Raw genomic sequence first — 72,089 nt, forward strand, 5'->3', positions numbered from 1 at the left:
GACCAGCGAGCTTCTCCCCGGAGGTAAGAAGAGAAGGGTTTCGGCACAGTTTATATACAGTTCAGATAATATCAAAGCGGTAAAAGACAACATTTAGCACGTTATGCCAAAACATGTAATAAAGATCAGATAATAAAGCCAAATATAACAATTATTCTAAGCTCGAATTCTTAAACCCTGAACCAAAGGTTCTGGGTTGAATCCCCAGCGGAGTCGCCAGAGCTATCACACCTCCTTTTTGCGCGCCTACCCCGAAGGATAAATGCGTGAGGGGAGTTTTTCCAATTTAAGTGACAATATTCGAAATGAGATTATTTATTTTAATTCAGAGTCGCCACTTGGGAAAGGTTTGGCTTTTGGTGTCCCAAGTCACCGGTTTATCTTGAATCCCAAATCGAGGAAATTTTTGACTTTCCAAATGAAGTCTGCGAACCAGAAATTCTAAGTAAGGAATTCTGTTGACCCGAGGGAAGGTGTTAGGCACCCTCGAATCCCGTGGTTCTAGCACGGTCGCTTAAATTGTTATAATGGCTAAATATCTGATTTAAATACATGTTGTGACTTATGTGCTTTTATTAAGTTTAAACCGCTTTTATTATTATCATTTATTTTTTATAGAATTGCAACGTCGTGAAAATGCATCTCGAACCACGTCACAATCAATGCACCCGTAGTTGTTAACACATTTCGACTCCGTTGAGATTTGAATTTGGGTCACATAAATGCGCACCCGAATTTAAGAATGTAATTTAATTAAGTCGCGCCTAAAAAGTCTAACGCGTTATTATCTTTGGGGAAGGCAGTGGAATTCACTAAACAGTCCATCCCAAATTCTAAGTATTTATTATGACCAATTATTGAGGGCCCCGCAATTTGCCTTTTTATTCGGCGAGGCTCGTCTCATTATTTTAGAAGGGTACCCTAACATGACTACATTTTCTATTTTTGTTTTCTAAAATAAATGAAGATAAGGTCCTACGTTATTTACATACTTTCGAGTTATTATGGTTAAGTTTCAAAAGTGAGTTGTTTAAGGAGTTTGCATGGCAACGCATAGAACATTCTACATACAGACAGTACAAGAAGGAAAAGACTACATTAAATTACAACTTCAAATCTTTCTCATTTGTTTGCATTCATGCCTCGAGTGGCTTACAAGATGAACCAGTGTATCAGTTTGTGTACCTGGTATTTGGGAAAGCAAAGAAAGAAGATGAAGATCAGTAGAAGCAGCAGTGGTGTAAATACACAGCAACAACAGCAACCCAACAACAACAAATTCGAATCAGATTCAAGGCCCAGAAAACTTTGAGGAAAAATCGAACAACTCAATAGAATAAACCCAAAAGTTTGTAAGCAAACTAAACAGCAACAAACCACGCGTGTATTAAACCCGAGACTAAACTCGCTTCTCCTTTTTTTTTTAACTCTCTAACACTCTTGGGATTTTCGGAATGTCTTCCTCTCTCAAATTAATACTCAAAAATCTTTCAAGTTCAGTCTAAGTTTTTTCTCTCAAGTCTTAGTCTTTTTTTTAATGTTCAAGTCCTTTTAGAATGTGTCAAATGACCCTATATATAACAAGACTCTTGTCTTGAATCCCCAACCCGAAATATTCCACAATGACATGCTTTGTTTCCCACTTTCTTAAACAAATGAATTATTCCCCACTATTTTGTGTCTTGTCCCCCATTATATTAAACAATTGTATCAAACCTCACCCCATTACATTTTGTCCCCCATGCCTAACATAAACAATTACAATATTCCCCTCCAATACATTATGTCTTGTCCCCCATTATATTAAACAATTATATCACCCACACCCCATTACATTTTGTCCCCCATGCTTAACATAAAGAATTATTCAAAATGTACAATTCCCAAACTACCCCTCCGACCTTATTACAATTACCATTTTAACCCTGAACGTACTGTAATTTAACAAACTACCCCCATCAGTTATAACCAATTCAACTAATCAATCTTAACCAAAATATAGCCAATATGACCAATTTCTAAACAAATTTAACAATAAAATCATATGAACACAGATGAACAACATCAAATTAATGTGAATAAATTAACCATATTGGGAACCAATCCTGGTTAACTTAGACCAAAAATGGATGAGCAAGGAAACAACAATATTAACAACACAAATACATGATTAAATCAACAAATCAAAAACCAAAACAAACTCAAATTAAATTACTGGATGAACTTCAAACAAAGAATAAACATGCATTAAAATCTATTTTAAACAACAAAACATGACGGATTCAAACGATTTAAACAACGTTAACAATTTCTGAAAAAATACATAAAACACATGAAACAAATTGAAGAAATAATTAATTAAATTTCAATTTGAATCTAACAAACATTAAACTAACAATTTCATATGAGCAAACTGAAACATTAACAAAACAATGAACATGAACAAAACAAAAATCAAACATTTACCGATTTTAGATTCGAGAATATCAAAACAAAATACGGACAAAAATAAAACTCAAAACCCACTAACCGGATCGAAACGACGAACAATGACTGACCAACGATGAACTCGTATGGACTGTTTTGACGGCCCCAACCAAAACTCGAACAAACGACGACGAAGACGAAACTAAGAAGCAACTGAAGGAGGTGAAGCAGAAGAACACAACCATGGCAGCGATGAAGCAGCTGGGGTGTGTTTGGTTTGTTTGTACGAAGAAGATGAAAGCAGAAACAACAGCGTGGTCTGCTTGGTTGACGACGAAGCAGTGGCGACGGGGTGGCTTCGAACCAGCTGCTCGACGGGCAGCAGCAGTAGAAGAAGCAGACGATGCAGCAGAAGCAGCGACGAAGCAGCAACAACTTATGGAGAAGATGCAGCAGCAGCCATGGGAGCTCGAGTTCGAGCTCGATGAAGCTCGTCCATGGCTGGTCGTAGCAAAAACAAGCAGCAGCAAATGCAACAGTGGCGGAGAAGGCAGCAGCGACGAGGCAGCAGCTGCGTAGTTGTCCATGGCGACGAGGGAGCTTCGAAGACGATGAAGTGAAGCTTGTTCTGGGCGTGAGGAGGTGGAAAGGCAACGAGGGGTGAGGTGTTGGTTCGAAGGCAGTCGCGGGGGGAGGCAGCCATAGTCGCCGAAGGTGAAGCTTGTTTTGGACTGGTTCGCTGCGTGCCGAAGAAGATGACGAAGCAACGGTGGGCAGCCATGATTGTGTGTGTTTTAGAGTTTGGAGAAGAAGAAGAAGAAAAGGTGAGAGGGGGGGATAGCTTAGCATTTTTAGGGTTTTTTTTTTTTGTTTTGTAAAAATGTAAGATAATAGCGGTGTTGGGTCATGGACTGGGCCAACCCGGTTTGAAATGGACCGGGTCGTGGGGAAGGTTGGGCAATTTTTTGGGCCTGTGGTTTGAAATTGAAGAAGAGGCCGAATTCCGATTTTTTTGTATTTTTGCTCTCTTTTCTTCTTTTAGTTTTCTAAAACTAAATTCTAAAAATCCTTAAATTATTATTAAGAACTAAATTAAGTTATAAAAGCGCAAATTAACTCCCAATAACAATTAACGCACAATTAAGTAATAATTAAGCATAAAATTGTATATTTGGACATTAAATGCTAAAAATGCAAAAGATGCCTATTTTTGTAATTTTTAATTTTTGTAAAACAAACTTAATTACTAACAATTGTAGAATTAAATCCTACATGCAAAATGCGACATATTTTTGTATTTTTTATTAATTTAACAAATAAACATGCACAGACAAATACAAATAATTATCCAAAAATGTCACAAAAATTCTCAAAATTGCACACCAAGGAAAATCATTTTATTTTGAATTTTTTGGGAGTAATTCTTTCATAGGGCAAAAATCATGTGCTTACAAGTACATTTTGATTTTGAAGAATTTTTTTGACCGACTCTGATTGGCTTGAAATTTCATAGGTCAATAGGAAACGGCCTAGTGACCAATACTCATAGCCTCACCATGACTTTCGAGTTCATGTTTGCCATTTCGGGGTCATACAACAAGAATTTATGACTATATTTACAAAAGCATATGTTGCTTTTGTAAAAAAAATTGACGGACTCTAATTGGTCAGAAATTGTAGGTCCCTAGGAAATGGTCTAGTGACCAATACTCATTGCTTTGCCATGACTTTCGAGTTCATTATCTGGTATTTCGAGGTCATGCAATACGAATTTATGACTATACCCGTTTTTTCATATGTATTAATAAATATTGATTTTGTAAAATATTTTTAACGGATTCTGATTGGCCTAAAATTTTATAGGTCCATTGCAAACAGCCTATGACTAATACTCATTGCTTCGCCATGACTTTCAAGTTCATTTTATGACGTTCCGAAGTCTTGCAAATACGAATCTATGATTATATTCACTTTTTCGTGTGTATCAGTACTTGCTGATTTAGTAGAATTTTTTTGAAGTCCAAAATCAAAATACGAGCCTATTGAATCCATCAAATCTCGATTCCGAGGTCGTTTACTTAAAAGTCAAACTTTGGTCAACTCTTCTAACTTACGACTTTTTAATTGAGAATCACTCTTTCAAATACATTCCGAACCACTTGAAAATCAAAACCAACCATACATGTAGCTAATCAAGGTCTTGAACTATCAAACGGAATACCAAAGCTCAAAACGACTAGTCAAATCATTATATTCTCCCCACTTAAATATACGTCCGTCCTCGAAGGTGCAGTAAAACCTATTAGATAGAAAACAATACACAATAATATCAGTACCAAATTAAGCATATGCACAAAAACTTCCCAAGCATAACGTGTTATAAAAGCAAATAAAAAAAAGAAAAACAAACAGTAGAAGAAAACTGAACCGAATTAAAAAAAAATACATATAGATACAATCATATCATTATCATACAATAAAAAAGAATTATATTTACATAAAGGAGTCGGTGGTTCAATGGGTCACAAGAGATGACAAATTATTTCCCTTTTGGCAGAAAGAAAAAAAGCGAATCCCTAATTTCAAAGGCTTTTTCAACGTGACGGAGCTTATCAATCACCATATATTCGCTGGTAATTTTACGATTTTCTCATTCGTTTTTCGTTTAATTTCAGACTAATTTACTTTTTTGAATGGATTAATCGGTTAATTTGAGGATTTTTCTACAAGAAATGATGTTTCGTGGCGAATATTAGCTTTTACATTGAATTTTGAGCTGAATTTGCTTCATAAAGTTATATTAGGGCTTAGGATATTTCCGTAAGAGTGTTGTTAAATGTGCCCAAATAGAGTTTCAAAGGATTTTTAATTTTAAAGCTGCTGTTTTTCCATTTTATTTTGTTGGATAAATGTCACAATTAATCAGAGTTTATGTTCTATATGCACTGATGGTGTAAAACATAATTTACAAAATCATTTTATTTATTAGGTAATTACAAGCAAATCTTTGAATAAATATTACTCCTTCTGTCCCAATATGTGTCATACATTTTTCTTTTTAGTGCGTCCCCCCAAAAAAAGTGATACCTTTTGTATTTAGAAGCAATTTAACTTTGAATTTTCCATTTTACCTTCCATGGGATGATTTGTAGCGATACAAATATCTATGACTTGTTTTAGACCACAAAGTTCAAAAGTTTTCATTTCTTTTTGAAACTCCGTGCTAGTCAAATAGCATCACATAAAATGGAGCAGAGAGAATAGTTTGTAACCTAGTAAAAATGGTAACTAACCTGTTATCACATGTTAAATTTCACGAATATTGTAAAAAGTTCTTTATACCGTCACTGTATATAACTTAAGTACAGCTCTAATGATCTGAGTTTGATTCGTAGTTATGATAGCCAATATGTGTAGCATGATATCATCCTGATCTCAAATCAGTTGGGGTCGATCGGTTATATGAATCCTCTATATCCATTCTGCGCTATTCAGGTTCATATCACTCCAATAGAATTAATTTCTGATTTCAAGGTAAAGTAGGAGTCCTCGAAATTTCACAGTTAACCCGGTGGTATAAACATTATGCGAGTCATAATTTTTCTTTGTGCTATGTTCTTAGCTAATTTTGTATTAATTTCATTACTGCTACTGTTATTCACCACAAAAATAAAGATGTGGCGGTGTTATCCTAGGCTTTACGTGCAACTTGAATCAAGGGGTTGCTTTATGTGCTTAACTCGGTATAAGCGATTTTCCGCTTCCACCTTTCTAGGCTTCACAATAGCTCCCCCTTTTCTTTTCCAGTTCCTTCTTTTCGTTCTACTTAGGTGGAGCAATCCGAACTCTCGACAGAAATCAGAATATAAAAGAGGACCACAGGCCTGTGTAAACACCTCAACGAACTCATGTGCTCCTCAGCCCGAGGACAATCTCTCAAATACACATGTTGATGTTGTTGATCCATTTTTCTTTTCTTTGTTGATTCCTCTCAATGAAATTTTCATTGGTGCACTAAGTTACTTATAGATGTATGCATGCAGTCCGGGAACACTTTGGGGCGAACACCCATCCGAACAAGTAGGTGGTCTTAGGCTGACCAGCATTGTATTGATCTAGTTCCAGGTGTTGTCCTTTCTTTCCTCATTGCCACCTTACCTGCCCAAGAAGGGCACCCTTGACTCTATACTCATTACTCTATTTCCTTCTGAACCCGAACAGCAGTAGTCCATTCATGCTCCTTTCCTTAGAGGAAATCCTTTGCTTAAAGTTTAACAATGGACTAGTTTGTAGCTTTAATAAGTCACTTGGATGAAAAGAGAGGTTAAGTTTGAAGTTTCAATGCCTATGCGCGTCATGCAATTTCTTGTCCTTACATTAAAGGGTGTGAAGGGATCATGTTTTGATCAGATTTTAGGATTGAGGAGCTCGATGGGTTGCTGGTAGTTGTAGTCTGTGAAGTTTATGATGGTCAGTACTCGTATAGATGCAGTATCATTTACATTAAGCATAGCTTTGTATAAGTCATGTTAATGTGTTTCAGAAGAATTCTTGCTCGGGATTTCAGCGTCATGTGTTTATGCGAGACACATATATGTGAGTCCATGTGTCTGAAAAAGTTCCAAGTATGAGATATGAGAGGAGATTGGGCGAATGTATAGAGTATTATATCATACATCTGGAACTCTATTAGATACTATATTACAATCTTATCACAATGTCGGACACCATTACAAATATATAATCTATCCACACATGTGGCTGAACTTAACACTCTCCTGAAGTTGATACATATATGTTGGTTATAGCGAGCTTGTTACATGTGAAACTAGTTTGAGGACTGACAAGCATCGTGAATATGTATGCTAGTTGATAATGATGTCACATATTTAGTGACAATGACTTTGAAACATGCTCCCTCCGTTTCAATTTAGACGAGGTAGTTTGACTCGGCGCGGAGTTTAAGAAGAAAAAAAAACTTTTGAAACTTGTGGTCTTAAAAGCTTAAGGGGTAAAAGCTTTATGACACCATAACATTTGTGTGGTTGTAAAAGCTTCTCATTAAGGGTAAAATAGGTAAAATGAAAGAGTGTAAAGTTGATTATTTCCAATTTTAAAAATATGTCATTCTTTTTGGAACGGACTAATAAGGAAAGTGTTATCTAAATTGAAACAGGGAAAATCTTTTTTGTGAGGAAGTATGAATTGATTTCTATGTTCTTGGTCCTTTCATGAAAAATAGGAGCTGACAATACAAAGTGCAACTCAATCATCATAAGTGAGAATAATCTGATTTAATTTTCCAGTTTCAAATCTTGGAATAGTTGTTTGATCCATTTGGGTTCGAGTCTGTCTCGCGCAAGCTGTATCTATAGAGCAAATAATCTATTCTGGTATCCTTCTAAAATGGCCTTTGCTAATTAGCTGATTTTATGTATCTAAGAATGCGAACTACTACATTTCAATAAGCATCACATGGATAACTCAGGAGAAGCCTCCCCTGTCCTGGTAGAAGCTTGACCTTCGAGTCCAGTGGAGTGATTCATCCCCCATAACTCCTTTTAATTCCTGAGAATTGAGATGTAGGAGAAGAATTTCTCGAGAACAAAAAGAGTAATTGGAAGTAGGAAAGCATATGTCTTACGCTTAGCAGTTTTTATAGATATTTTATACATTCCGAATAGTACATTATTTTGATGAGGACACTATCACAAATGCATACATATTTTACACGTGTGACAATGTCTCACCAATAAAGTCTTTTATGAATTAAAAGGTACATGCTAATTTGTGGGTAAACTATATGTTCTTCAATATGGCTCTAAGCTCCCCCCACTTGGTATTTTTATGCATGTGTCCAAGTTTTGTTGAATTTTTTTATCGTGTATTATAATTGTACTAGTTTCTGAAGTGATCCTTCCTCAGTAGAGGACTAAAATTTTTTATTTCCTACCCAGCAAATAATATTTCTTTCTTAAAATGAAATCATCAGGTAAGCACTGCTTGGAGCATAAGGGTGGTAACTGAACTGGTACAGACATTGCCCTTGAGATTTATGGTTGAATGGCTGTTACCTCTGAAGAACTTACTCAGGAGAACCCAACCGACAGATTTCCTTTGCTCATGGAGCAAGCAGAAAGTCATGAGAGGAATGAACATGTTATTGATGTAGAACAAGGAGGTGGTCCCTCATCATCAGGTTCATCTGATAATGATTCTCCTCGTGACTTGGAAATGCCCAGCCATGAAGATAGATCACCTGGTCGACATTCTTCATCTTCGTCCAATGATTCAAATTCTCAAAGCCCTTCAATTGCAAGGAGAGGTGAAGGTTCTGATCGTCGTTGGAGCCCATTTAATACCCTGTTGTGGCTTTCCATTGAGCTAGTATTCACCTTAGGACAGATTGTTGCAGCGATTGTTGTTTTATCCTTGTCAAGAGGGGAAAACCCAGAAACCCCATTATTTGCTTGGGTTGTAGGTTATGCAACTGGATGTGCAGCAAGCCTCCCTTTACTGTACTGGCGGTATCTTCACCGTTACCGAGCCACTGATCGGAGGTCAGCTCAATTGCGTCAAGGTTCCCCCCAAGTCAATTCCACTGCAGAGCCAAACTCTTATATTACTATCTCATTGACTCGGTCCTCAGATGAGGAAGATGGTAGAAACACATCTACAGAAATTTTGACCAGGCAAAGCAATGCAAGGTAATTATATGCTTATTACTCTTTTTCATGTGTTTTCTTCTTTATTTTTGCTGTTGGGTACAACTAACCCAAAACACAACTAAACGTGTTCACTAATTCAGGATGCAGTCAGTTGTTGCCTTAAGAAACCTCATTAGTTAGATTGTACGAGTTTCGGCTAGATGATTTTTTAGGTACAACTGCTTCATGCTTTATAAGAGTAACTTAGAAAATTTATTGTTTTTTTCATAACCTTCTCTCCAATTTCTTTAATATGATATAATAAAAGGCGTCTCCAAGCATTCTTCAGTTTTTCCGTATTCCAAATCTTTGCACAGCCATATAGAGATTCTCACAGAAATGTAGTCTGTGTTTGAAAATGATATCTGCATTTTACGAACCAGTGTATCCTCAGTACTATGATATTGGATTCTGTCTTATATCATGGATAGTCTTGTTGACCATGCATTGATGTTTCTTTTCCCAGACTTGGTTCACTGGTAGATCATTTCAAGATGGCCTTGGATTGCTTCTTTGCAGTGTGGTTTGTCGTTGGCAACGTTTGGATCTTTGGGGGGCACTCATCTTCTTCTGACGCTCCCAATTTGTACAGGTCCAGTTGTTTCCTTTTTATTTATTCTTCCTTTCCCACACTGGTATCACCGAAACTAACATTAGATCCATACTTTGCAGATTATGTATAGCTTTTCTTACCATTAGTTGCATTGGATACGCTATGCCTTTCATCTTGTGTGCAATGATATGTTGCTGCCTGCCTTGTATAATTTCAATCCTTGGTGTCCGTGAGAATATGCATGGAGTGAGAGGAGCCACAGAAGAGTCCATTAATGCTCTTCCGACATATAAGTATAGGGCCAAGACCAATGGAAACAAAAATTCAGAAGGGGAGGAAGGTGGTTTTATAGCAACTGGCACAGAGAAGGAACGTGCTATCTCGGGAGAAGATGCAGTAAGTTTATCCTTCCATTTATAGCCTTTGGGAGTCAGAAATAGAATTTGTGATAAGTCTCGCAGAAAGTAGTTTTTGCTTCTTGATATGATGTTGTTTGCATCTGAATGATCTAACATATTTATATGAGTACTACATCAACCAAATGGTTATAAGCAAACAGACAGCGTTCCTATTTTTCCATGACTGCTAGTCATACTATCAAATGAGGCAATAATAAATGACTATTTTAAAAAATAACCTGTGTTTGGTGTTGAAACTCAACATGTTAAAGTATTTCTTGTAGTCTATTTTTGTGATTAAATGTTTCCTTTATACCCCGCACATTGTGTATTTTGAATATAGTTTTGTAGTTTTCCCCCCTTAAAGTAAGGTAGAGCAATTAGAATACAATACAGGACAGTTTCCTCTGTCTTTACCACTTCCTGTTTGGTTTGGTTTGGTCTTGTAGTTTTGATTGATCTGGTTTTGTATAATTTTCATTTGCATTCCTAAAAACAAGGGTAACGTCCATACGCATTGTTAGGGAGGTGAAAAAAGCTATCCATGCACATGCACATGCAAATTGTGCTTAGTAAAACTGTTTAAAGTGCAAAAGGAGGAGAAGGAGAAGGAGAGGGAGAAGGAGAAGGAGAATGAATGATTTGATTTGTCAATCTTTAGCAGTCGGGCGTTCAGTAGACCAGGAAAAAATGTAATGCATTTGAAAGTTTTCGAGTACTTGAAGAAGAGTTAATAAATCTTTATGATGTTACTCTCTACAGCTATGGAATAGTATGTGGCCTTAAGCTTATCATTAATGGCTCGTTTGGTATGAGGAATAAGGGATAATTAATCCCGGGATTAAATTTGAGATGAGTTTATCCCATGTTTGGTTGGGATAAAATCGTGGTATAACTAATCCCGGGATAATTAATATGGGATAACTTGTTTCCCGACCAAACGACCCCTGAGAGAATATGAGATTTCATTTAATACTTCTTAACATTTATGCTTCTACACAGATGGCAACCTAATATTTTACATAAAATTGAATTTAAATATTGGACTACATATAGATCATGTCAGTTATTCATATCTATCGAAGAGGATGTTACTAATTATATTTGCTGGATCATCTTTGATTAACTCGATCGTATGAGACCTTTTAGAGGTACGCTGTTAGCCTGTTACATAATACATGTGGTATTACATAAGAACTGTAACCTTGCTGAATTCACTAGTCGACTGGTGTTGAACATACATGAGCTTTTTATGTAATTGAGTTGTAAATCTCATATATTAACCAGTATTTATGCTTTAAACGCATACAGGTATGTTGTATTTGCTTAACAAAGTACGAGGACAATGACGAGCTAAGGGAGTTGCCTTGCTCGCATTTCTTCCATACCCAGTGTGTAGATAAATGGCTGAAGATTAATGCGTCTTGCCCCCTCTGCAAATCTGAAATTGGCATCAAGGACACAAATGAGGAACCGCTTCAACAGTCCTAAAGTAGTACAGAAACCGACTTCTTATGGTTCAAAACCGCGATCATTGCTAGCTTATCGCATGGGTGCCGGGCGAGTGTTTCATAGCTGACTGTGACCCCCCCCCCCCTTTCTTTCTGCGGTGAAATTTTAGTTTGTACATTTGTTTATATCAACAATGTGTAACAGGCTTGAAAGAAAAAGGTTTTCCATTGCTCAAATCTGACATCAAGGTCGAGAGCTGTACAAAGATTCCAGAAATTCAACAACTCATCCTGCTACTTTTGGAAGGAATCCTTTCTCTTATAGAATGTTTCTTCATCAATTTGGTATATCTTTCTTGGGTGTCTTCACATCTCTTTCCAGCCTCCCCACTTGCCTCCTCTTTTTGTATAAACAAATTTAGGATAATGATTGTTCAATATCTGCATTATGAGGATGAGTATTGTATAATGATTGTATCTCCATTTGAAAGACCGAGCTTCAATATAGTGGATAGTGGTCGAACAAATTTTCGAATTGTATTACATATTACATATTTTTAGTAACTGAGAAATTCTCGAGAGCCAGTGATGTACGGTTTGAAACTCGATAATGGGCTTGCTTTTCACGTTCTTCACTTAAATACTAAATTTTTGTTTGCAGCAAGGTTGATGTGTGTCTAATCCCCACACATTACGTGATGCGCTATTACCAAAACTTAGTATTATTTTGATAGCTAAGGATTGTATTCTACATTCAAGTCTGTGAGAGGAAAGGAACCAAACAATATTTCCTTTCAATTTCATACATGAGCTCTGTTGTCATTGAAAGCTGAATTGTAACTCAGGCACAGAAAAAAGTGCTATGCCATGTTTTATTATTGTTATTTGGAGCTCATGGGATGAGATAATTTTTGGTGGTTTACTGTAAAAATTTGAAAACATCAATGTTGGACCTTAGAAAGTATTGAAAAAGACGAAGTGAATCTTCTTGATTCGATGTTATTTCACTAAATTGGTGATTGAGAATTGTTTGTGTTGGTATATGGAAGCTTTGTTTCATATCTAAGATCATTTAGAGCAGATTTGGGGTGGTTTGATATGTTGAAGTAGCAACTTGAAGAATACTTTGTTAGTAGAAAAATATGTCAATTGGGTAGATTTCGATGAATAACTTAATAGATAGGTAGAGTAAATATACATCAGTTCTAGTAACCCGGTAGAAAAATCTCTGAAGAGCACAAACATGATAATTTGGCAGACTTTGATGAACAATTTAACAGATAATTAGAGTAATAACAACATCAACTTACCAATACGGTAGAGAAATCCTAAAGAACAAAAGTATGACAACCAGTTATACTTCGATGAACAATTTAATCTGGTGCGAGAAGTCCTAGAAGAGTTGTGTGCGGGTTCGGGAGCTATTTTTAAATACCTCCAATTTTAGAGACATTAGGCTAATACCAGTTCATTGCGGGGCCATTCCTACCAACCACCCTTATACCATTACATTTAAATTTTTTTTTTTATGTCAAGAGAATTCAATAATTCATGAGTATATAAAAATATTTTTTAATCCTATTTATTATACCAACATAAAAAATAATTTTCATTAAAAGGTAACAATATCGGTGGTGGAAGAAGAAGAGTAGTACCTTTTTTTCCTGTTAGTCTTAATAATTTAATAATAATTCAACTAGTGGTCTTCTTGCCTAACAAAAGGGAATAAAAAACAACAACTTTCTTCGCTTATGTTTTTCTAGTGTTGGATATTGAGACAAAATTTGAAAAATATTTCAATGGTGCCAAAGACACCCTAACTAATTTTACCATATGTTTTGTTTCTTGTCTTTCGAATAAGATATTGTATTTATGGGAAGAAATCTATGCATCTTTTCCCATTATTATAGGGCCATCTTCAATTGTTCACTCGATGTATTATCATTTTTAACCCGTGTTAGAAATAATTTATATTTGATAACCGAAAAAGTGTATAAAATTTGTATATAACATACATAATGTGTGTGTGTAAATGTATATATATATAAAAAATTATATATTTTTTCGGTTATTATTTTTACAGCGGCTATACAATGTTATTTTTTTTATATTTTTTTTCAAAAAACATTTGAAAAACCCAATATATCCTCCTTTTATTTTCGCCACAATTTATCATTTTAAAGTGTTAATCCTTACACTTATCCAAATTTTTAGCATCTAATCGTAATTCACTAATTACTCATTAGTGGTTAAAAATAGATAAAGCTAAAATGATTGCCACTCCATATTTGTAGCCGTTTTTACCTTATTTCCAACCAGTAATTTCTTCTTTAAATGTCGCAAATTTTCATTCCGAATCCATAGATGATTAAGTAGCAATTAATTACTTCTTCTTTCTATTATCTTTTTTAATTAGTTGCTATATAAGGGTGTCCCAACAATTGGGACATCTCTTCTATCCTTAGGTCTCAAATTTTATCCATGTTATCTTCTCTTTATTTTCATTTGATCTTCATGCTTGTAAGAAATTGATTTATTCTCCAAACTATCCGGTGCGGGTAAGTTTTTAATTTTTTTTTTCGGTTTCACTTTCTGCAAATGATTTGACGGGATCCCTGGAACAACAGTAAAGTTGTCTCCATGTGATGTATAAGTCACGGGTTCGAGCCGTGTGAGATTAGCCACTGATGCTTGTGTTAGGGTTAGGCTGCTTATAAGGCGGACCCATGGTTTGAAGGTAGCAAGGATACATGAGCGGATTGCTCAATCAGTGGCCCATCGAACTTTTGATTTTAAGGATTTCAGACAAAATATATGATCGTTTTAAACATATATATACATAAATTTTATCGAGGTTAATAGGGTCCGGTGGGCGGTGACCCCTCTTCTCTTATACGTAGGTCCGCCTCTGCCAACATTACACCCTTCTTTGGGGTGTGATCTTTCCTTTGATCCTACGTGCAGGATGCTTTCGTGCTCCGGGCTGCCCTAGTTTCTGCAAAATTATTTATGATTACAAAGTTATATAATGGATCTTTAGTATTTTAAATGCTTCAACCTTCTAGTGCTTTCAATATTTTCTTTTTTCCTTCTTTCCCTATCAATTTTCCCAACAAGAGTATTATTTGGTGTAGTAGTGGAATTTACATTTTTTAAGGAAATGCATATACAAAAATATAACCTAAGCTTTGTTCCAGGCAGGAATTTCAGCTCCATTTGCAACTATTCAGAAAAGAATTCGGGTACGAAATAAGAATAACAAAATAACAAAGAGATTTCTGCTGACTGATATATATTATTTTCTTTTTGCATAATCCAATGAGAGTATTATTATTGCATTATATGTGGGGTGTTTGGTATGACGAAAAATATGTTCTGAAAAATGTTTTCCAAAAAAATAAGTCATTTTTTGTGTTTAGTTGTTAGAAAATATTTTCACCAAAAGGAAGAAAATGACTTTCGTCACTTTTGGACGAAAATCATTTTCCGTCACAAATTATTTCAATTCGATACTTAATTTTCGTCATACCAAACACACCCATAGAGTTGTTCCTATTTTAATGATTATATATGCTAAGTAGGATTAATTCTTGGTAATTAGTTTTAAGGTGCTATAATTTGATCATAGACAATGTTTTTTGCACATTTATATCTTTTCCTAATCTAGGAAAAAAAGACATTAAAGAACTAATATTGTTTGAAAGTTACATATGGCCTGTTAGGATTTTATTTAATACAAGAGTCTAAATATTTATATCTTTTCCTAATTTAGAAAAAATCATATTAAAGAATTATGACTCTTTAAAAGTTTCATATGGCATGTCTAGTATGAGGAGATCTTATGTCATTAATAGTTTAACCAATAAAAGTATCAATCATATTCACCTAATTTAATATAAACATATATTCCATTTAAGGAATGTTCATTATTCACACCTAACTGGATTTAAAGATTCCATCCAACTCAAATTTACTTACAAACATATGATGTTACCATTCAAATATCTTTTCATTTTCTTTATAGATATAAAAATTTTACTTAGGTAATGGAAATGAATCTAGTCCCAAGATTAAAAAAAAAAATCTAGTCCCAAGATAAACACTATCAATAAGTTTTACTTTACACAAATAGTTGGCCAGATTTACTGTTTACTACTTTTTCTAACCGATATATACTCATAGGTTATACACATTTATATATACATATATTATACATGGACGGTACATATATTATGCATTTATTGACTATTTTTATTTTAAAATGTTGGGTGGACATCCATTTTGGTTAATTTTTCTTCTTCCTTTTTTACCTTGTCACGTTGTCGTTGAACATGATATCGAGGATACAATTTACATGTTATTGTTCATAAAAAAAAATAGTATTTATAATCTGAAAAATAAGGCAGGTTATCTATTACAACAAACTAAAATACCTATAAAAAAAAAGTCCACCTTGACATTCTTGCATCAATTTTCGTTATTTGTCGTTCTACATGTCACCTAAAAGATGACTAATGCATGCAATTACTCATAAAGACAGGAATTCATAATCTAAAAAATAAGATACATTATCGAAAAATGACATTGTATAGTAGTCTCTCTAAAAAAAATAGCCAAAAAAATATATATTTTGTATATACAAAAGATGTATATTTATACACTTTTGTGGCTACCGAATGTAAATAATTTCAGCCCTGGACTAAGGTGATCTTTGCCCTAAATTATCTGTTAAAATACCAATAAAATTTCTTTTCCATCTTATCATTATTGCATCACTTTACACTGTCAACGCATATAATTAAGTAGTTCTTTCCTATATATACATGAATTAAACTTCCCCTTTTCTAATTATTCTCCTTAAATAAGTTCTTTTCTTTCTCCTTGTTTTTGCAGAAATAGCCAGAAACAATGAGTTCTCCTAAGAAATCATTGCATGGGGTTAACTATGCACCACCACGTAGTTTTGGAACAGTTCTTAAAGCAAATTTAAAAGAAACACTTTTTCCAGATGATCCATTCCATGAATTCAAGAACGAGAAACTTTCAATCAGAATTCAAAAGGGAATTCAATATTTTGTTCCAATATTTCAATGGTTGCCTAAGTATAATTTAGGGTTATTCAAGTTTGATCTTCTTGCTGGAATTACCATTGCTAGTCTTGCAATCCCACAAGGAATAAGCTACGCGAAACTCGCCAATCTTCCTCCGATTATCGGACTCTGTAAGTTATATCGCATTAATTTATATGCACTGACAATACAATCACACTTTTCTATAATACCCCTGTTTGTTCCGGATATTTTTGAATGTTATAGCGAATTTGTTGTTATAGAAAACGGTCAAACATATCTATAACAACCTTGTTTGTTCCGGATATTTTTGGATGTTATAGCGAATTGTTGTTATAGAAAACATATATATTATAATAAAACATGAGATTTGGTTCCGGAAAAATTTGACTTTTATAGAGAAGTATTATTATATAAGGATGCTGTAAGTTTATTCTATCCATGAAATTTAATCTGCTATAGAATATTGCTTGCAATTCCCTTCCCTTCTCTTCTCGTCTTTCCCATCTTCTTGTGCCAAGGCTCTTTCAGAAATAGTCTCTCTACTCCTTCGGGTAGGGGTAAGGTCTGCATATACACTACCCTTCCGAGACCTCACTTGTGAGATTTTACTGGGTCGTTGTAAAATATTGCTTGCATTGTTATTTCGGATCAGGGCAGATGCAGCTTGAAAGCATCAGATTCATTAGTATTTTTGATGCGTAGTATAAATTTATGAGTAAAAATTCACTATAATTGCAAGAAATAGTATATATGAACTCATAACTTAAAAAATATAACAGATTTGAAGCTATACAATTTAAATCCTGAGTTCGGCTCTGTTCGGGATGCTAATTTAACTTTTTATGAGTAGTTATCTGCAATTATCTTTCGTTGTATTTCAACCTAAATACTAGTTTAGGAGACTTACAGATTTCTCCTTGCGAAAACATTATCCGTCGGTAGAAATTATCACACAGCGGAAAATCCCTTGGTTTCCAAGGCCTAGATATCCTATCATCTACAAGATGTAGAGAATTATCGACAAAAATTTAATCCGATCGTGTCAAAAATTTCTCCCGCCTTCATTTCTTGTAACCAATAGGTCACGAGTTTGAGTCGTGAAATCAGCCACTAATATTTGCGTCAGAGTATAAGGCTGCCCTCGCCCGTGACCCCTAGATGCCGAAGGCGTCCTTGGGGCGATCTCGTAGTTCCTACAAGGTGGAGTCCCCTATCATCAGGTCACCAACTTCCTTGACCTTCCGGCACTGGGCAGGTGTCAGGCCCCATACATGGTCTTACGACTTTGCGGAGACCTGTGTTTTTGGTAAACAGTCGCTTGGGTCTGGTCATTGCGCCTACAGCATACTCCCTTGGGATGCGGCCCTTCCTCGAATTTTGTGTGAATATGAGATACTTTGTGCACCGGCCTATCTTTTTTCTTTTCAATGATATAACCTAAATTTTTGAATTCATTGGTTAATATTATGAATTTGTCTGCAGATTCAAGCTTTGTTCCTCCTCTTATTTATGCTGTTTTTGGAAGTTCAAAACATCTTGCTGTTGGGACAGTGGCAACTTGCTCATTACTTATTGCTGAATCCATTCAAGAAAAAGTTAAACCTCAGGAAAATATGCAATTGTACCTCAGTTTGTTCTACACAGCCACCTTTGTCTCTGGTTTGGTGCAAACAGCCTTGGGTGTGCTAAGGTATAAACTTCGATATATACTACTGATAGTGTAAAAAAAATTTAACATTATAGTATTATTTAAACGATACGTATAAGTAATTACTCATAAAAAGTGGGATTAGTAACTTGAAAAATAGTGCGAACAGAGCCTATTACAGCAGGTTAAATTACAAGAGTAGTGTAATCCGGCTCTTCCCCGGACCCCGCTCATAACAGGATTTTAGTGCATTAGTGTAAGAACTAAAGGGAGATTTGTGCTTTTAGTCCTTGAAGTATCTAGAAATTATAATTATGTTCCTTGTGATATTTGATTAAGCACATTTAATCATGAATCATTGACTAAGTGCACTTTTGATCCTTTTCTTGTGAACCCTTACAAAAATATAATGAATTTTTGACTGTAAAAGAAATTAGTACCCTTGTATTATGTTAAATTTGTATTGTCACTCCATATTTAAGGGAATTATCAATAACCGAGAAATCAAGAGTACAATTATTTTAGAATTATTTATAACGCCTGTGTACATAAGGTAAACCATTGGAGTTGAAAATGATATTATGTCCAACAATTAACAGTCGGTAAAAATTTACCTGCATCGGATGTTTACATCAACCCGTTAACAGTGTATCATCTAATGAAAGTAATTATTATATTGTCATTTACAGGCTTGGATTTTTGGTGGATTTTCTATCACATTCAACAATTACTGGATTTATGGGAGGGACAGCAGTAATTATCTGCTTACAGCAACTGAAGGGTATCCTTGGCTTGAAACATTTCACTAGCCATACTGATGTTGTTCATGTTTTACGTTCTGTCTTTGAAAACAGAAAAGAGGTAATTAGTCAATTATAATTATATATACGGTCAAACTTCTCTATAATCGCCTTGTTTGTTTCGATATTTTTTTGTTGCTATATTAAAATTTTGTTATAGTGAACATATATTATAACATAATGTTAAAATCAGTTCCGAAAAAACTTAACTTTTATAGTGAATAGTTGTTATATAAGGATGGTGTTATAGAAGGTCTGACTGTATACACACTGATATTATAATTATTTTTTACACTACAAATCTCTCTATAGCAGCCGTCCTTTATAACATTATTTCACTAAAATATCCAAGTTTATTTTGGAACCGATTTTCATGTTGTCTTATACAGGGGCGGATGTAGCATATACTCAGCCGGTTCAATTGAACCCATAACTTTTGACGTGTAGTAAAATTTTTTATGTAAAAATTCATTAAAATTGCAAAAAAAGTAGATATGAACCCATAATTTTAAAAATATAATGGGTTCAATGCTAAAAATTTAAAAAGTTGAACCCATAGGATTTAAATCCTGGATCCACCTCTGGTCTTATATTACATATTCTCTATAATAATATTTCGCTATAGCAGCCAAAAGTATCAGAACAAACGACGCTAATAGAGAAGTTTGACTATATCACCATAATTTAAAATGTGATAGCAAATTAGCTAAATATTACTATTATTTTATCAGGTTACCTATTAATATTTATATCGTTATTGCATAAAACTTAAACTCATAAAAAATCAATATATTGCCAAAGGAAAAGCATAAAAGAGAGTTAAAGGCAAAAATAGAAAAAAGTGCATTTCATTTAAAAAAGATGTAATTAGTTTTGTCCAAATTGCATAGACAGTATATTGAGAAATTATAATTATTTACTACCTATTGAATTATTTAATAGTAGTAATTTTTTGCTTTAATACTAACTGATATCCTTTTTTTCTATTTTTATTTGCATTAAAACAGTGGACATGGCAGTGTGCAGTTGTTGGTGTAATCTTCCTTGTTTTCCTACAATTATCTAGATATGTGGTGAGTTTTTAATATTGAAGTTGTTTTAATTTATATACACTGACAATATAGAAATATTGCGTATCATTAATTAAATCTGAGAAAAATAATTGTGGAATTTTGCAGAGAAAGAAGAAACCAAATCTTTTTTGGGTTTCAGCCATTGCTCCAATTATTGTTGTCATACTTGGCTGCCTTTTTGCTTATTTATTCCATGCTGAGAAACATGGCATTGCCATTGTGAGTTAAACTCTCCTTTTGTTTTAGTCTTCTTTTCTTTCAAAATAATGAATAAATAAATATGTTTGTTTCGTTTTATGTGAAAGTGTTTGACTAGATACATACTTGAAAAAAAAATTAGCGGAACTTGTGGTTTTAAATATATATACCATGATATTTCTGTGACTATAAAATCATGTCATTAAGAGCTATGTTGCTCGGATTCTCCAAAAATATCGCCAGGTGCATGTCAGATCCTTCAAAAATAGTATATTTTTGGAAGATCTGACACGGGTATGTCATCATTTTGGAGAATCAGCGCAACATAAATTAAGAGTAAAATGAGAATTTTAAAGTTAAATTGTCTCTAATATTATAAGAAGGTACCTTTTTTTAATAAATCAAAAATAAAATATGTCACATAAAATGAAACAGAGGGAGTACAAAGAAATGCAAAAAAAAAAAAAAATTCTAATATATACTAAATTATTTTTCCATTTATTCTCTCATATTTGGAGCAATTTTTTTTACCTCAATGCAGGTTGGTGAATTGAGTAAAGGAATAAATCCATCATCCATTCATCTTCTAACTTTTAACCCGGATTATGTATATGTAGCTGTAAAAGCTGGAATTATCACAGCAATTATTTCTTTAGCTGTAAGTACATTCCTTCCATATATTTTTTCAGTCTTTTCGATCTTGGTGTCGTAGAAGCAAGTCAGAGAGATTGACTAAATAGTAGTACTATCCGATTTAATTCGTTCTCAATAGTCACAAGATAACCATCTTGAACTAGAACAAAAAAATTAAAAATTAAATTTTGAAAAATATGTGGGTTAACTTTTTCCAATGGTATATTTTATAGGAAGGAATAGCTATTGGAAGGAGTTTCTCCATTATGAATAATGAACAAATTGATGGCAATAAGGAGATGGTAGCAATTGGCCTTATGAATATTGCTGGCTCTTTCACTTCTTGCTACTTGACTACGGGTAATTTAGTTGTAAGACTGAAATAAGTCGATTGTTGTCATTCTGAATGTCATTCTGAAAATTAGGGTTTAGAAGTCTTTCGTCTAGGAGATATAGCTTCTCAGCGCATCTACTAATTATTTTCAGGGCCATTTTCAAAAACTGCGGTGAACCACAACGCGGGATGCAAGACTCAAATGTCAAATGTAGTCATGTCACTCTGCATGTTGCTAACCCTACTATTTCTGGCTCCGCTCTTTGGCTACACACCACTCGTTGCTCTCTCTGCTATTATCATGTCTGCAATGCTTGGCCTAATTGATTATGAGAAGTTCTATCACCTCTACAAGACAGACAAATTTGATTTCTTGATTTGTATGGTTGCCTTTTTGGGTGTTGCCTTTATAAGCATGGACATGGGACTCATGATGTCGGTACGAGCCAAACGTCTTTCTTTATTTCTTAAATTAAATTCTGTAGCCAGTCAAATACTGTCATATAAAATTAAACAGAGCGGATGCAATATCACATAGATCAATGTTTGATTATTTATTTTTTTTAACTTTTTTTTTTGTGTGTGTAATTTAGGTTGGACTTGCCTTGGTTAGAGCACTTCTATATGTAGCAAGGCCACCAACTTGCAAGCTTGGAAACATAACAGAAACTGTGTTTAGAGACATAGAACAATATCCTGGTGTAGATGGAATTCAAGGAATTCTGATTTTGAAGCTTGGTTCTCCAATATACTTCCCAAATAGCAACTATGTCAGAGAAAGGTAAGAAATTGCTCTTAATTTCTTTCTTTTATATGTCCCGCTATCGGCTGGTGCACTAGGCTCCCGTTATACGAGGGGTTCGTGGAAAGACCAAACAATATTCGGTCCATGTACACAGCCTTATTGTGAGGGGCGAAGCCACATTTTGTTTAGTGTGGTCAAGTGATCACCCTTTGTCAGAAAATTACACTGTGTCAGAAAATATCTTTAAAGGTACATAATATATGTTGAACGCCCTTTGTCGAGAATTTTTTTTATTTCTTTCAAGTTTGAACACTCTTGAGGAAATTTCTGGTTTCGCAACTGCTTATTGAGCCTTTCTACAAGAGGCTATTTCCACGGCTTGAATGCGTGACTGTACTTGCCACGTGGCGGCAACTTTTATTGCGGCGCCAAGACTCCCTCTGAATTTCTTTATTTTTATTATTATTTATAAAACAGGACCAAAATGCTGCTTCTTTAATTTCCTTAAAAAAAATCTTCTAATAATTAGATCTTATTTTGATGATTAAATTGAGCAGGATTCTAAGATGGGTCAGAGATGAGCAATCTCTTGAAAGCTCTAAAAGAAATGAAGTTGAATTCTTGATACTAGATTTTGGAGGTATGAGTTACTTATCATTACCTAACAAATTATATATATATATATATATATATATATATATTATATGTTATTTCTTAAAAATAATTATATGCTTCTAATTTTACTAAATAAATGAAATGTAGGTGTTACATCAATTGACATAACGGGTGTTGAAACTTTATTTGAAATTCGTAAATCCCTAGATGCAAAAGGGATCAAGGTAAAACTTTACTTCCTTATTCAATTACACTTACATAGATTAATTAGGGCACAAATAGTCGTTCTATGGATGTTATTTAGAGATTAACCAATACTCATTTTGTCCTGAAATTTTAAACCAAAATCTTAACTTCAGGACAACTCGTGATATTTTTATCCTGGAAAATTGAACTTAGAAATTAAGATTCAAGACGCACTGCTAATTCTTAAATAGCAGCCCTTTAAAGTGGCTACCTGATGTCATTTCTACAGATTAATTTCACGACTGGTCACTGAACTTATTGACTATAATAATTTTGTGAGTTTACATTTATAGTAAAATAAAGTTCAGTGGTCATACGTGAAATTAATCGGTATTTACACAGGAATTTCACGAGTTTCTTATTATTATTATTATTATTATTGCAATTTCTTTTTATGTAGATAATATTGATTAATCCAAGATTGGGAGTTATGGAAAAGTTGATAGTGACAAGATTCATAGATGTGATTGGAAAGGAATCAGTGTTCTTAACAATTGAAGATGCAATTGAAACATGCAGATTTTCACTAAAATGTTCAAGCCAATCCAAAAGAGAAGATGTGGAAATTGCTTAGCCTACATTTTTTGGTTGTGGTAGGCTAGAGTTTTGAAATAACACAACCAAATTTTATTTTTATTTTTAACTGTAAATATGCACCAAGAAAAGAAAAAGAAATAAAGAAAAAATAAGTATAGTTAATTCTACCATAGGGAATTGTAGTCCTTTTTTTTCCTTCAAATTTTATCAACCTTTTATCCATTTGCTTTTAGGGTTGTTAGAAATTTTGGATATTTGAGTTTGAATAATTTCATTGTTACAATTACTTTAAGAATTTTGATGTGTGTATAGAGAGTGCTAAATTTTGATGCAAATCTATGTAGTTATCAGATGTTTATGCTTTATTGCTATTACCTAGTCTTTGTTTTTTCACTCGATATTTGATGCCTGTTTCCATACCTGACTAATTAGGATTCACATCGAAAAATTTCAGTTCGAGGGGATAAGCGCTCTTTACCAAATGTGACTGGACGCATCTAATTAATTCTTTTGAATTGTTGAGTTCTAAATTAATAAATTGTATATCTTAAATGAACTTTTAAGAAAGTATTCCATATTAATTAGGAAGAGCTATCTTTTCTTTTTATAAGGAATTGTCCTTCTAGTGAGCTTGTAAGGAGTTAAAAAAGGAATTGGACTCGCGCGCACAAGAGTTGGGCCCAAAAGCAAAATGGGTCGATGCCCCTAGCAAGCGAACAAAAAGGTCGAAGTGCAGTAATAGCCACTTTCAAACCCGCTCTTTGAAATATATTCACAATTTGTAATGTATTTAAAGATTAGCCAATTCATCCAAACTTCAGGACTAAGTATCGTGAATTTGAAAATTTGGGATTAGTGTCCTGAATTTTTGAACTGCTAATTTGAATTCAGGACTGCGTGTCCTGAATATTTAAACTAGTAATTTAAAATTCAGAACATAAGATTCGAACTTCTTGACAAAATTTTCGAACTTTAGGACACAATGTCCTGAAGTTTGAACTTTGGGGTTTAAACTCTATGACGCCGTATCCTGAAATTTGAGCAATTGACTAATTTTTAAATATATTATAAACTGTGGATATATTTTAAACAACCTGTTTAAAAGTGGCTAACTGGTGTCCTTTCCACGAACAGAAACTAGTAGCCCAACAAACTTATGTTACTATTACAAGACATAATCCAATCAAAGAGGAAGGGCCTTATGTTATTAAAATGCTTTGTAACTAATATTTTTTGGTAAAAAGTTGCTTATTTGTATGAACTCTTGCATTAACTTCCTGTAGTTCAAAAACTTTAATGTAAATGCAGATCGTCTTCTTGACTTCAACGACTTTATTGAAGTGATGAAAAACACTAAACATAGAACATATTCATGCCCAGGTGTTTTTTTAGAAAGAGTAATTCGGTGTGCTAAACTTCCGCTATGCGCAGGGTTCGAGGAAGGGCCAGACCATAAGAGTCTATTGTACGCAGTTTTACCTTGTATTTCTGCAAGAGGCTATTTTCACGGCTCGAACTCATGACCTCCTGGTCATATGACAACAACTTTACCAGTTACGCCTAGTTATTTTTAATGAACCATAAATCAAGCTCAAAGGTGTTTTTAATGATCCAATAAATCAAGTTCAAAATTTTCCACAATATAAGATGAATGTGGTATGCTTCACATAGTTTAATACTTCCTTCCAACTTTGTTGGATTTCATTAAAAGAATATCATTTTTGTGTATTCTTAGGAAGAAAAGTAGTTGCATAGTTTCCTTACCAAATAAAGCTTGTCATATCATCATTTAATTTCCTTGATATTTTGATATCACTATCAACTATTCCTAAATTCTAAAGCGTTTGGATATATATTTGATTAAAACTTGAAAAAATAATTTTTGAAGTTGTGTTGAAAAATAATTTTTGATAGTTAGAGTGATGTTTGGACATGTATTTTATTTTAAAAAAAGTTAAAAGTTTTGTGAGTGGAAGAAAAACTTTCACCCAAAAATTGCCTTAAATCAGTTTTTAAAAATTTGAAAATATGAATTTTTTTCCAAAAACATGATCATATTTCATAAACAAATAATATTTTTAAAAATATTTTAAAAAGTAAAGACAAAATCTATAGCCAAACGGAGCTAAGTAACTTTTGGCTATGCTAGCAACAAATTCCAGTTGTTGCAGACAGTACTTGGTAGGTAGAATTTTAATTTGTGAATTTGGTATATTTCTTTGGTTGTACAAAAAAATTCAATTCCCTCAATGACTGGCTTTTATTGTTCTGTTGCAAGGAAAAAATGAAGTCTTTATCTAAAGAAATGCGTCGAGAAAAAGCAGATGTACAGAATCTTTCGACGAAACAGTGTTTTTTCAACAAAGTGTCCTCTCATTTGTTGAGCAGCCAGTGATGTTAACATTTAAAAAATAATAAATATATTAATATTTTCAGTTTGCTTATTATCTATATATATATATATTGTGAGCACGTGATATTTGTCTTATGTAAAATACTCCTACAAATTAAAGAAGTAAAATTTTCAATTATTTGCAATTTTGTAGAATTTTGTGTTAATTGCTTGCATTTTTGTGCACGTTTAATTTTTATTAAAATTATGGAAAAACGTCAAAAATATACCATGCATTGCATTCAGGTTTTGTTTTTATATTTTTAGGATTAATTAGTTAATAATTTGTTTTATTAAAAAAATAAAAATCACAAAAATGGCTCATTTTACATTTTTAGATTACTGATTTTCTTTTTTTTAATTTAGGATCAAGTAATTCTATAATTTTTGTAATTAGATAATTAGTTTAGTTTACAATTTATATTAATTTAGGATTTTTAATAATTAAAAAAAAGCAAAAGAAAAGAGATAAAAAAGAAAAAGGGAGTTTGAGAATAAAGGGCTCCCGGCCAAAATTGCTGAAGCCCAAACCATTTTCACCCCAAACCCGCCCCAAATCCGAGCCCAAGAACCAAATACCCGGTCCAGGTCTTCCTCCACCACTAAACGACCCCGTTTTACCCCTGTCTTATCACAACCGTTGGATTCTTTTGATCCAATGGTTCGGAACTAGGAAATCACTTAGTATATAGCTGTCTGAAAGCCTCCCCCTCATTCGAACCCCAACCCTAACCCTCATCTCTCTCAAACGAACCCTAGAGACGTCGCCCCAAAATCCCTATCGTCTCTTCCATCAACCACCCGCCGGAAATCGCCTACGGCGGCGGCGACACCCCAAACACCCCCAGATTAACACCATATAACCTCTTTCCCCTTTCTGTTCCAGACCTGCAAGCCTTTTCTCCAAAATCCCCACCCAAATCATCGAATCTTAGATCCAAAGTCAGGTTCTAAACCCTAATCCCTTCAAATCGGTCCAAAATTTCAACAGGCTACCCCTGTACCCTCCTCTCCTTAAATACCTCACTGATTTTTCCAAATAACTCCGCAAAACTCTGGAATTGCAAATCTAAGAAAGGGGTTTTCTGTTTTTGTCGAGTCTGAGTTCCGTGCTTTTTCTTTTTCAAAGGTTTGACTTCCAGAAGTCTTTTCTTTCAAGGAGATCCAGTCAAAGCCATGCAAGACCGGATCCCTTGAAGGAAAAGACCTCTGTTGGTCAACCGGGATGAAACAGACCTAAAAAGAACTGTTGACTCTTCTTGGCAAGGTATCATTCACCTTTCCACCTTCTTTATCTCTTCTTCAAGTTTTAGACTATGTTCTTTTTTATTTTTGTTTTCTTTCATTTTTTGTTAATCTGTTCATTCTTCATCTGTTTAAAAAAAAATCTTCCTTGTTTCAGTATTTAGACTTGTTTAATCAGTAGTTTTAGGGTTCATTAGCTAAGCATTTTTACCTAAATTACTAATTGATCAGTTTGTTATTTTAGGGTTTGTCGATATTGGTTTAGTTTGGATAATTTCGGATCAGTAGGTTAGTTTCCTTGCATTGATCATGTTGTACTGATGTAATAATATTGATAGGATGGTTTAGTCCTTAGAGAATGACTCATTATTCTGGATTCATGCTAGTATTAGGTTCAAATGTGTATGTGTTGTGTCATCTCTGATTTCAGTTCAATGATAAAGGAATTTAAGTTTAATTAAAGGCTTAATTGAATTAGAATTTGGCTCCATTTGATCTTCCTTGTTTTAATTCAGATTTTTATTTTTGTTTGCCTTAGTCTGTAAATCATTAGAATTTCTAGGGGTTTAATTGCACAACTAGAAACTTAGGGTTTAAGTGGGGAAATAAAACAAGGACTTTCAGATAATTTTCACATTAGGAAGGCTCTAGAATAGGGGCAGCTGGTTTCGTTTGGTTTGCACAAAATGCATAAGCCAATGAGGGATAGCCAGTTGTCCCAATTCTGTTAGAAAGATGCCTTTTCAAGCTGAAGGGAATATTTCCTAATTGGTTATTCAACACATGGCTTTGGAGGCTTATAAGTAGTACCCTTCTTTCATACAAAAATCAGAGACTAAGATAGATTTTTATTCCCTGAAAATTATCAAAAGGTTCTCTACACTCTTATTATCAAAGTTGGCTCAAATTGCCTCTGATCTTTCTTTTAGAACTTTAAAGTCTTTTCATGAGGATTTCTAGTTTTCTCCAAGCTGAAAATAGTTGATCACAGAAGCTGCTTGGTTCTTTTTGTTATTTACTGCTGTTGGTCCTTCTTTATTGATTCACTTTAGCTGATTTTGAGATTTTCTTTCCCTTTTGTTGTATCCAGATACTATCACAACTGCAAAAATATGGCTATAATATGCTGATTGGAAAGTGAAACTCCAGATCCGTTGTTGTTCAATGACTTTTTCCTTGTTTTTCTTTTACTCGTAGTTTTCTGTTCATTTTTGAAATGTTTGGCTTAAATTTGATGTTCACCTCTAGGCAGTTAGTCATGGCGTTTGAATGTTGAAAGTTAGAGTTAATTTTAGTTGTTGTTTTTTGCATTTTAGCTAGGTAGCTTCAGTTATACCTTAAATGTAATACGTGGGACTGTATTAAATTGTTGTCTGTGAGTTGCCATATGAGTTCAGGTGATTGAACACCTTCAGCATGCTCGCCATTAATTCTGTAAATATGAATGCATGTTTATAGTTGGGATTAGTCATGAATGAATCCATGTTAGTAAGCCATATGTGTTGAAATCATGTTTACGTTTGGTTAAAGTTAGGAATATAATTATCTTATGACAGTGATAAAGAATGAATTATGTGCAGGCTGCTATGATTCTAAGTGTTGTATCATTAATATAGTAACATGATTTGGTCTCAGGATATGCTTTTTAATCTAGTTAAAATTTACAAGTGATTTGGGTTGTAATAGGGTAAGAGGACTGTTGAGTTTCGAATAAGGCCTGATATGGGCTCAAATTGAGACAGCCCAGTCACGTTTCAAGCTAGGGCACTTCAGCCTTAGCTTCGTTGTTTCGTTTTTTCTTTATTTTTGGTTTAAATGCATTGTTTGATCTTAGGATGTTCATGTAACGAAGTTCACTTCAAATAATAAAAACAAGTCGTACAACATGGCTTTGTCTTTAAGAACTGGGCTTTGTAGTTGGCCCAGTTGAACCCCGATGCCTCCTGTTGATTCATCTTCAATTCTGGGCCTCACCTCGAGCCCAGTTTCCCTCTTAGGACTTATGGGAGTTTTTGGGCTTATTGCAAGCCTGGAACCTGCCCCAAATAGTTAACTATTTAAGTATATTACCCCATGTAGGCTTGTTTTGAGTAGCTCTAGATTGAATTTTAAATTAGATGAAAATCCAAACATCTTTAGATGGCTATAGTTAAGTATGATTTCATAAAAAAATGGATTGAGGTGTGACATCCATAATTAGACCACTCATGGCCCTCACAAATATTATAACTTGGTTACTAAAAATGAATTTCATAGTTTGCTTTAGGTGCGTTAATTAAATATTTATCATGACTACGGGTACGGTTCCCGTGATGTAGTTGTGATTTGTAATTGCTAAAATTCGGGTGTACATTTCATGTGACCCAGCTCCAATTCTCAATAAGGTTAAATAAAATGTGTCGTGAATCGCAGGTGCATTTCATGTAGCGTGGCTTACGATGTGCTTTAAATAACCTTGAATTTTTCCTAAAATATTAAAAGCGGTTAGAAAGTTAATAATGCACGTAGATTTAAAATATGTAATTAATTAGATAATTAGGCCAATATAATAGTTGAGCGACCGTGCTAGAACCACGAAACTCGGAAATGCCTAACACCTTCTTCCGAGTTAATAGAATTCCTTACCCGGATTTTTGTATTTCGCGGACCATAAATAGAGTCTTTTCCTTGATTCAGAATTTTAAACCGGTGACTTGGAACACCATATAATTATCCCAAGTGGCGACTCTGAACTTAAAAAAATAATCCCATTTCGATTGTCACTTAAATTGGAAAAAACTCCCTTATATCCATTTCGGGGGTAGAAAAAAGAGGTGTGACAGCTCTGGTTAGGGCTGTGCATGGATTGGATCGAATCGGATTTAACATATTTCGGATTCGAATTTCGGATTTCGGATTCTGAAAAGGGAAATTCGAATCCGATCCGAATTAACATTGGATCAGATCGGATTTTAAACTTTGGATCGGATAATTTTTCGGATTGTCGAATCGGATTGTCACTCATTGGAGTACTTGTTCGAAGTACATAAACAAATGTTGGGAATTACTTTCCAAATACAAATTGAGCAATCACTTTCCAAATACTTGTTCGAACTTAACATTGTTAACAATGTTCAATTTACACAACTAACTGAACTGAGTACTCATAAAAATTAATAATGCAACTGAGTTGAATTTACACAACTGGGTAACAATGTTCGAACTATTTAACAATGCAAACAAAACATAATTTATATCCATTCATCTCCAGTTCTCCACACAACTGTTACTGGACAGTAAACACCATTCATCTCCAAACAAAACCACAATCTGAAATTTACATAATGCAACAATTGTCTTTCAAAGTTTCAAACCAAACCAAACTGAAGACCCCAAACAAAACACAATCAATTGTCTTTCAAACCATATTGTCATAGCAAAATAAAACAAACCAAACTACTAAAGTCCCAATAGTTCTTTAACATATTACACAAAACAAAAGAGTTCCAAGTTCCAACTTTTGGGAAGCCACAATAGTCAACATAAACCAGCAACCAGGCCAAATGTAGCTCTCAATCTCAGATTCTCAGTAGGACTGTGAGACAAGTTAAAAATCTGCAATTTCAAACAATTCAAAGAGCATTTTCAGAGAAAGAAAAAGACAGCTTAAAGCTTCAAGCTATCTAGAATTCCAAATTCCAGAAACATACAACAAAACAAGGAGCAAGTGTATAATGAAATACCTGAGCTTGTACAACAAATGAAAAATCACTATATGTCGACAATGCAAGGCTCTCTTCCCGTATTCATAAATTCTGTATAATAAAATAGTAACACAAGAAATTAGTTTAGAAGTAATCTAAATAAACATACAAATAAAGTATATATTAAACACAAGTAATAAGATAGGCTTACCAGCTTCAAGTTGTTCAAGATTATCTAAATCTTCTTCAATTTTAACCGAAGTTGTTGATTCATTATGAAGCCAATCTTGGACACACACAAGAGCTTGAACCAATCTAGGAGTCAATGAACTCCTAAATGGATTAAGTATGCATCCGCCGGTGCTAAAGGCTGATTCTGAGGCAACACTAGAAATCGGAATGGCTAGCACATCACGTGCCATCTCAGCAAGAGTGGGAAATCTAGGTGAGTTCAACTTCCACCACCCCAGAATGTTAAATTTTTCATGGTCTTCCTCAACATCTTCACCCAAATATTTATCTAACTCCGTTTTAGAATCAACTCTGCCACATTTCTTATGCTTCTTTAAATCTAGCATGAATTTTGAGAGCAATGATGAAGAATATGGACCAGAACATGGAGAAGATGGAGAAGACGGACATAAACCAGAACCACCATTTTTCATTGCATACACATTAAACAAAGTATCCATGTATGTTTTCACATCCTCTTGTATTTTCAAACCTACTGTTTCTCCAAACATAGCACCAAGTGCAAATGAAAGAGTATTAAACTTATGGTGTGGATCAAGCACACATGAGATTAAAATCATTTTGTTCATCTTATGTGGATCCCCCCAATACTTGTCAAATTTCTCTTTCATATTCTTTGCCATTTCTCTCAAGAAAGCATCTTCATTTTGCATCAACTCTTTCAAAGAAGAATCAACAACACATATTTCAAGAAAGTGCACATTAGACGTAATATAAAGTGTACCTGATACTTTCAAGGTGAGTTCATAAAAAATTTCCAGAAACTTCACAATACGTCTTACACTATCCCAATCACTACTTAAAAGTGGACCTGCAGGTTGTCCATCCTCACAAATGCAGTTAGAAATACATGACATCAAACCATAATCAATATCACAATACTTTGTAAAGGCTTCCTCATAAACTGTAGCAACCTTCAACATCAAATATGTGGAGTTCCACCTAGTAGGAACATCCAAGCACAATGATTTTTTAGAAGTTATCCTATCAAGATCACAACATTCTTTAAACTTTTTCCATCTTGCGGGAGATTGTCTTATGTACCTAACAGCTTGTTTTATTCGTTCAACAGACACACTCCCATCTCTCAACCCATCTTGAACAACTAGATTGATGATGTGACCATACATCTCACATGGACATGCTTACCTTCCATCAAGTTAGTGTTCCATCTAGTAAATTGCTTGGATAACTCTCTAACCATCACATCATTGGAACTCGCATTATCGACTGTCACAGTAAATACTTTATCCACTCCCCATTCAAGTAAACACTTACAATACCACTAGCTAAATCTTGACCTTTATGACCAGTAATTGGACAAAAATTCAATATCCTTTTATGCAATTTCCAATTATTGTCAATGTAATGGGCTGTAACACACATATAATTAATTCTTTGAATTGAAGTCCATGTATCAGTAGTAATACATATTCTCTGTTTTGATTCTTTAAGAATAGACTTCAAAGCAAGTCTCTCTTCATGGTACATCTCAAGACAATCCCTAGTCATAGTAGTACGAGATGGAATATGGAATAAAGGTTGAAGACTTCTCACAAAGTCTCTAAATCCATATTTTTCTAACAAAAATAAAGGGAAGTTCATCTTTAATAATCATACGAGTTAAAGCCCTCCTACATGCCTCTGGATCAAATTTCCAAGGGATAACTGAAACATCACCTGTTAGACCTTGCGGTTGAAAATCTAATGTTGTCTGGCTACCTTCTGCCTTGTAGGGATTGGTCGGACATTTGGGAATATGCAATAACAAATTGCTTGTGCCGCTATTCTTGGTATCAACTACATATTCTTCTGAACAAAACTTGCATCTCGCTTTTTTCACACCCTCGACATCAGTGAACTTGTTGAAGTAGCGCCAAGCTATTGATCTTTCTTTAACCATTTTTCTTTTCTTCGAACCAGGTTCAGATTCACTGTTGTTGGTTGTTGAATCTGAATTAGTTGAAGCATTAGTTTCACCAACTTTTCCAACAATTTGAAGTTCATTCACTGTCTCTGTCTCGTTTTTCATCTACCAAAACAAACAAAAAAACCAAAATAAAATTAGAAATAGAAGAATAGAAAATGAAAGAGAGATAAAAAACAGAACATAAAGACAAAATCGATACATACATACAAAAATTGAAAAATAGTATGAAAATTCAAAATAAAGATGTTGTAATATCTCTTTAACACACACACACACAAAAGACACAAAAAACACACATTATTTGATTTCTGCCGTGAAATAAAAGGTGGAAAACATCACATTTGAGCTCTAAGAGAGAGGGGGAAAAGCAAAAATGAACCAATAATAACTAATAGTTAGAGAGAATGCCAGGATTACCATCTACTAGGGTTTTGCGTCGTTTGCTCTTGATTGGAAATTGAATGTGAAGACTTGAGAGTTGAGACTTCGAGATTAGTTTTCTACTTCGAGTGAACTTAGAGTTCACTGGCTTGAAACTTCGAGAGGACTGAGATAAAGAGTGAAGACGAAAGGCGGAAGCTTGGTCGGACTGAGATGAAGAGTGAAGACTTCGAGTTCGAGAAGACTGAGTCACTGAGCTGTGAAGACTGAAGAGAGGCAGAAAAGAGGACTGAACATCGATATAACCTAGGGTCTATCTGATAAATGAATAAGTATACCTAACCCTAAAATTTTAGGGTAGTATTTATATATAAGCCCATATAATTTCGGATTTCGGATCGGATCGGATTAAAATCATGCCAATCCGAATCCAATTCGAAAATCCGAAATTTTATGAAACATAATCCGTATCCAATCTAAAAATCCGAAATCCGAAAATCCGAAATAGAGCAGGTCGGATCGGATTTCGGATATCTGATCCAAATGCACAGCCCTAGCTCTGGTGACTCTGCTGGTGACAAGAACCCAAAACTTCTGGTTCAGGGTTTAGAATTCGAGCTTAGAATAACTATTATGTTGGCTTTTATTTATTATCTGATTTTTATATGTTTGAGCCTAATGTGCTAATTGCCGTTTTTTACCGCTTTGATATTGTTTGGACTGTATGTAAATTGTTACGAAACCCTCTTCTCTCTAAGTCTTCTAAATCATCTGGGAAGGGTGTACTTCGTGTGACTTTTTTTTTGTTAGATTCATATCCCAATTTTAGAATGAGGTTCTGACAAGTTGCAAAGCCGGTGAAGCTTCTGTATTCCCGGTATGTTGCCCCCCGGCTCGAGCTCTCCACACGGGTAAGCCTGGTCTAGAACAATATACCCAGGTTTTAAACATAGTCTTATGCCAGATCCTTAGTAGGAACGCTTGTTTGCATCACGTGCATTTGACTTTGGGGACTCAACACAGGGGTTGGGTCCGTCTAGGACAGGTGTACCCGAAATCAAAAGACCATCCTGATACATTTTTACTTGCTAGTTGCACATTTATTTGATTTGGATTACATGTTGACCGGCTTCTAGAATAGGGAAGAAAAATTGAGAAAAAACAAATTGAGGTAGGAGAGAGGAAATTACTCGCCTGTAAAAAACTTGGTGTCCAAAATATCCCAAAACTCTACCGAAATTTTTTGAAAAAAAAAACAAAAAAAGAAGAAGAGCAAAAGCTATTTCAAAGTGTTTGTGTTTTTCTGTTGCGTCAAAATTGACCGAACTACACGGGTTTAATTCTCACCGGATGTGGGATACGTAGACAACCTTCACCGAGTCCAACTCCTTTTGCAAAAAAACAATAACCCAAAAATATGAAATGTTGTTATGCTGACATAAATAAAATTAGGTGATGTCCTTCTTGTCTAAATAGTCAAAATGTCCCCAAAAGGGCGTCAGAAGACTGTTTTTGTAAGAATTGCCACATGTGGTCCTTTTTAAAAAATTTGGCCAATTAGCGAACACAACCCTAAAATCTTCTTTCCTGAGGTGCTGAAGGGTCGTATTTGCAAAGTTGTTTTTGTTTCGAATTGCAATTTTGAAAAAATTGATAATCTTCTTTTGAGTCAAAATAAATCATGATTTTTTTAATCGATCACTTTAAATAAATGTGCCGGATGAGCACTATTGAAAATGAACCTTTTAAAGTTGTAGAGGAAATCCCGCTAGAACTCCATATGTTGTGGAATGACTTAGGAAAGGTCATCAGAGGTGCTGCGATAAAAATTTTGGGGGGTCTCACTGGTCTTTTGAAGGTTAAACCGAGATTGGATATAATTGAAGCTTTAATACCTTTTTGGGACCCAACGCATAATGTATTCCATTTCTCTGACTTTGAGCTGACTCCTACACTTGAGAAAATAGCGGGCTATGCGGGCCTTAGTGGGAATCTCAAGAGCCGATACCCAGTGGCACCGAGAGCGGTGACTCCTCACAAGTTTCTGAACCTTCTGAGTATCAGTCGGGAAGTCAAAAATAGAAATTTGGCTGAGGGATTTTGCACATTATACTTCATGTACCGTCGTTATGGAGATCCCCGCGGTTTTGAGGCTCCGGATACTAGTCTAACTCATTCAGGGAACAAATAAAAATGGGAATCACATCGGGGACTGGCCTTTATAGTGGCATTCTTGGGTTCCTTAATCTGCACAAGGAAGGATGGACATATAGAGTTGGGGCTCGTAGGAATGGCCGACTTCATGATTAAAAAGGCTAATGGCACTATTGTACCGATGATCCTAGAAGAGATTTACCGAGCTCTAACTGTTTGCCGAGCGGGGGGAAACTTTTTGAGGGTTGCACATGCTTTTACAACTTTGGATGGAAGAACACCTTTTGCCATCGTCCGGGGTAATGAACTATGGTATGACCGATCTTAAATGCATTGAAGAACATGAAAACTGGGTAGAGGGTCATGAGTTTCCAGAAGGTACGGAGGCATGGTTCGCACATTTGAGTTCTTTGACTGCAAGCAAAATTGAGTGGACATTCGGTTGGCTCCCGGTCATTAAAGTCATTTATATGTTGGCCGAAGTGTGTTTTCTTCTATTAATTGGTCTCCAACGTATTCAGCCATATGCTCCACACAGGGTTCTGCGCCAGCTAGGCAAGTACCAAACTGTCACAGACTCAGGTACATGATTTGTCCAAAGGCGAGTTAGATCCTAGTTATACGGCCTGGTATAGTAAAAGGTCTCAAGTCCATCAGGAACCCGAACAACCTGCCAAAAGGCCCCATGTCCAATAGTTCACTGATGCGGCGCAGGAGCAATGAGGTTGGTTGGCAAAAGAGACAAGCTACAGGGCCACAATAAGCAAATTGGAGGGACAAATCAGAAATCTTAAATTTGATAGCAGTGTACAGGATGCTGCTGATGAAGGGGAGAATAAAAAGTTGGCCCAAAAAAACAAAGCCCTTCAAGCCCAGATCCAAAAAATGAAGATAGCTGCTGAGAATCAGGAAAGGAACCGAACGGATGAAAGACTCATAAAGGGTCTTAAGAAGAAAGTATGTGAGTGCGAGAATGATTTGGAAAAATCTGAAGGTAGTCTGGCAAGAGCTCGGGCACAGTTGGCAAAGAACGCAGAGGGTCGAGCAGAGTTTGTTCGGCAGTTGAAAAGGAAATATGATAGAGAAGTCGCGAACCTGAAGAAAAAGCTAACTACTCTCGAGGACAAAATGGCCAAGAAGGCAAGAGACTTCAAAGCAGAAAGAGAACACTTATATGCCCTAATGTCGCAGTTAGAAAAACACCTGCAATAACTTTAAGAGCAAAATCATACAACCGAACAAGTTTTGGGGGCCAGATCACAGCAGATCGGACGGTTGCTACAAAGGAAGGGTATTATCAGGGAGAGGGTTAGGAGGATTGCGGACTACATTATGATGAAGTGCAACGAATGCAAGGACATGACCAGGTCCACGTTCTTCGCTTCAGTTATGATTTTTGTCCGACAGATCATGGATAACCTATTTCACCTCTAAGAAGATATGGCGCATAGGCCCGCGGCGAGACCGACTGATGTCCCGTGGCCCCCTAGAGCAACATTTGAGGCACTCATGTATTTCTGATTTTATTGTTCGAGTCTGTATTCTCAGTTTTTTTTGGAGTTCATTAGTCCACTTCGAGTTCGTATTTTCATTTTTCTTTTGGAGTCCGTTAGTCCACCTTTCAAGTCTGTTAGTTTTTATGTTTAATTCTGTAGGAGAAGTCGTTGTAATCAGGATGTTTTTGTTTTTATTTTATTTTATGAAAATTTGAAAACCCAAAAAATGTATTTTTCTTTTATTTTGCATTTATCCCCTGAACTACGTAATGATTTGATTCATGCAGCATCATGATACGTAGGCAATCCCCATAGGATTCGATCATAACCATAAAATGAAAAGGAAAAAGAGGAGAGAAAATAAAAGAAAACTGAGGGGAAAGAAATAATGGCAAAATGAGAGAGAAAAGCGAGTGAAAAATAAAAAGGGAAGTAACAAAAACAAGTGGGAAAGTCCAATAGTGATTAAAGAGGGATTGGAGTAAAAAGAAAAAAAAGAGAAAGCACAAAATGAGAAGAGTTAGTTAAAAGCCGGGATGAAGCATGCAGCCGTTCAAATACACGATAGAAGCTTTAACTGTTTAGGTGCATTGCATCCCAAATATGCGGTTGCCTATCTGTTAAATCTTAAACACTAACAAGTTGTTGTTGTTGTCAATGAGAACATGAAGGTGGTTAGTTTGTTTGACATTCTAAAAATCCATCCGTACAACACCAGGTCTAAAAACAAGTTGATCATGGCTGGCCAAGAACTGGACGCAAGTATTATTGATCCACCGAAAGAGATGGAGGAGCCTAAGGTTGGTTTGAAAGAGGAGTTACATAAGTTGAAAAACCAGATGGCCGAAATGTACCAGGCATGGATGAAAGGGCATCCACTACCATCATACCCCGCCAACCCTGCTTTCATCCTGCCACTAGCTCAATCCCAAGAACCTCCCACTGTTGATTCTTCTCCACAACATGCACCAAGCTTCACCCCATACTACCACTATTATGGCACCACTTCCTAAACCATACAAGCTCCACCAGCCAAAGCAACCCCATACCCCCCACCAGCTACCCCTGTTTTCGTACCACCTCCACCAGCTACACTCCATCGATCTTCTAGTGAGCCATTATTCCAGACTCAAGATAATAAGGCTTCTTATCGAGTGGATTAGGCGGTTATTTACTCTTAATAGTTTGGTTTATCGGTTATCGGATTTTAAATATATTAATCCGCTAGCCACCCGATAAGATATCGGGAGGATTGATATCGGATAGCTCTTATCGGGCTGTTTATCGTCCTAATTCAATCAAAATAAAATAAAATTTAGTCTTTGTATGTTTAAATAGGTGGTCGATGTACTAAGAGGGACGAAGCAGAAGAGACACCGTGATGGGTAAATCATCTGTCTAGAATCTTATTTATGTTTATGCACATTGGCCTTAGTCCATGTGAAAGATTTCTTGGTGTACTAATATTATGATTAGAAGTGGGCATACTGTATATTTTAACAGGTCATCTGCTTGGACAGAATTGCTAAGCCAAGAGTTCTGTTAGTTAGAACTTACAAAGATATTTGCCCAAGATAAGAAAAAACAAATGTAATTTTAGGTGAAAGTGAAAATTAGCATCTCTAATTAATAGACGTAGAAGTCACAGAAATAATTTTGTGTCAATTAGTACAAAATCATACATTAAAATCTTAATCCTATTGTATAGAACAGAAATAAAACATATAAAAAGTTACTACATGCGACTATATATAAAATGAATAGGAAGAGATTTCTTTACGAATCAAACAATGTAGGATCACAAAAAGTTTATAAAATTATTACCTAATAATAATTCAAAACAATTGAAAAGAAAACCGTGTGTCTTGATATTATGTTAAATAAGACAGAAGTTATTAGTGCATATAAACCTTAATACTCGAAAACGGTGAAGAGGAGAAATATGAGTTTGAAACAGTTATCAATTTGAACCGGGAACGATTTCAAATTCCTGGTGGATTGACAAAATTCAAGTAGGCAGAAGTTTAGTTGAATTAAAACGTCGAAAATAGTTGGTAAAGTTCAATATTACAATTGTATCCAACATAAATCATCTCGTTGAAGGAATTTAGGCTTGTAAGGGCATAAAAACCGATTAATGTTTTGAGGATATTTTTATCGATCAACATTTAGCGTGGAACATTCGTACTTTTATAATAATATAGATAGATATGGATAAAATAAATTATATATATATATATTTGGATTGGATTTAATAAATATATATATTCTTAACGGGTTAATGGATTATCCGTTAAGAAAATTGAATAATCCGCCCCCCAAACCGATAAGCCGCTAATAAAAAAAATTCAATCTGTTCTCCGTCCGTTAAACTGTTAACCCGATACTAATAAGCCATTAAGCTTCGATTTTGGTTCGGTTTTCGGTTTCGGTTCGGTTTTGAACACCCCTACAGTACTATCCCCAGAGCCTACTTTCAAGGCCGCAGATCATTACTCCTACACTCCTCGTTTCGACCTCCTTGTTGAGATTGAGAAACCACCTAAAAACCCGGAACATGAGGAGATGTTTAGGAAGGTGAGAAGCCTGGAACAATCGCTGAGAAACATGTAAGGGTTGGGAGGTCAAGTAAGTGTAGCCTACAAAGATATGTGTTTGTTCCCTGACATACAGCTACCTATTGGGTTCAAAATGCCCAAATTTGACTTGTATGACGGACACGGAGATCTTGTGGCCCACTTAAGGGGATTCTACAGTAAAATGAGAGGAGCCGGTGGGAAAGATGAGCTGTTAATGGCATACTTTAGCCAGAGTCTGAGTGGCGCGGCAGTGGAGTGGTACACTCGTCAGGATCACAACAGATGGTATACCTGGGGTGATTTGGCCCAAGCATTCGCTCGTCATTTCAAATACAACATCGAGATTGTTCCAGATCATTTGTCTTTGACTAAGATTGAGAAGAAGCCTAGTGAAAGTTTCAGAGAATACGGTTTCCGCTGGAGAGAACAGGCAGTAAGGGTTAACCCTCCAATGGAGGAGAACGAAATGGTGGAATAATTTCTTCAGGCCTTGGAGCCTGCTTACTTTGGTCATCTGATCTCGGTCATAGGTAAGTCTTTCAATGAAGTAGTAAAAATGGGAGGAATTGTAGAGGAAGGGCTCAAATCAAGCAAGATCATGAGCTACTCTGCCATCAAAGCAACTACGTAGGCAATCCAAAATGGCACCGGAGGCATGCTTGGGAAACGCTATAGTCGTTTCAGGATTGTGGCACGGCCCGGGGGATTCTCCTACCCACTACACCCAACCTCGACCCTAGTTTCAAACCTATACCCCAATTCCATATAATCAATCCCAAAACTACTTCCCCCTCCCCCCACCAGAGCCTCAGTACTCAGTCATGCCACCCCAATATCATGTCCATCATGCGCAGTGATATGCTCAACCCTCTCCTCACCCGCAATGGCATGTCCCAGCTCCACGAAACCCTTACCCACCTCCACAAATATACTGATACCCTACTGGGTCAAAATTTCGGGTGAAGCCAGAATTTAGGAATGAAAGGTGCAGCAGAAGAAAACTTTCACCCCACTTGGGGAATCTTATACCAACCTATTTCAAAGGTTGAGGCAGTCGGATGTTCTGAGGCCAATTGAGTCGAAACTACCAAACCCCCCTCTAAAGAACCTGGATTATTCTCTCCGATGTGCATACTGTTCTGATACTCTGGGGCACGACACAAAAAAATGTTGGCATTTGAATAACGCCATCCAAGAGCTCATTGATACAAACCAAATTGTGGTCTAGAGCCCAGAAGCACCCAACATCAACCAGAACCTATTGCCAGCCCATGCTGAAACGCACATGATTGAGATAGTGCACAAAGATGGGAAGCCCAAGAAGCCTTCACAATCTGTCATGATAATCTGGTCTAGTGAAAGCAGGTCAATCAAGGACTCGATCATCACAAAAGCAACCTCTTTGATAGCTGAAGGATTGGCAGACAAGTTGAGCATGCCAAATGATAAGCCAGTTGTGGTAATTGAAAAGAGGTCTCCAAGTGATGTTGTAGCAAAGTAAGAAAAGCCAAAGGTGATCGTACCGGGAGTAGAAAGTAAGCCGGTCATAATTGTGGAGTATGCTCGCACGGACCCTATCATTATCAAACCAGTGACCCAGCTGCCAGTAGCTAACACCAGGATTGTCCCCTGGAATTATGAGCGAGTGATAGTGACCTATAAGGGGAAGGAAATGAAAGAAGAAGTCAATGAGGCCTAGGGTTTAACTCGTTCGGGGAGATGCTTTGCCACAAAATAGTTAAGAAAAGCTAAAACACTTAGAGACAATCCAGTTCTAGTGAAAAAACCGGTCACTGAAGAGGAGGCGAAGGAGTTTTTGAGAAAAATGAAGGTACAAAATTACTCCATCATGGAATAAGTGGGAAAGACCCCTTCCCAGATTTCCCTGCTATCATTGTTGATCTATTCAGATGAGCACCGCCAGGCTCTAATGAAGATTCTGAACGAAGCTCATGTCCCCGACAAAATCACAGTGAACCATTTGGAGAAGATTTCCAATAAGATATTTGAGTCTAACAGGATCACATTCTCGGATGATGATTTGCCTCTGGAGGGTACGGAACACAATCGAGCCCTCTATCTCACAGTGAAATGCGAAGATTCTGTGGTCACAAGGGTGTTAATTGACAATGGTTCCAGTGCAAACATCTGCCCTCTCTCTATTCTGAACAAGTTAAAAGTTGATGACGAGAGGATTCACAAGAACAGCTTATGTGTCCGAGGTTTTGACGGAGGGGGAAAAGACTCTATTGGCAACATCATGCTCAAGTTGACAATAGGACCAGTCGAATTCACCATGGAGTTCCAGGTCCTAGATGTGGCTGTTTTTTACAATTTGTTGTTGGGTAGGCCTTGGATATATGTTACCAAGGCGGTTCCGTCTTCTCTGCATCAGATGGTGAAGTTCGAATGGGATAGATAAGAAATCGTTATGCATGGCGATGCGAATTTATGTGCTTTCAATGATACATCCATCCTATTTATTGAAGAAGATAAGGGGTCGTGGGTCTATCAAGTTTCCGAAACGGTGTCAGTTGAAAAGTATCCAGAAGGGGAATACATCTCGGGTCCAAAGTTAGCTTCTACAACCGTCATGGTAGCAACCGAGATGTTGAAAAATGGTTTTGTGCCAGGCAAGGGTCTGGGTGCATCTCTGTAAGGTATCATGCAGCCAATGTCCTTGCGTGAAAATCTAGGTACATTTGGTCTGGGGTTCAAGCATATAGGGGATGATGTGAATAAGGCTAGAAAGCTAAAAAAGAAGGCATGGTCGCTCTCTTAGCCAGTCCCACGTCTCTCCAGGTCTTTCATCAAGGCAGAGGTCTTGAAGCGTCCAGTAACAACAGTTCCTGAGCCTGTGGTTGATTTTGATGAAGAATTGGTTAAAAGGTTCCAGAGTCTATTTGATGAAGTGAACATGGTAGAAATCGGGGAAGGTTCCAGCAAAGCGGATGTGCAGTTTATTGGGCCAAAAGTGAAGCTTAACAATTGGGATGCTACTCTTCTCCCTACCCGGAAGGAGTTTTGGTAGTTTGCTTTGTTTTCCTTTTAGTTATTTGGATTATTCCAGGGTTGTATTTCAGATTTTTATTTTCCGTCTGTTTTGATATACAAACCCTTCTATCCTTTATTTTCAATGAAATACAATTTCCCTTTTCCATTACTCCTGATAGTGTCATTTTCTTTTCTTTCTTTGTATAGTTCTTCTTATGCCGGTTTCAATGACATGACATGCATGAGGAATCTTCGGCCAAGTCTTAAAAGCCAATCTAACTCTGAAATAATAACCCAAGAAATAGAGTATGATGATGAAATAGAGTATGATGAAGAGGAAGCATTTGAGGAAATTAGTAAAGTGCTAAGTCACTTTGAAGAGAAACCCAAGCCTAATTTGAATGAAACTGAAGCAATCAATTTAGGGGATCCAGATAAAATCAGGAAAACTAAGATAAGTGTACACTTGGAACCACAAATCAAGGAGGAAATAATCAAAGTACTGTATAATCAAAGCACTGTTTGAATATAAATATTTTTTTGAATGGTCATATGATGACATGCCAGGTCTAAGTACTGACTTGCTGGTTCACAAATTGCCCACTGACCCGGCATTCCCTCCCGTCAAGCAGAAGTTAAGGAAGTTCAAAACTGACATGAGTGTGAAGATCAAGGAAGAAATCACAAAGAATTTGAACGCAAAGGTCATTTGAGTCACGCGATACCCCACTTGGTTAGCTAATGTTGTGCCAGTGCCAAAGAAGGAAGGCAAGACCAGGGTGTGCGTTGATTACCGTGATCTCAACAAAGCAAGTCCAAATGATAATTTTTCATTACCAAGTATCCACATTTTGATTGACAACTGTGCCAAGCATGAGATCGGTTCTTTTGTGGATTGCTATGCGGGGTACCACCAGATCTTGATGGATGAGGAGGACGCAGAAAAGACAATATTCATCACACCATGCATAACTTATTGCTACCGGATAATGCCATTTGGTTTGAAAAATGCTGGGGCAATTTACATAAGGGCGATGACTATTGTGTTCCATGATGATAGACAAGGAGATTGAGGTTTATGTAGATGATGTGATCGTAAAGTCAAAGCAACAGGCTTACCATGTCGTAGATTTGAGGAAGTTTTTCCAAAGGCTCCGTAGGTATAATCTTAAGCTTAACCCTGCCAAGTGTGCATTTGGTGTTCCATCTGAAAAACTGTTGGGATTCATAGTTAGTCGTCGAGGCATTGAATTGGACCTATCAAAGATCAAAGCTATCCAAAAATTTCCACCTCCAAGGAAAAAGACTGGGGTGATGAGTCTGCTAGGGCGTTTAAACTACATCAACAAGTTTGTTGCTCAACTCACAACAACTTGCGAGCCCGTCTTAAGTTGTTAACGAAGGAAGTTGCGGTTAGATGGACTGATGAGTGCCAGGAGGCATTTGATAAGATCAAGGGGTACTTGTCAAACCACCTGTGTTGGTCCCGCCGGAACTTGGGAGGCCTTTAATTCTTTATTTGATAGTCCTAGACAATTAGTTCGGTTGCGTATTGGGTCAACATAACATCACTAGCAGGAAGGAGCAAGCCATCTATTATCTCAGCAAGAAGTTCACATCCTATGAGGTTAAGTATACTTCCCTTGAAAGGACATGTTGTGCCCTGACTTGGGTGGCACAAAAATTGAAGCATTACCTGTCATCCTATACTACTTACCTCATTTCTCGCCTGGATCCTCTAAAGTATATGTTTCAGAAGCCTATGCCCATAGGAAGACTTGCAAAGTGGCAGATTTTGCTCATAGAGTTTGACATTATCTATGTGACTCGGACCGCGATAAAAGCCCAAGCATTGGCCGAGAATCCGGTGGATGAAGAGTATGAACCGTTGAGAACATATTTTCCCGATGAAGAGGTGATGCATATTGACGAGGTGGATCAGGTTAAATAACCAGGTTGGAAACGTTTCTTTGATGGAGCCGCTAACATGAAAGGTGTCGGAATAGGGGTCGTGCTTATTTCTGAAACAAGGTATAACTATCTTGTTACGGCCCAACTTCGTTTATATTGTACCAACAATATGGCTGAGTACGAGGCATGCATTTTGGGATTGAGGTTAGCTGTAGATATGGGAGTTCAGGAAGTCTTAGTATTGGGAGACTCGGATCTTTTGGTGCACCAGATTCAAAGAGAATGGGAGACTTGGGATTTAAAGCTCATACCGTATCGACAATGTTTGCATGATCTTTATCAACGGTTTTGATCAATAGAATTCAAGCATATTCCAAGGATCCATAATGAGGTTGTCGATGCTTTGGCTACCTTGGCGTCAATGTTGCATCATCCGGACAAAGCTTATGTTGACCCTCTGCATATTCAAGTTTGTGATCAATATGCCTATTGTAATGTGGTTGAGGAAGAACTTGATGGTGAACCGTGATTCCATGATATCAGGGAATACATCAGGATGAGGGTATATCCGGTACAAGACACAGGTGATCAAAAGAGAACAATTTGACGTTTGGCTAGTGGATTTTTCCTGAGTGGGGGAATCTTATACAATAGGACTCCAGATCTTGGATTGTTGAGATGCATAGATGCCAAACAAGCCACGGGTATCATGACAGAAGTGCATTTCGGGGTTTGCGGACCACATATGAGTGGGTATGTTCTAGCAAAGAAAATTCTTCGAGCAGGCTATTACTGGCTCACCATGGAACGGGATTGCATCAGCTTTGTGCGCAAGTGTCATCAGTGCCAGGTACATGGAGACTTGATTCATTCTCCGCCATCTGAGTTGCATACAATGTCCGCATCGTGGCCCTTTATTGCTTGGGGCATGGATGTCATTGGACCAATTGAGCCTGTGTCATCAAATGGGCACAGGTTCATTCTGGTGGCCATCGATTATTTCACTAAGTGAGTTGAATCTAAGACTTTCAAATCTGTGACCAAGAAGGTAGTGGTCGATTTTGTTCATTCAAATATCATTTGTCGGTTCGGAATCCCAAAGGTGATCATCACAGATAATGGTGCTAATCTTAACAGTCATTTGATGAAAGAAGTATGTCAACGGTTTAAGATTACGCATCGAAATTCCACCCCGTACCGCCCCAAGGCGAATGGAGCAATAGAGGCAGCCAACAAGAACATAAAGAAGATACTTCGGAATATGGTGCAAGGTTCCAGGCAATGGCGTGAAAAGTTACCTTTTGCTTTGCTGGGTTACTGCACTACTGTTCGAACTTCAGTAGGTGCAAATCCTTATTCGTTGATATATGGTACTGAAGCAGTGATACCTGTGGAAGTTGAAATTTTATCCCGCCGGATTGTTGCTAAAGCCGACATTGAGGATGACTGGGTCAAAACCTGTTTGGAGCAATTAAGTTTGATTGACGAGAAAAGACTAGCAGCAGTGTGTCATGGCCAGTTAGATCAAAAGATCATGGCAAGAGCATACAACAAGAAGGTGCATCCTCGGAAATTTGAAGTACGTCAGCAGGTGTTGAAACACATCCTTCCACATCAACCTGAAGCTAAAGGCAAGTTTACCCCAAATTAGCAGGGGACGTTCATCGTAACGAGAGTGTTGTTCAATGGTGCTTTGTATTTAACAGATATAGAAGGCAAATGTGTAGATATGGCTATCAATTCTGATGCGGTCAAAAGATATTGTGTATGATTTCTTTGGTTTGTCTAATTGTCGTTTGTACTTAGCGTGTTTTGAAGTTGGAATGACGAAGGCATTTTATTCTGTTATCTAAACACTTTATACTTTGTTACCCCTTTGAGCCTTATTTATTTCCTTTCATACTCCTCTTTTGGAATCAGTAGCAAGTTCAGAAACACGAACACAAAAGGTAAAAAGGGGGGGAGAAGAAAAGAAAAGAAAAAAAGAGAGAGAAAGAAAAAGAAAAAGAGAAAAGTAACAAAAACAAAGCAATTCCCATGTCATGAACTACGTTCTACCTTATTCCTTTAAAGGATACGTAGGCAGCCTCAAGGTTCCGTCCCATCAAAATAAATTCAAAAGTCCTTAGGCAAGGAAGATTGGGGCAGAAGTTGTGGTTTTATAAAAGATCTGATTCCAAAAGTTGTAATTTTGAACTCATTCAAGTTGTTTTGAGCCTTTATAATATCCTTTCTCTCCCTATCCAAAAGCCACATTATGGTCCAAAGAAAGACCTTCCGATCAATCTTTGAGGAATGCCAAGTCAGGCGAGCTAGAGGTATAAGTCATCAGGGGCAACACTCCTTTCTACACAAGGAAAATGAATAAATGAGAGAGTCTTACTGGTGAAAACCCTCGTGGGCACCGCAGGTCGATGGAAAGATGAGAGAAATTAAAATGAGAGAGTCTTATTGGTGAAAACCTTCACGGGCACCATAAAGCGACAGTGAGTTGAGAGATGAACAAATGAGAGAGGTTTGTTAGTGACTTTGCAGAGAGATTGGGTCGTGGAAACCCCGGGGCATAAAGTATGAAAGCTGAAAGGTGATTGGTTGAACGGGCTGAGATGATTAATCCGAAATGCATGTCATGATTATTGGTGCCAGCTGCCTCACTCAGATAAGTCTCTTTTCTTTTCTCCCCCAAATAGTCACCCTGTTTCAAGTCTTCTTCTATATTTCTAACTCTCGAAGTCATTGCATTTCATTTCTTTTGGGTTTATTTCTCTAAGGCTTTTCCAATGTCACCCTTGTTTAAGCAAGTAAGAAAGGATTTCAAAGCTTATTACCAACTTCTAAATTGCACAAAGCAAAGTGCGGTCAAAGCATACCAGAAATAGCATGATGCAAAGTGAAAGATAAGGTGTTAATGAAAGTTCAAGTGGTCAAGGGGTAGGTGAATTTTGTGGAAGATACAGAGGTTCAAATTGGAAGGAAAGAAATGTAAAATAGCGGTTTGAGTGCAGGTCACTCGGGTCATTCAGGTTCCTGTTGGTTGAAATTCAGTCAGAAAGTCAAACAATTCTCGGCCAGTTCAAGGCAGCCAGTCAAAACAAAGCACGACAGTGAAAGGGCCGCCTTCAGCAAGAATGCCTCAAACTAACCCCCACATTTTCAAATTGATAAAATTTTCTTTGATTTAAACAGGGGCAGAAAATTTTGTTTGTTCCGGAGGAACCCTCTATGGGGAAAGCATGTACCGGACAGGTTCAACCATAAATCTTTAGGACCCTCCTAGATAATGGGATTTAGTTTAAAATTTTCAGGGCCCTCCTGGATAATGTGATTTAATTTTAAAAAGTTCTCAGGACCCTCCTAGATAATGGAACTTAGTTGAATTCCAAGACCTTCATAGATAACAAGATTTAGCATAAGCTCTACCTTTAGAAAATATAAGTTGACTTTAAAGCTTCCACTCTTAAGATGAGATTCAATTTGAAGTTTTCAGGACCCTTCTGATTAATGGAATTTTAGTTTTTAAATTCTTAGAGATTTTGGGTAACATGATTCGGTTAACACTCACAGATGTGCCCAGATACCAAACTGGGGCAGAAAGTTTCTTTGTTTGTCTGTTTTGTTGTAATCAGGTGCCCACCTGGAGAACAAGGGAATACATCTCAAGTTTCGGCAATCAGGTGCCCACCTGGAGAACAAAGGAATACATTTCAAGTTTTGGCAATCAGGCGCCCACTTGGAGAACAAGGGAATACATTTCAAGTTTTGGCAATCAGGCGCCCACCTGGAGAACAAGGAAATACAATTTAAGTTTTCGGCAATCAGGTGCCCACCTGGAGAACAAGGGAATGCAATTCAAGTTTTGGTAATCAGGCACCCACTTGGAGAACAAGGGAATACGATTCAAGTTTTGGCAATCAGGCGCCCACCTGGAGAACAAGGGAATACAGTTTAAGTTTTTGGCAAGCAGGCGCCCACCTGGAGAACAGGGAATGCAATTCAAGTTTTGGTAATCAGGCGCCCACCTAGAGAACAAGGGAATACGATTCAAGTTTTGGCCATCAGGCGCCCACCTGGAGAACAAGGGAATGCATTTCAAATTTCGGCAATTAGGCACCCACCTGGAAATAAGGGAACCCGTTTCAGAATTCAACTCACGTTAGCAACAACAGAAATTCGCCTCGAGAATACAGGTCAACAGTTCAAGATGCACAACAGAACGGTAGAAGTAGCAAGACCAAGTTTGAAGATGGTAGATAGGATTTTTTTAATTCATAGATCATAGTTTAGCCTAACTTCTTTTTATTTCGTCTCGGTGTAATAAGGAGTTCAGTAAGCAATAGCAGCAGCAACAACAGTAAAATTACAGCTTCCCGGTAGTCCCAGCTACTGAAACTTCCCGAACTACACTGACCTGATTTATTTATAGCCAAGAATATGTAGGCAACCTCTGAAGCAAGGTGCGGTCAAATCTTTCAAAAATGCTTCCTACGGAGTATTCAAACAGGAAAAAATCGCTTGTATCCGCTCACTTTATCTTTGCCCGAAAACTCTTCGTGTTTCCAAGCAAAGAGGGGCAGTTGTGAGCACATGATTTTTGCCCTATGTGAAATACTCCTACAAATTAAAGAAGTAAATTTTCCAATTATTTGCAATTTTGTAGGATTTTGTGTTAATTGCTTGCATTTTTGTGCACATTTAATTTTTATTAAAATCATGAAAAAAACGTCAAAATATACCATGCATTGCATTCAGGTTTTATTTTTACATTTTTAGGATTAATTAGTTAATTATTTATTTTATTAAAAAAATAAAAATCACAAAAATAGCTCATTTTACATTTTTAGATTATTGATATTTCTCTTTTAATTTAGGATCATATAATTCTATAATTTTTGTAATTAGATAATTAGTTTAGTTTTACAATTTAGATTAATTTAGGAATTTTAATAATAATAAATAAAAAAAGGGATAAAAAAGAAAAAGGGAATTTGAGAACAAAGGGCTGTTGGGCCAAAATTGTTGAAGCCCAAACCATTTTCGCCCCAAACCCACCACAAAATCCGAGCACAAGAACCAAATACCTGGTCCAGGTCTTCCCCCAACACTAAACAACCTCGTTTTACCCCTATCTCATCACAACTGTTGGATTCTTTTGATCCAACGGTTCGGAACTAGGCAATCACTTAGTATATAGCTGTTTGAAAGCCTCCCCCTCCCCATATTCGAACCCCAACCCTAACCCTCGTCTCTCTCAAACGAACCCTAGAGACGCCGCCCCAAAATCCCTACCGTCTCCGCCGTCAACCACCCGCCGAAAATCGCCCACGGCGGCGGCGTCACCTCAAACACCCCCAGATTAACACCATATAACCTCCTCCCCTTCCCCGTTCCAAATCTACAAGCCTTTTCTCCTAAATCCCCACCCAAATCATCGAATCTTAGATCCAAAGTCAGGTTCTAAACCCTAATCCCTTCAAATCGGTCCAAAATTTCACCAGGCCACCCATGTACCCTTCTCTCATTAAATACCTCACCGATTTTCCCAAATAACCTCGAAAAACTCCGAAATTGCAAATCTAAGAAAGGGGTTTTCTGTTTTGGTCGAGTCTGAGTTCCGTGCTTTTTCTTTTTCAAAGGTTAGACTTCCAAAAGTCTCTTCTTTCAAGGAGATCCGGTCAAAGCCATTAAAGACCGGATCCCTTAAAGGAAAAGACCTATGTTGGTCAACCGGGATGAAATGGACCTAAAAAGAACTGTTGACTCGCTTCTTGGCAAGGTATCATTCACCTTTTTGTCTTCTTATCTCTTCTTCAAGTTTTAGTCTATGTTCTTTTTGATTTATGTTTTCTTTCATTTTTTGTTAATCTGTCCATTCTTTATCTGTTTAACAAAAATCTTTCTTGTTTCAGTCTTTAGACTTGTTTAATCAGTAGTTTTAGGGTTCATTAGCTAAGCATTTTTACTGAATTACTAATTGATCAGTTTGTTATTTTAGGGTTTGTCGATATTGGTTTAATTTGGTTAATTTCGAATCAGTAGGTTAGTTTCCTTGCATTGATCATGCTGCACTGATGTAATAATGTTGATAAGATGGTTTAGTCCTTAAAGAATGGCTCATTATTCTGGATTCATTCTAGTATTAGGTTCAAATGTGTATGTGTTGTGTCATCTCTGATTTCAATTCAATGATAAAGGAATTTAGGTTTAATTAAAAGCTCAATTGAATTAGAATTTGGCTCTATTTGATCTTCCTTGTTTCAATTCAGATTTTTATTTTTATTTGCCTTAGTCTGTAAATTATTAGAATTTCTAGGGGTTTAATTGCACAATTGGAAACTTAGGGTTTAAGCGGGGAAATAAAACAAGTACTTTCAGATAATTTTTACATTAGGAAGGCTCTAGAATAGGGGCCGCTGGTCTCATTTGGTTTTCATAAAATGCATAAGCCAATGTGGAACAACCAGCTGTCCCAATTTTGTTAGAAAGATGCCTTTTCAAGCTGAAGGGAATATTTCCTAATTGGTTATACAGCACATGGCCTTGGAGGCTTATAAGTAGTACCCTTCTTTCATACAAAAATCAGAGACGAAGATAGATTTTCATTCCCTGAAAAATACCAAAAGGTTCTCTGCACTCTTATTATCAAAGTTGGCTCAAATTGCCCTCTGATCTTTCTTTTAGAACTTTAAAGTCTTTTCATGAGGATTTCTGATTTTCTCCAAGCTGAAAATAGTTGATCACAGAAGTTACTTGGTTTTGTTTGTTGTTTACTACTGTTGGTCCTTCTTTATTGATTCATTTTAGTTGATTCCGAGATTTTATTTCCCTTTTGTTGTATCCAGGTACTATCACAACTGCAAAAATATGGCTATAATATGCTGATTGGAAAGTGAAACTCCAGATTCGTTGTTGTTCAATGACTTTTTCCTTGTTTTTCTTTTACTCGTAGTTTTCTGTTCATTTTTGAAATGTTTGGCTTAAAATTGATGTTCACCTCTAGGCAGTTAGTCATGGCGTTTGAATGTTGAAAGTTAGAGCTAATTTTAGTTTTTTTTTTTTGCATTATGGCTAGGTAGCTTCATCTATACCTTAATTGTAATAAGTGGGACTGTATTAAATTGTTGTTTGTGAGTTGCCATATGAGTTCAGGTGACTGAACACCTTCAACATGCTCGCCACTAATTCTGTAAATATGAATGCATGTTTAGAGTTGGTATTTGACATGAATAAATCCATGTTAGTAAGCCATATATGTTGAAATCATGTTTACGTTTGGTTAAAGTTAGGATTATTATTATCTTATGATAGTGATAAAGAATGAATTATGTGCAGGCTGCTATGATTCTAAGTGTTGTATCATTAATATAGTAACATGATTTGGTCTCAGGATATGTCTTTTAATCTAGTTAAAATTTACAAATGATTTGGATTGTAATAGGGTACGAGGACTGTTGAGTTTCGAATGAGGCCTAATATGGGCCCAAATCGAGACATCTCAGTCACGTTTCAAGCTAGGGCACTTCAGCCTTAGCTTGGTTGTTCATTTTTTCTTTATTTTTTTTTGGTTTAAATGCATTGTTTGATCTCAGGATGTTCATGTAACGAAGTTCGCTTCAAATAATTAAAACAAGTCGTACAACAAGGCTTTGTCTTTAAGAACTGGGCTTTGTAGTTGGCCCAGTTGAACCCGATGCCTCCTACTGATTCATCTTCAATTCTGGGCTTCACCTCGAGCCCATTTTCCCTCTTAGGACTTATGGGCGTTTCTGGGCTTAATGCAAGCCTGGAACCTACCCCAAACAGTTAACTATTTTAAGTATATGATCCCATGTAGGCTTGTTTCGAGTAGCTCTAGATTGAATTTTAATTTAGATGAAAATCTAAACATCTTTAGATGGCTTTAGTTAAGTATGATTTCTTTTAAAAAAATGGATTGAGGTGTCCCATCCATAATTAGACCACTCATGGCCCTCACAAATATTATAACTTGGTTACTAAAAATGAATTTCGTAGTTTGCTTTAGGCGCGTTAATTAAACATTTATCATGACTACGGGTATGGTTCCCGTGACGTAGTTGTGATTTGTAATTGCTAAAATCCGGGTGTACATTTCTAGTGACCCGGCTCCAAATCCCAACAAGGTTAAATAAACGTGTCGTGAACCGTGGGTGCATTTCATATAGCGTGGCTTACGATGTGTTTTAAATAACCTTGAAGTTTTCCTAAAATATTAAAAGCGGTTAGAAAGTTAAAAATGCACGTAGGTTTAAAATGTGTAATTAATCAGATAATTAGGCCAATATAATAGTTGAGCGACCGTGCTACAACCATGAAATTCGGAAATGCCTAACACCTTCTCCCGGGTTAACAAAATTCCTTACCCGAATTTTTGTGTTTCGCGGACCATAAATAGAGTCTTTTCCTCGATTCAGGATTTTAAACCGGTGACTTGGGACACCATATAATTATCCCAAGTGGCGACTCTGAACTTAAACAAATAATCTTATTTCGATTGTCACTTAAATTGAAAAAAACTCCCTTATACCCTTTCCGGAGTAGAAAAAGGAGGTGTGACACATATCTAATAAAAAAATTCAACGAAATGATTTTCCATTGCCACCACTTGAGTCTAAGGTATGTCCGCCCCATCAACTAAACTTGAGATATGAACAGAGAAGTCTTTCTAAGTTGTAAAAATTATGCATGAGCAAAATAATATAATTTAAGAAAATTAACAAAATATTTTTTCTAACCACATAATCACTCAACTTTCAATTAACAAAATATTTTTTCTAACCACATAATCACTCAACTTTCACTACATATTCTAGAATATAATTCAGGCTAAGAACCGTAAAGGCTTGGCCGAAAACCATACTATTTCATGAAAAAATAATTTTAAAAGTAAAATATCCGACCTCTTTTTGTCACAAACCCCAATTTTTCCTTCGTAAGATGTCGTGATGGCACCTAGTCTTAGGGACTAGGTAAGCTTAACATTTGTTGAAGAAATAACCATATTTAACTAACGACTGACCGATACGAAATAGAAATCTTCATACAAAACTTACAATCCTAAAACCAGTAGTACAAGTCATAAGCTTTACTGAGTTTGCTAGAAAAATCTCTAAATATAACTGTTTCTAAAGAGAGATAAAACAGTGCAAGTACAATATCAGAAGGTCACTCCGAAGCCTGCGAATGCAACAACATGTTTATATTAAGTCTCCACAGCAAGATCCGAACAACTAGCTAGCGATCGAGTGACTCCGAAATACTTAGATCTGCACAAAAATATGCAAAAGTATAGTATGAGTACACCACAGCAGTACCCGATAAGTATCAAGACTAACCTCAGTGGAGTTGTGACGAGGAAAAGTCAAGACACCTACTGGACTAAATAACCTGGACAAGTATAGTGTAGAACTAACAGAGTACGATATCTCTACAAAGCTACGCATAATGAAAACAACAATACGGTACTTGCAGTAGGAAATACAACAACAACAACAACAACAACAACAACAACAACAACAACAACAACAACAACCCAGTATAATCCCACTTAGTGGGGTCTGGGGAGGGTAGTGTGTACGCAGACCTTACCCCTACCCTAGGGTAGAGAGACTGTTTCCAAATAGACCCCCGGCATCCTTCCCTCCAAGAACTTCCCACCTTGCTCTTGGGGAGACTCGAACTCACAACCTCTCGGTTGGAAGTGGGGGTTGATTACCATCAGAGCAACCCCTCTTGTCCAAGTAATAACACAGTAGAGTAACAATTAGCAGCATGACACAACAAGTAATAACACAGTAGAGTAAGCTGAATACAATTTAAATCCGGCAAAAACAAATAAAGGAAAGACAAGCAACAACTCTATAAGAATAACCGCTTTCTCACCATGTTGATCGAATAATCTCCACAAGGTACCAAACCTCAAAATATTCACAATTCACGGGTCCCAATTCGTGAACCTTAATCACTTGGCATCTCATGCCTTCATTAAAACTGGTAAATGCATGGACGACTCGCATGCCAATAAACAATTCTCACATAGAAGTCAAGTAGACGAGGGTATGTATGAATGATCAATAACATCAGGATACATCTTATTAGACCAATAGGGGTGGTTAATTACGTGTATGCTTGTGCAAGTGTTCTATCACAGTTCAGGCCAATGAGTAAGAGTAGAGGAAATGAATGGCATATAAGAAATAATTCCCACGATTTTGCACAAGGTAAAACTCACACAAGTTAGGCACGCCACTACACAAATATCAACAACAACAATGCCCCCAGGCTATCACAAATCATTATCCGACATAGCCCACCTTATCTCGTCATGTGCGCAATACTCCCTCTATTCCAATTTATGTGAACATGTTTGAATGAGCACGGAGTTATAAGAAAAAATGAAGACTTTTGGAATTTGTGGTCCTAAATAAGTTAAAAAGGGCCCCAGAGTATTTGTGGGGTCATAAATGCTTCTCATTAAGGGTAGAATTGTAAGTTTAAGCTAAATTATTTTCAAATTTAGAAAGGGGTCATTCTTTTTGGAACGGACCAAAAAGGAAATAGGTTCACATAACTGGAACGAAGGGAGTAATAAAGTATATGCCTGCCTTGTCTCGCTGCACACACATAGAAATGTTCCCTTCTTGTCTCTCCACATGCACAAACACACAGATATAGCCCATCTTGTCACGTCGCATGTGCAACATCAATAATAACAATAGCATGACAGAAACCTCGTGCAAACACCCAAACAAATTCTACCAACAATATCACGTGTCAAAAACACAACAACACAATATTTCCTCTAAATAGTGTCACTACCACCACCGCACATAGCCCTCGGCTCAACAAACTGAGGACAACAACAAAAACAATAATAACATAAGAATACGACAAATAAATCAACTCAAGAGTTTTGAAACACAAAGAAACGATAGAACGAGCTCACAAAGAATAAATACAATAGAGAATACTAGTCTCAATAAGAATAGCTCAACAAAGGAGAAATAATATGTAACAAATGATTCCACAAAAGTACAATTTGACAACAAGGGAGACAACATGAGTCAATAATTCCATATAAGGATAAGTCAACTATGATAACGAATAATTAAACTTCATTTAGAGTTGAGAAATTACAAAAGAGATACAACAAATTCAATTAAGGATAACCAACTTACAGAAAGGACAATAATAACCTCAATTAAGGACAGACAATTACAGAAGCGATAATAATAATTTCAATTACGGATAAGCAATTAGGAAAGGATAGCATGGCAATCAAAAAGGCAACACTTCAGTTGAGGCACACAAGAGTCAAATAGGCAACAAGAGTGGAACATGAAACAATTAATTCCAATTAAGACACGTAGAGGTGAAACTAGTAAATGAGGAACTTAACATAACCAAACAACTTCATATATGATGAACATAAGAACCTAAAAGCCCTAATTAGTCAATTTTCCACAAATAAGCCCGAGCACGCACTCGCCACCTCGCGTACACAGACTTCACATAACACAATTAGCATCCAAAACTCATATCCTAAGGGTAGTTTTCCCCAACAGCCTCCGGATGGTTCAAATCTAGTCAAAATAACTTCAATCCATAAATAAAACTCATAGAAAAGTATTTCGGATAATAAAGTTTCGATCTTTAAAAAAACCTAAAGAGTCAACCCCCAGGACCGCACCTCGAAACCCGATAAAATTTACAAAACCCGAGCACTCATTCCGATACGAGTTCAACCATACCAAAATTATTAAATTCCGATACCAATTCGTCCCTCAAATTATCACTTTACATTTTGAAAGATTTCTTCAAAAATTTCCCTTTTGTTCACTTTGGTTCTCACCATTTTGATGTTAAAATTAAAATAAAATCATGAAATATACATAGAAATTGAACATGGGCACTTACCCAACGATTATGAAATTCCTCTCTCAAAATTGCCCACTATCGAACCTATGGTTCAAAAATATCACAAAATGAAGCAAAAACCTAAATTGCACAACTGAAAACAAGCTGCAGATGTCGCATTTGCGATTGCGAACTCTCGCAAAAGCGAAGAAGCCTTCGCAATTGCGAACAAGAACATGGCTGGAAAATATCGCAATTGCGACAAATTGTTCACAATCGCGAACTGGACATCGCAATTGTGATAAAAATATTCGCAATTGCAGCTACACCAGAAACTAACAATTTCCCTGACACGGAAATGAGTATAACTCTTTCATACGATGTCCAAATTTGACGATTCTTTTTGCTATGGCTTCGTAATTACGATACGGATCTAATGCTTAAATAAAAACTAAATTTATAGCTCATTTTATTAATGTATAACTATTTATACTTGAAAAAATGACGCTGGAGCATAAAAAACAAGCGCAACACCCTAAACCTATCCGAAACCCACCCAAGCCACTCGGGACCTCATCCGAACATATCAACAAGTCCCGTAAAAAAAATCGGACCTACTCGAGGCCTCAAACCACATCAAATAATGTCGAAATTATGAATCATACCTCAATCGAACTTAATGAACTTATGAACTTTCAACTTCTACAACTCGCGCCGAATCATATCAAATCAACCCGGAATGACGTAAAATTTTATATGCAAGTTCCAAATAACATAACGGAGCTAATCCAACTCTCGAAATCGCATTCCGACGCCGATATCACCAAAGTCAACTCTCGCTCAAACCTCTCAACCTTCCAAACCTTTATTTTTTCAATTTTTGCCGAAATGCTTCAATTTGCCCTACGGACCTCCAATTCCAAATTCGGACGCACGTCTGAGTCCAAAATCACCATATGAAGCTGTTGGAATCATCAAAATGCTATTTCGGATTTGTCTACCCAAAAGTCAAAACTCCGGTCAACTCTTACTGCGTAAGCTTCTAAAACAAGAATCCTTCTTCCAAATTGACCCCGAATCATTCGAAAACCGAACTCGACCACACATGCAATTCATGACACATAATACAGAGCTACTCGAGACCTTATACCGCTAGACATGACGCTAATTCTCAAAATTATTGTCCGGGTCGTTACATCCTCCCCCTCTTAAACAAACGTTTGTCCTCGAACGTGCCAAGAATCGTCCAGAAGTCATCAATTTTTTGAACGTATTCATCCTATATACACCCGTGGGTGATACTCATCACCCCCATCTATATAGGCCTGACGACACCAGCTTAACTGTAATTTATCCTTTTCCCCCAATACCAATAAGCCTTAGAACTAAAACTTTCTCCATTTGTTCTTCTCCAAACGACCTGATTCCTACATCTACACCCGGTATCAGCCTCAACCAGATGCAACAACTTAAGCCTATACCTACAAGGTACAACCACACAACATGACACATCACACATATGCCTATTACAATATCTCTGATCACAATAGTTGTCCGTAATCAAAACCTGCACCGACAATTAGCCTCATATATGTTAGAACTCTGTTTCAACCCTCCACAAAACTGATAATAATGCAAGAAACACGAAGACCTTATAACTATTCACCTGAATCACCAAGGCACCTCTAACGCCACCGGGCACACACCACGCAAGCTAAAACTCAATAAGCACAGCACAAAAATGACTGAATATGTAAGGAGAACACATAAGAGAAATATCAAATAAGTCCGACAGGCACAACTCACTATCAATACCATTCTACGAATCACTTTGCAATGAAGAATAAAAACATATGAACAAATGACAAGGATCTCATCCTGATATAACTTCCACCACGACACGCAGCCCGGTTCAAACAAATCAATCACATGAATCTGTGAGGGTTTCACCCTTAACTCTGAATGACAAGTAGAATACACATCATACCAACCGAAACCTTCCACTAAGTCAAATACTCCAATAAAAACCACAACACTTACTAAACTCTCACCCCGATAGTGCATCTAAATCACAAATCGTAACCAAATTACATAGAAATCACATCAAAACCTACCGTAATGGCCAACGGGAATTCACTTCTAGTCTTGTAACTCTCTACAGCAAATAAAATAAAATGATAGACACGGCTACCACAAGAAAATCTCCCAACATGGGTAAACACATAAGCAAAGTACTAAGTCATGAAGCTCACCTACATGTGAAGCAAAATAGGAGGACTCACCCCGATAAACAGAATCGAAACAAAATACAAATGATGCTCCTCTCTAATAAATCAAAAACATACATGTATGATATCATATCGCATAGCGGCCTCATACCTACTGTATGAAACACATCAACGGGTCGGGCTTCCCTCTCTTGGACACCCTCTACTCGCCTGAATACCCCATTGTGATACATCTGTCCAGAGTCTTGGACAATCTCTCACCATGTGGCTGGTATCTCCACACTCGAAGCAACCTCTCTGCTGACGTGGTTGTGGAAACTGTGCGGTACAGGTACTATGAAACCCATGAGCACCTAAAATACCGTGTGAAGCCTAAGGTGCAAACTGAACTGGCTGACCCACAAAACCTCTACCATGTCGTACCCTGCCTTCAAAATAAGGACTAACAGATTTCTCCGGTCTACGAGGCCTCTTAGCCTCCCTGTCCTCTCTCTCATGACCTCGTATATCCTCTCTCTCCTGGCCTCGCCTGTCCTATCTCTCCTGGTCCCGCATGCCCTTTAATCGGCGAGTGATCTCTACCACCTATTGAAATGGAACATCTGACTCCAACTCCCAAGCTATGATGAACAGGATATCATGTCTGAGCCCCTCAATGAACCGACAGACTCTCTCTCTAACTGTAGCGACCAAAGGAGGTGCATGTCTGGCCGAATCACCGAATCTAATAGCATACTTTGACACTGACATAGTGCTTTAGCGCATCTGCTCAAACTCTGCGCGTCATGCATCTCGAAGGGACTGAGGAACAAACTCTCTCAGGAACATCTCTGAAAACTGAGCCTATGAAAGTGAAGCTGCATCGGCCGGGCTACTCAACTCATACTCCCGCCACCACTGATATGCTGCTCCCTTAAGCTGGAGCATTGTAAAAGCAACCTCACTCATCTCTACAATACTCATAGTGCAGAGAATATGGTGACACTCCTCTAGAAAACCATGTGCACCCTCTGAAGCCAAACCACTAAAAGTAGGAGGGGTCATACTTCTTGAACCTTGCAAGTCTAAGTTGTTCTTCCTCAGATGCTATTGCCCTAACCGCGAGTTGAACTGGAACCGCAGGTTGTGTCGCCATGACACTTGGAACCTGACCATCGTGAACTCGCTGCTCTTGACTAAGGGCAGTGGGAGTCTGAGTCCCTCCTTCGACATGTGAAGTAGCTGGTGCAAATGGAATCAACCCCGCTTGAGCCAATGTACCAAATATGCTCAGGAACTGGGCTAAAGTCTCCTGAAGTCCGAGGGTAACAGCATGATCCTTGGGTACTTGTCCCCCAACCGGAGCTACTGGAGGCTCCTCAACTGCTGCTCTAGTAGGTACCCTAGCCTCGACACGTGCTCCTTTTCGGTGTCTGGTTCTGCCTCTAGCGACATCTTCTCTGGGAGCAGTGTCATCGGTAACTGCAGCTCGTGTCCTCACCATCTGCGCGAGAATGGAACGGTAAAAACTCAAACTCTAAGATCAATAAACTCGCACGATAGGAATGAAAGAAGTGAAACTGTCCTAATAGTTCCGTAGCCTCTCGAAGATAAGTACAGACGTCTCCGTACCAATCCGCAAGACTCTACTAAACTCGCTTGTGACTCGTAGCACCTATGAACCTAGAGCTCTGATAACAACTTGTCCCCAAACACAAAGACCTACTCGAGGCCTCAAATCACATCAAATAACGTTGAAATTATGAATCACACCTCAAATCAAATTTAATGAACTTATGAACTTTCAACTTCTACAACTCGCGTCGAATCATATCAAATCAACCCAGAATGACGTCGAATTTTGTATGCAAGTCCCCAAATGACATAACAGAGCTAATTCACTCTCGAAATCGCATTCCGACCCCGATATCACCAAAGTTAACTCTCGGTCAAACCTCTCAACCTTCCAAATCTTCAACGTTCTAATTTTCACCGAAATGCTTCAATTTACCCTACAGACCTCCAATTCCAAATTTGGATGCACTCCTAAGTCCAAAATCTCCATACAAAGCCGTTGGAATCATCAAAATGCAATTTTGGAGTTGTCTATACAAAAGTCAAAATTCCGATCAACCCTTACCGCTTAAGCTTCTAAAACAAGAATCCTTCTTCCAGATTGACCCCGAATCATCCGAAAATCGAACTCGACCACACATGCAAGTTTATAATACAGAGCTGCTCAAGACCTTATACCACCGAATGGGACGCTAATTTACAAATGATTGGCCGGGTCGTTATAATTTTTCCCCAATTTAAGCTAGTACAAAAGGGGTACGTGGACCTGGTTAGTTCGATTTTTATCAAAACCAAACTAAACTAACTATATCGGTTTGGATGAGTTCGATTTTATCGGTTTTTTCGAGTTTTTTTGTTATGTGAATATTATTTTAATAGTACTTTGTTAAATTTTTTATAAGTAAATATATATTTAGTAAAAGTTAAAAAAATTGACAAATATATGATCTATTAAAATATTCTTATAGAAGAATTATTTTAGTAACATATGATAATTATTTTTCAGTGGCTTGACAATAATTTTACATCGATGTATACTTTCAAGGTTTACCGAATTTAATAATTAAATATATAATGATATGTTCTATTTAATTTTAAATTATCAAAATACCATTTCAAATTCAAAAAAGATATAAGAATTTAATAGATTTTGATATATGAATATGGAAGAACAAAGATATTGACGCATTTCACTAACACTTGATAAGAAAGAATCATACAACTCATTATTTAAAGTCAATAAATATGGAGCACTTCATATTTAACTAAATATTACTTCCCAGAAGAAAACCACAAATATTTCTAGATATTTTTTTTAAAGAAAATCCTATAAAAAGTCTTAAAAGTATATATAAAAATTATATATTTATATGTCGGTTTGGTTCGGATATTTTTATTCAACACCAAGCCAAATAAGACAAAATTTAATCGGGCTTTTAATCAGTCTGATTTTACTTTTCGGTTTGGTGGGGTTTTCTAGTTCGATTTGCACACCCCTAACTGTACAATTATGAAGTTGCATTTATAAAGGAGCCCCTTTGTTTTTAATATGAAATTTTTTATGCGTTAGATAAATTTTAATATGGATACTAAACATCGGGTGAAAAAAATAAAAAATAGCCGGTACAATTTAGTGGTTTCCATGTGACGACCTACTGTTTTGCCTATTCATTTTACTAAAATAATAATTGTCTACTCTTGCTCTCTTCTCCTTTGTGAAGTTAACAGTTATTCTCGTGACACTTTCCAGGAAACAAAAAAGCTTGTTAAAGGAAATAGACAATCAAGTCCATTACTTTTTTGATTTTACAACATGGATGATTTTCCCACAAGTGTGTGTATATATATATATACTCAAATCAATAAATGAGTCATGATTCTGTTGAGTGTTAAGATTTTGATGATTAAGAGAGTTTATTCAGATGCAATGTTCGAAGAACCAGATCTTCAACGTAGCTGCTTAGATGTTTTAAAAACCAGTTTTTCAAGGTAAATGACTTAGCTCTTAATGGTTGATGAATGTACGTCTTTGCAAGACAACAATTTTATCTCAATGTTACCCAGGTCTGAGTTTGGTGGAAGAAGGTTGCTACAGATGATAAGGATTATTGCCCAAGAAGATACGAAAAAAATCTGAGAGACAAGAGTCTCAAGACTTGTGGAGTCCTTGGAACAATAGGAGTCCTATCAAACGAGAAGCTAACTATGCATAAGACTCTTAGAAGATCTTGGAGTCCAGGCATTTAAATACTATCCATTTGGACGGCTGAGAAAATCCTTCAACACATCAACTGAAAAACTACATTTTGTATACTCTAGTCGAGTACTAGTGTTGTGTTCTCCTTGAGTCAGTATAGTGAATGTGTTTTAGGAAATTGGGTTGTAATCAAAGTATCCCAAATAATTAGTGTGTTGGATTGAGTGTTTGCTTTACAGGTTAGAGTAACTTACAAATCAAATAGTCGTAGTAGGAGTACTGGAGAGTATTGATTACAGTCTTGTAATCGATACATTTTGACTCATTATTCTAGCGGAGTTGAAGTTGAAAATCCTACACATTAAGTCGTGGTTCTTGCTATCTTTTGAGTTTGGTGATTTTCCACGTAAAATCGATGTGTTTACTTTACTGCTTATTGTACTTCACGTTTAAGGAACGCGAAAAAGAACCAAATTCTTTAGTAATTCATACAGGCACTCAAATTAACAGATTCAACTTGTCTGAATTTCGTTTTGGACAATATTAGTTATGTCAAGACGGGTCTGGCATGTCAAGGTAGAGGTAATGTCTCTGTATATAGTATACTCCTCATATCCTAGTAGTGAGATTACACTAAATTTTTATTATTGTTATTGTTATTGTTGTTATTCAAGACGAGTCTGACACGGATCATAACCCTACGCATCCAATATGATCTAATCTTTCGACTTTTAATTTTCTCTTTAATAGAATAATATAAAAGATAATCTATTTTTCTTATATTAGCTTAAGTGCTTATAAAATTTACATATCTCCTAGACTCCTATCTCCAAATTCAATTCTGGATTTTTGAGTTTAGATAACATTTTAACTTATGGGGTTACACCATTTCATACGCTTTTACTCAATAATTTGATGGATCATTTAAACTTCGAGTTACACCTTGAGTCAATTCACAATTCAATCAGCTTAAACTTGAGCAAAAAATGGCAGTTCGGTGCATAAAATATTTCGCGTTCATGCAGGATCCAAGGAAAGACCGCTCCTTAAGTAGGTGTGATGTAGGCAACCTACCCTGATACAAGCATCAATAACTAATTTCACCGTTCGAACCCGTGACCTATAGATCACACGAAAAAAACTTGATTGTTGCTCCAAAACTCCCGTTCTCGTTTAAACTTAACCGAATTGAATAGGTTATTAAAACAAGAATTCATGGGTGTGTTAATACAGGGAGAACCAACTACTTCTCCACTCTCAGAGAAAATATTATCCTATCAAACTTAAATTATTTAATCTCAGTAAAATATTGATGAGACAAATAATTTGAAAGTAGTTAATAGATAATTCTTTTTCTTTGCTTAACCTAGTAATTTATAAAAGAATGTTCCAAACCTTCAATCATATCCAATCATTTGATTCCCCTAAGGTATCAAACATGATTTTCCGACCACCAAAAAAAATATGTTGATTAGAATTTGGAACAATTAATCCTCTGGAGTTGTTCAAACTTAGCTGGCTATTCTTTTCTTTCAACTTTTTGGCTATTGTTAACATTTCTTTCTTTTTCTTTACTTGATTCTTTATATATTTGTAAATATACTACATTATAATTAGTCTTCAGAGCTTTGGTCTAGTTGTAAGAGTGTAGTTGCATGATATGTTGAGCATACGCGTGTCACGGGTTCAAACTCCTGCAACCGAAAACCTAATTTTATAGTTGCATTATATGTTGAGTAGGCGCACGTTACAGGTTCAAAATTCACCGAACAAAAACCTGATGTTTGTATTAGTTGCATGATATGTTGGGTAAACTCGCGAACAAAAACCTTATGTTTGTAGTTACATGATATGTTGAGTAGGCACACGTCACGCGCACGTCACGGGTTCAAATTCCTGCGGACAAAAACGTAATATTTGTAGTTGCATTATATGTTGAGTAGGCGGACTTCACGAGTTCAAAATCCCTCGGACAAAAACCTAATGTTTTTAGTTATGCATGATATGTTGAGTAGGCTCGCGGGCGAAAATTTAAAGTCTGTAGTTGTTCACAAGTTTTAAAAAAATCCCTGTTATATAAGTAAAGAATGGTAGAAAAGCAGGCCAATTATCTGTCGATTTTCGAATCGTATATCAGAAATTTCTTGGTTATAAAAGAAATATGATATTATAATTAAATTATTTGGTGATGGATTTAGGTCTTTAATCATTTAAGATAATTATTTGTTCTCACAAAGAGACAAAGGAATATGGGCCTATATCCTCGCAGTTCTTAGCAACTTCCACATGACTTCAACTTTAGAATATTATGGGAATAGTGCTATATACACTCATATGATTGGTATGTGCCAAAAATTAAATAAATTACTAATTGAAAAGTGGATGAAAAGAGTGAAATGTGGCTGTTCAAGTTCAATGAATTGAATAAATTATGTATTCTTTTTGTCTATAATTAGCCAAATATTAATCCACACTTTTCTACTTTCAAGTTGTAATATATTACTATTTGTTTCATACTACCAAATTCCTTATTAAGTATTTAATTGAAAATTGAACATATCTTGAACAAGTAAACAACTCCCCCAAGCCTGGCATCCTGAGAATTATTATTATTATTATTATTATTATTATTATTATTATTATTATTATTATTATTATTATTATTATTATTATTATTATTATTATTATTATGGTTATGGGAAAGAGGGAGACGAAGAAAGGAATGTTGAGAAAGAGGGAATCTTTTCTTTTTCTCACATAGAATAATTTACCTACTTAAAGGAAGCATACCTGTTGATGAAGAGTAAAGAAAGACATCGTATTATAATTAATTTTCATTCACTGTTGCCCCATCTTTATTCTCTAAGTTCCAAAGTTTATATCTATCGAATTTATACCTGACTCATTTAGATGAAATAAACCCACAAAAGATATGGTCAGATTCAGGTATTTTAGTATTGACCCGTTTGACATAGATGAAAAACCAGGTGGCAACATTTAATTGAATATTTATTACACCTCAGATTTGTGTATACACACGCACTATATTTTTTGCACTGATTTTAACTTTTGTGTTAAAGTGGAACATAAGAAATAGAGTTGAAAGGTCAAAATGGAACATATAAAATAGTGTTGGAGGGCCAAAATGAAACAAGGTACAGATAAAGTGTCAAAATGAAAAATTAGTGAGACACACTTCAGTCGATATTAGTCGGACCAATACCTTATTGAATAGGCCGTGGGCACGGAAAAGAATCGAGTCGACCAGGCTCAACGTTCAGGAGAAGCTAAATGAAATTAGGATCTAACCGAACTCGTCGGACCCATTGTATGAAGTACCAAAACTTATAAAATAGGTACATATGAGATAATATCTTACGAGGACTTTGACAAAGTCATCAACGTAACAACAACGACAATAATAATAATAGATATTGAAAGGGAAAATATTGGAAATTTAATTAGTCTCATTTGGTTGTCTATATTAGTCACAGCTAGGTAGAGAATAAAGTTTTGGAAAAGAAAAAGCAAGCTGTAAATGGGAACAATTATGTGTATTTCATTACGCGGAGAAACTTTAGGGTTTTTTTTTTCACATCTTAATTTTGGGGATTAAGGTTAATTAATTAAATTAGCACTGGACCAATTAGTTCAAATGTCCTTACTTTAATTTAGACCACTTTCACTTTTCTCTATCTCATAATGTTACTCGATTTATATGATAAAAAACTTAATACACTTTTGTAAGCTAGCTAATTATAGAGAGGGCATTAATTGGAAGAAAATTGCAATATTTTCTTTTCAAGAAATTTAGTTGTTTTATTATAAAACTTACATTAGCCATATCAGCAAAAATCAGATGCGGGGCTAGGATTTAAACCTGCGGGTTCAACTTTGAAAATTCTTAGCACTGAATCCATTATAATTTTAATTTTAATAGATTTTATATATAAATTTATGATCCACGTCGAAAGTTATGGGTTCAATTGAACCTGTACTTATAAAGCTACATTCGCCTCGGCAAAAATTATTATACTAGAAATTTCATTTTTAATTTATAGGTGTAATATTATAAAAGTAAAATGAAATGCCAACTTAGAACAACTAGCAGCCACAACAAACATATTGTCGTTAGGTTATTCATTTATTCTTAAGTACAATTAATTCTCTAATTTGGGTAATTAATGAACTGTAATTCGAGTTATATGTGCTTTCTTCTTCAAATTCCACTAATTAGTTAATAATGAAAGCATATAAGGAGTATTTCAAGTAAAATAATGGTTCGCTCCCAAATAATTAAACTTTTTTTAGTTGAAAATGATGTTTAAACGCAATTTCAAATATTCTTTTCAACTTTAATTTCAGTACTTTATTTTATTTTATAAAATGCCTACACAAATTTATTTTTAAAAAGAAAAGAAGGAACAACCTTTTCAACCTTCGTACGATTTTGGACCCGTTTGTCCATATATATATATATATATATATATATATATATATATATATATATATATATAAATATATTCAGGGGCAGAGTTAGAGTGTGGAGAGCGGGTTCGATCGTACCCAATAGCTTTGTTTCGAATCTTATATTTGTCTTAAATTTTTTATTGAATATGCATAAATTACTAATTTAGATCCCAATAATTTACGGCGATTAAAATCCTGAACTCATAAACTTGAAATCATAGCTCTGTATAATTGAATTCATTTTCAAAATATTGCTGGTTACATATTGTATTGAACTTTTGAAGATGAGTTTCAAATTTAAAAAGTGGTTTTTAATTATTTTTCAAATAAATAATATTTTCTCAAAATACTACAATATTTTTCAAGTAAAATATATGTTCAAATATAATTTTAATTTTCAATTACTTTTTCCAACTCAACTTTAAAAATTGTACTTTTTAAAAAATCTTATACTTGTCAGTCTGACCAATAAAGAAGGGATTGAAAATAAGGGAGCCGAAGAATCATATGAAATTGTTGGAAAATGGGTCCCAAATTCTGTGGCAGAAATAATACTTTTGGTTGACGGGCTGCATGTTGCCTACTGCCGACAAAAACGGAAAGAAAACCGTGAAATTGTAAATTTCATAAGTCAAGAGTCAAGGCTCCTCCATTCTAATTAATTAATATTAAAAAGAATTTTTCATGTTTCATATTTAAATTAAATTAATTTTACTCAATGTCCTTTATTTGCTTTAGAGTCCGAATTAATCTGAATTCGCGTCATATAAGACTCAATAAAGGAGAAAACATTCTCTATTAAATTCTTTTCATTCCCAAAATTCGAAACAAAATCTGAGATTAAGGGTGAAAAGATCGTATTCATCACACCATTATTTTTTGTGTATTAATTTTATTTTATTTTATTATAATTAAGCCATAAAAATATCAGAGCTTTGTACTTAGTGACTAGTTCGAGCCTTAGAAGCATGTGAAGGAATAAGGTCTGGAATAAGTCTTGTATGAGTCCTTTAATCTCCGATCTTGCTAGCCGGAGGTTCGGTCTTTCAAGATTCAATCTTTCCCCTTTCGGTCCTAGGGAATCGCTCTTATAGTAGGTGTCAAAAGAACTCGGCAAAATGACTCTGTAACTTCTGATATATAAAAATATATATTATTAATTGAGTATTATTAAATAACAAAACTTTAGGTAAGAGACACAAAATTCATATATTTATTGATTAATTCAAATGCAACACAATAGATTAGTTTTTTTTTTCTCCAATTTCTATTTTGAGAGCTCTTTTTTATTGCTAATATTTCCCCATATATTACGTGGCTCTCTTCCTTTTCCGCCCGTGCCTTCCTTATTTACATTCTTTTTTTTTAATCATTTAATAATGATACTCGTAGTTATAGACGGAGCCGGAATTTGAAGGTTATGGATTCGGGGTTCTAATTATTTTAAGTTATTGGGTTTTAAAATAATAATTAGTACATATTCACTGAATTTCATAAGATAAATACAAAATTTTGACCAAAGGTACTGAATTCGGCCGAAACTATAACTGATGGGTTTGCTTGGCCCCTGCTCGTAGCATTTAGGTCAGTCTACACATTTCGATTCTCGACTATTCATAGTCTTTTTATTTTTTTCTAATTATTTAAATTAATTGGCTCCAACTTTACATCAATTTACCAGTTTTGCTTTGGTTTTGGCTTTAATACATTTCTTGAGTTTTGACTAATGTTGGTTCCTCGAACATGATTTGTCCTTTGATTTTTTCCCTCTTCCATGTTTCATATTATCTGAATTAAATAATTAATCACACACACAAAAAAAAAGTTAGTAATGCGCAGCTGGCACTTCCAGCTGGCATATTTTAATAGGACCGAAACATCATATTACTGACACGTGGCATAATTGGATCCACGCTGTTTTTGTGTGATTTGGAGTTCCTTGATAATGTCTTCTTTCTTCTAGTTTCCCATCCGGTATCCAACTGCAGTTCGACTATGTCCAAATTCGCACCGCATAGGATCCACTCGGGGGAAGCGCTCCCTATCAAAAAAAAATTCATACTCAAGGCTCGAATCCGAGATCTCTGATTAAGTAAAGAGCAATTTCATCCGCTGCACCACATCCCTTGCAGTTCGCTTTGCCTTTTGGAATTTTTGCAAATTAATTATTTTTTATGATTAACAAGTAAAAATTCCTTTTTTGTAATGTATGTGGTCCAAATAAACCTGCATGAGGTATGTCTTTTTTTTTTTCTTTTTTTTTTTTTGTGTGGGCACAATCTAATCCAACTCAATTTGTTGAAGAAGTATGCAATTTTAAACGCACCATAGCTGTTCAAGTAATATATATGATATAATTTCCCCTTTTTACACTTGTGTGAACTTTTATTTGACTTATTATCAGTGGCTAAATGAGGATAACTTAACTGAAATTGGTAAGTTGATTTTTAAAGCTACATAAATGAGTCACTGATTAATTCAAATTCACGTCGTGTAAAATACATTAAAAGAAGATGTGCTCCATATATACTATTCCCTCCGTTCCAATTTATTTGAACCTATTTCCTTTTTGGTCCGTTCCAAAAAGAATGACCCCTTTCTAAATTTGGAAACAATTTAGCTTAAACTTACAATTCTATCCTTGATGAGAAGCTTTTATAACCACACAAATATCTTGGGCCCCTTTTTGATTTGTTTAGGACCACAAATTCTAAAAGTCTTCATGTTTTCATAAACTCCGTACCCAGTCAAACAAGTTCTCATAAATTGGAACAGAGGGAGTAGGATTTTTTCATTCTTAGACTCGAGCAAGGTTTTTTCCTGAAATCCCCATTAATTAAGGTAAACAATTTAGAAAAAATACCTATTCCAGTACCGGTTCCGGAAGAGCGAAGAAAAAGGAAATATTCCGTGCTCGCGCCCGAATAGAGAATAGGCATGACTCCCCCTCTCCCCATTCTTCCTTCAAACAAGTCGGTTGTTCTAAGTCCAGGGGTTTGATAAGATAGGACCAGATCTGATCGGAAAAAGTCTTAGCACCCATTCGGCCACAGATTTTGGGTATCTTTTTAGAAAAATTATTTGTTTATGGAACATGATTAGTTTTTTTTAAAAAAAAGAATATTTTTGGATGAATTTTGTTTTCCACTCACAAAATAAAATGCATGTCCAAACATAACTTCAATTTCATTAACGTTCGTTTGTTGATATAAGAAGGAAGTTCTGTAAAAGCAACGAGAAGAATTGCTCAGATACTTGCGAGTAAGGCTTATTTGGGTCGTGTTATAAATGCCTCGGCTAAATCTATTAATGATAAAGGGGAAATTTCAGCTTCTGAATCTCAATTAATCGAATCTGCTGCCCTGGGTCGCGTCGTTCCGTGTATGAGCCTCTTCCAATAGGGCTTATTGCTATTGATTCGATGATCCCTATAGGACGTGGTCAGCGAGAATTAATTACCGGGGACAAACAAACCGGTAAAACAGCAGTAGCCGCAGATACGATTCTCAATCAACAATGTCAAATTGTAATATGTGTTTATGTAGTTATTGGGCAAAAAACATTTTATGTAGCCCAGGTCGTAACTACTTTACAATTTACAGGGAAGGGGAGCAATGTAATACACTATTATGGTAGCTGAAATGTCAGATTCCCAAAAATTATTTTTTAATACAACTTCAAAAAAAATAATCAAATTTTAACCAAATATCTATTCACAGGGGCGACCCTTCCATAAAGCAAGTAAACCAACCCCTTTAGACCCATATTTGTTGGAGCCCCAATTTTTGTACACCTAATAGACTATGTATAAATTAGAGTTTCGTGAAGTGAAAAAGTTTGATTTCTTTCTTTAATAAATATAGAAAAGAAGGATTTGCAGCTATTATGATTTCTACCGAGGAAATTGCACTTAAAATAAATATCGAACCCGAATTTCGTAAGAAATGTGTGATATACAAGAAGTAACAATTTAATGCGAATGTCGATAATGAAATTTTTCGAAGAGTCCTTTAGAGTTGATTACTTGTATACATAATAGACAAGACTATTTTTTCACTTCAAAATAGATTTGAACAATTCGAAGCATATGAAAATGTTTTTAGTTTTGTATTTGGCAGTAAAAACTAAGACCACTGGATGTTGGAAATTTGAAAAAATATTACCTTAATCTTGAACGTTCTTTAAAGCATAATAATCAGTTCGCTATTGATGGTTTAAATTTATTTTGTGAATTAAAAGTATTAAAAAAAATAGTACAAAGATAACAGTTTAATTGATACACTTAATCAAATAAAGTGATTTAATTCTTTTCCAAATGTCTAAATTGCTTATGAAATTATGTTCATAACTCATGTTACCGTTGCTTCAGCGGAAAGAAGTTTTCAAAGTTAAATTGATAAAATCTTACCAAAGAACAACAATGTCACAATAAATGTTAAATGGATTAACTATATTATCAATTCAGAAATACTTATTAGGAGTTATTGATTATAAGAAGATTATTAATAACTTTGTATCTAAGAAAAGCTAAAAAAAAATAGACTTCAAATAAATAATTAAAAAAATTAAAAAGTTAACGCCCCTTGTAAAGTTTGGCTTCATGCCACAAAATTTGTCGGACCGCCCGTGTATATTCAAACGCTAGCTTATTCATCCCTTCAAAACATACTTCTGAAGTGTAACAGCTGTTGGAGAATTCAGACGTCAATTTTGCCGCACAATGCTGTTGTTTCGCGTTACGTTATTGCCAAAAAACAGTTCATTAAATGGCATAAAAAAGAATTCACCCACCACCTATTTGACATTTTGTCACTCACCAAAAGTTAAAAAAAGGAATGATTTTTTTTTCTCTCCCCAAAACATACTTTTTTTTGGGTTTTACGTGTCCGGTACTCGCATTAGAGCTCAACTATATTCGAATTCGCTCTGTGTAGGGCCCCATTCGGGGGAAGCGCTCCCTACCAAGGATGTTTTCATACCGAAGGCTCGAACCCGAAACCTCTGGTTAAGAAAAAAATACTCCCATCCACTGCACCACATCCTTTTGTGGTCCAAAACATACTTCAACTATACAAACAAACAAAAACAAATAGACCCCACTTAGCTTTATATTGGAACAAAGAAACTGTCTTCAACCTCACCAAAAAGCCAAAAAGTAAATTTAAAAAATAAAATAAAAATTATTTACTAGCTATACCCCTCAATCGCAGGCTGCCGGCCACATATAACCTACTAATCTTTAAACAAACACATCGTGTCATTATCATCCGTCCGTCCCATTTTATACGAAGATATTTAGCGGGCGTTTGGACATA

The 72,089-nt window shown here is 35.9% G+C and overlaps 4 protein-coding genes across 4 annotated transcripts; 3 read left to right on the top strand and 1 right to left on the bottom strand.

Moving 5' to 3' along the window:
- The first annotated feature begins 4,921 nt into the window (after positions 1-4,921).
- LOC104212870 (E3 ubiquitin-protein ligase At1g63170-like) lies at positions 4,922-12,171 on the top strand. Its single transcript, XM_009762234.2, has 5 exons — positions 4,922-5,060; positions 8,420-9,134; positions 9,601-9,726; positions 9,807-10,083; positions 11,397-12,171. Exons 2-5 carry the CDS (start codon positions 8,491-8,493, stop codon positions 11,574-11,576), a joined length of 1,227 nt encoding a protein of 408 aa, XP_009760536.1. The 5' UTR covers positions 4,922-5,060; positions 8,420-8,490; the 3' UTR covers positions 11,577-12,171.
- A 1,737-nt stretch (positions 12,172-13,908) lies between these two features.
- On the top strand, positions 13,909-23,789 carry LOC104212871 (probable sulfate transporter 3.5). Its single transcript, XM_009762235.2, has 14 exons — positions 13,909-14,094; positions 14,734-14,778; positions 16,430-16,757; positions 18,091-18,298; positions 18,946-19,117; positions 20,064-20,129; positions 20,235-20,348; positions 20,869-20,985; positions 21,194-21,320; positions 21,447-21,733; positions 21,888-22,075; positions 22,597-22,679; positions 22,802-22,878; positions 23,301-23,789. The coding sequence occupies exons 3-14, from the start codon at positions 16,445-16,447 to the stop codon at positions 23,472-23,474; spliced, it is 1,926 nt and encodes a 641-aa protein (XP_009760537.1). The 5' UTR covers positions 13,909-14,094; positions 14,734-14,778; positions 16,430-16,444; the 3' UTR covers positions 23,475-23,789.
- Positions 23,790-32,573: 8,784 nt separating this feature from the next.
- On the bottom strand, positions 32,574-33,041 carry LOC138870229 (uncharacterized). The gene has a single exon (XM_070148022.1). The coding sequence runs from the start codon at positions 33,039-33,041 to the stop codon at positions 32,574-32,576; it is 468 nt and encodes a 155-aa protein (XP_070004123.1).
- Positions 33,042-45,349: 12,308 nt separating this feature from the next.
- On the top strand, positions 45,350-46,105 carry LOC138870230 (uncharacterized). The gene is made up of 2 exons (XM_070148023.1): positions 45,350-45,429; positions 45,592-46,105. The coding sequence occupies exons 1-2, from the start codon at positions 45,350-45,352 to the stop codon at positions 46,103-46,105; spliced, it is 594 nt and encodes a 197-aa protein (XP_070004124.1).
- Positions 46,106-72,089: the final 25,984 nt, after the last annotated feature.

The sequence above is a fragment of the Nicotiana sylvestris genome, chromosome 6, assembly GCF_000393655.2.
Source record: "Nicotiana sylvestris chromosome 6, ASM39365v2, whole genome shotgun sequence".
NCBI classification, from domain to species: domain Eukaryota; kingdom Viridiplantae; phylum Streptophyta; class Magnoliopsida; order Solanales; family Solanaceae; genus Nicotiana; species Nicotiana sylvestris.

Excerpts from the sequence above, each read along its gene's own strand:
- LOC104212870 (XM_009762234.2), top strand. The coding sequence starts at position 8,491 with ATGGCTGTTACCTCTGAAGAACTTACTCAGGAGAACCCAACCGACAGA. Across the intron at positions 9,135-9,600 it reads ACCAGGCAAAGCAATGCAAG|ACTTGGTTCACTGGTAGATC; the intron begins GTAATTATATGC and ends TTCTTTTCCCAG. Across the intron at positions 9,727-9,806 it reads GACGCTCCCAATTTGTACAG|ATTATGTATAGCTTTTCTTA; the intron begins GTCCAGTTGTTT and ends CATACTTTGCAG.
- LOC104212871 (XM_009762235.2), top strand. The coding sequence starts at position 16,445 with ATGAGTTCTCCTAAGAAATCATTGCATGGGGTTAACTATGCACCACCA. Across the intron at positions 19,118-20,063 it reads TCTTTGAAAACAGAAAAGAG|TGGACATGGCAGTGTGCAGT; the intron begins GTAATTAGTCAA and ends GCATTAAAACAG. Across the intron at positions 20,986-21,193 it reads CAGCAATTATTTCTTTAGCT|GAAGGAATAGCTATTGGAAG; the intron begins GTAAGTACATTC and ends TATATTTTATAG.
- LOC138870230 (XM_070148023.1), top strand. The coding sequence starts at position 45,350 with ATGTCCGCATCGTGGCCCTTTATTGCTTGGGGCATGGATGTCATTGGA. Across the intron at positions 45,430-45,591 it reads GTGTCATCAAATGGGCACAG|TCATTTGATGAAAGAAGTAT; the intron begins GTTCATTCTGGT and ends TAATCTTAACAG.
- LOC138870229 (XM_070148022.1), bottom strand. The coding sequence starts at position 33,041 with ATGAAAAACGAGACAGAGACAGTGAATGAACTTCAAATTGTTGGAAAA.